Source organism: Oryza brachyantha, chromosome 12 (genome assembly GCF_000231095.2).
Source record: "Oryza brachyantha chromosome 12, ObraRS2, whole genome shotgun sequence".
In the NCBI taxonomy this organism is placed as follows: Eukaryota; Viridiplantae; Streptophyta; class Magnoliopsida; order Poales; family Poaceae; genus Oryza; species Oryza brachyantha.
The window spans coordinates 15485877-15553720 of NC_023174.2; the positions used below are offsets into that span (position 1 = coordinate 15485877).

General features: G+C 42.9%; 13 protein-coding genes across 14 annotated transcripts in view; 7 read left to right on the top strand and 6 right to left on the bottom strand.

Annotated features, from left to right (window-relative positions):
- LOC102710173 (probable ubiquitin-like-specific protease 2B) overlaps positions 1-5114 on the top strand; it is a 6423-nt gene extending 1309 nt beyond the window's left edge. Inside the window, exons 3-14 of the mRNA XM_015842874.2 lie at position 1; positions 120-322; positions 1121-1163; positions 1616-1704; positions 1786-1815; positions 1900-1995; positions 2271-2373; positions 2772-2854; positions 2983-3105; positions 3520-3628; positions 3848-3955; positions 4062-5114. The exon at position 1 is cut by the window's left edge and continues 88 nt beyond it. Coding sequence (XP_015698360.2) covers position 1; positions 120-322; positions 1121-1163; positions 1616-1704; positions 1786-1815; positions 1900-1995; positions 2271-2373; positions 2772-2854; positions 2983-3105; positions 3520-3628; positions 3848-3955; positions 4062-4640 — 1567 coding nt within the window. The 3' untranslated portion in view covers positions 4641-5114. The remainder of the gene's footprint in view (positions 2-119; positions 323-1120; positions 1164-1615; positions 1705-1785; positions 1816-1899; positions 1996-2270; positions 2374-2771; positions 2855-2982; positions 3106-3519; positions 3629-3847; positions 3956-4061) is intronic.
- Positions 5115-9243: 4129 nt separating this feature from the next.
- Positions 9244-12689, top strand: LOC102718131 (homocysteine S-methyltransferase 3). The gene is made up of 7 exons (XM_006664114.3): positions 9244-9656; positions 10781-10837; positions 10921-11120; positions 11196-11325; positions 11429-11632; positions 11801-11872; positions 12113-12689. Exons 1-7 carry the CDS (start codon positions 9453-9455, stop codon positions 12278-12280), a joined length of 1035 nt encoding a protein of 344 aa, XP_006664177.1. The 5' UTR covers positions 9244-9452; the 3' UTR covers positions 12281-12689.
- A 1595-nt stretch (positions 12690-14284) lies between these two features.
- On the top strand, positions 14285-19547 carry LOC102718413 (eukaryotic translation initiation factor 2 subunit gamma). The gene is made up of 9 exons (XM_006664115.3): positions 14285-14553; positions 15271-15384; positions 15876-15937; positions 16626-16738; positions 17474-17576; positions 17959-18186; positions 18262-18480; positions 18576-18836; positions 18910-19547. The coding sequence occupies exons 2-9, from the start codon at positions 15279-15281 to the stop codon at positions 19210-19212; spliced, it is 1395 nt and encodes a 464-aa protein (XP_006664178.1). The 5' UTR covers positions 14285-14553; positions 15271-15278; the 3' UTR covers positions 19213-19547.
- A 4081-nt stretch (positions 19548-23628) lies between these two features.
- LOC102710751 (putative F-box protein At5g55150) lies at positions 23629-25801 on the top strand. The gene is made up of 3 exons (XM_040529886.1): positions 23629-23808; positions 23938-24927; positions 25790-25801. Exons 1-3 carry the CDS (start codon positions 23629-23631, stop codon positions 25799-25801), a joined length of 1182 nt encoding a protein of 393 aa, XP_040385820.1.
- Positions 25802-28237: 2436 nt separating this feature from the next.
- LOC102718698 (L-type lectin-domain containing receptor kinase IX.1-like) lies at positions 28238-30538 on the top strand. Its single transcript, XM_006664116.2, has 2 exons — positions 28238-29661; positions 29772-30538. Exons 1-2 carry the CDS (start codon positions 28283-28285, stop codon positions 30499-30501), a joined length of 2109 nt encoding a protein of 702 aa, XP_006664179.1. The 5' UTR covers positions 28238-28282; the 3' UTR covers positions 30502-30538.
- Positions 30539-32557: 2019 nt separating this feature from the next.
- Positions 32558-34832, top strand: LOC102711035 (L-type lectin-domain containing receptor kinase IX.1-like). The gene is made up of 2 exons (XM_040529340.1): positions 32558-34011; positions 34099-34832. The coding sequence occupies exons 1-2, from the start codon at positions 32564-32566 to the stop codon at positions 34802-34804; spliced, it is 2154 nt and encodes a 717-aa protein (XP_040385274.1). The 5' UTR covers positions 32558-32563; the 3' UTR covers positions 34805-34832.
- A 3-nt stretch (positions 34833-34835) lies between these two features.
- On the bottom strand, positions 34836-39793 carry LOC102718974 (thiosulfate/3-mercaptopyruvate sulfurtransferase 2-like). 2 transcript variants are annotated; one of them, XM_040529341.1, is made up of 12 exons: positions 39514-39793; positions 39213-39425; positions 38636-38695; positions 38369-38431; positions 37401-37525; positions 37050-37212; positions 36831-36890; positions 36668-36726; positions 36028-36109; positions 35771-35834; positions 35289-35356; positions 34836-35205 (listed from the first exon to the last, which is right to left on the bottom strand). In XM_040529341.1, exons 1-12 carry the CDS (start codon positions 39670-39672, stop codon positions 35107-35109), a joined length of 1215 nt encoding a protein of 404 aa, XP_040385275.1. In that variant the 5' UTR covers positions 39673-39793; the 3' UTR covers positions 34836-35106. The 2 variants fall into 2 exon arrangements, with proteins under 2 accessions (XP_040385275.1, XP_006664180.2); XM_006664117.3 differs by having other exon boundaries at positions 39568-39792.
- A 1992-nt stretch (positions 39794-41785) lies between these two features.
- Positions 41786-45429, bottom strand: LOC102711313 (L-type lectin-domain containing receptor kinase IX.1-like). The gene is made up of 2 exons (XM_040529887.1): positions 44601-45429; positions 41786-43053 (listed from the first exon to the last, which is right to left on the bottom strand). Exons 1-2 carry the CDS (start codon positions 45427-45429, stop codon positions 41786-41788), a joined length of 2097 nt encoding a protein of 698 aa, XP_040385821.1.
- Positions 45430-47995: 2566 nt separating this feature from the next.
- On the bottom strand, positions 47996-50137 carry LOC121056069 (L-type lectin-domain containing receptor kinase IX.1-like). Its single transcript, XM_040529888.1, has one exon. It carries the CDS (start codon positions 50135-50137, stop codon positions 47996-47998), a length of 2142 nt encoding a protein of 713 aa, XP_040385822.1.
- Positions 50138-50940: 803 nt separating this feature from the next.
- LOC102711585 (C-factor) lies at positions 50941-52995 on the bottom strand. The gene is made up of 6 exons (XM_006664667.2): positions 52826-52995; positions 52407-52559; positions 52066-52159; positions 51848-51930; positions 51600-51753; positions 50941-51509 (listed from the first exon to the last, which is right to left on the bottom strand). The coding sequence occupies exons 1-6, from the start codon at positions 52922-52924 to the stop codon at positions 51277-51279; spliced, it is 816 nt and encodes a 271-aa protein (XP_006664730.1). The 5' UTR covers positions 52925-52995; the 3' UTR covers positions 50941-51276.
- Positions 52996-54764: 1769 nt separating this feature from the next.
- Positions 54765-56724, bottom strand: LOC121056004 (serine, glycine, tyrosine and glutamine-rich protein-like). Its single transcript, XM_040529635.1, has 3 exons — positions 55800-56724; positions 54955-54993; positions 54765-54855 (listed from the first exon to the last, which is right to left on the bottom strand). The coding sequence occupies exon 1, from the start codon at positions 56579-56581 to the stop codon at positions 56036-56038; it is 546 nt and encodes a 181-aa protein (XP_040385569.1). The 5' UTR covers positions 56582-56724; the 3' UTR covers positions 54765-54855; positions 54955-54993; positions 55800-56035.
- Positions 56725-59791: 3067 nt separating this feature from the next.
- On the top strand, positions 59792-66616 carry LOC102711855 (WD repeat-containing protein 75). Its single transcript, XM_006664668.3, has 16 exons — positions 59792-59993; positions 60079-60270; positions 60393-60563; positions 60767-61163; positions 61252-61370; positions 62420-62497; positions 63097-63237; positions 63374-63418; positions 63562-63728; positions 63805-63883; positions 63957-64039; positions 64180-64309; positions 64394-64526; positions 65029-65177; positions 65423-65618; positions 65926-66616. Exons 1-16 carry the CDS (start codon positions 59874-59876, stop codon positions 66126-66128), a joined length of 2403 nt encoding a protein of 800 aa, XP_006664731.1. The 5' UTR covers positions 59792-59873; the 3' UTR covers positions 66129-66616.
- A 555-nt stretch (positions 66617-67171) lies between these two features.
- Positions 67172-67844, bottom strand: part of LOC102712135 (F-box/LRR-repeat protein At3g48880-like) — a 1210-nt gene continuing 537 nt past the window's right edge. Inside the window, exon 1 of the mRNA XM_006664669.3 lies at positions 67172-67844. This exon is cut by the window's right edge and continues 537 nt beyond it. Within this exon, the coding sequence (XP_006664732.2) occupies positions 67509-67844 (336 nt within the window). The 3' untranslated portion in view covers positions 67172-67508.

Here is a 67844-nt window from a genome sequence, read left to right on the forward strand (position 1 = left end):
GGTATACAGTAACGTGGTAGCATCATTTTGTTTTTTTTTCTTGTCTTTTTTGTGGGGGTAGGGGAGCACAGTTCTACAGATATGCCTTGGTAATCAGGATGAGATATTTTCCAATGCAGCTAGGTATTGAAACACGCAGAAGTTTAAGACAAATTGGACAGCGCAAACCCATTTCAGTGGATAAGATGTACTCGACCAAACCGTGTCCATCAACTTTATCTGGGCATAAACTGAGAGTCCATGCCATTGATCCAGATGAGAAAGCTGATAATGAAAAACCCCAACCAAGTAAAATGTACAATTTCAGAGATTCTACTAAGAGGTATGCATCAATCTCTGCTAAGCTGTTTAGATTCCTTGTTCAACCTGAGCTGCATGTTGTCAATAATTTTACCCTAAAATTACATGTAAGTAACCAAACTAATAAGTATGCTTGCTTTAATTTCTCCTCATGTTACATGATGAAAATGCACAGATATTAGAGAAATTCCTAGTCGCTTCTGTTCAATCATAGATGACAGTGATTTTTTTTTGACGTCTTTTTTGGAAACCCCCTATTAGTAAGGAAATATTTTTGAAACATTATGTATTTGCTATGATGGGTTCATTCTGTTTTGTAGCATTGCTATACATGTTATTGTTATAGAGTTTTGAAGACAGAGATCTCAAGAACCTTTATTCCTTTCAATGAGATCTGTAACAGTCATATATCTTTGATCGATGTAGAGTTCATACATGTACTATTCTGTGTTCAGCAACATTATTATGTTTAGTAGCATTGCTATGCATGATTCTATTTAGAGAAAAAGAAAAACAATGCCATCTCTTATGCTTCTCTAGTCCAGTATATGGAAATTATTAACTTTTTGGTCTTACATAATGATAAAAGTATTTTAGAACCACTAGTAACTTTGTTACTCCCATTTGATATTGATTGATTGATATACACCATTGAATTGATATATTGGAATCTAATTTCTGGTGGAATCTTCTCTAGTGTGAGAAAATATTGCTGGTATCTCATATCGCTTTTTCATATATCAGCATGATGCATTGTCATGTTAATTATGTGCTAGATTGTTCGCTCAAGGCAAAAGTCCTCTTCAATTCTTCTGTGCAGGAGGAAAGAAAAACATCAGGCGTGTCTTCCTGATCTTAAAAAGGTGGGTATGCTGATAAGTGATAAAGCATCTATAGAACTATGATCCTATTTTTTCTGAAGGTTTTTGGTCCATACAAACTACTATATTTCCCTACTGATCCATTGAATGCTTGAACACTGTATATTCATTTTGTATCAATAGCTAAAAGTTCAAATCAAACAACAAATATTTATTTCTTTTCCATGGTGTGCATAACTGACCACATTATGTTTGCCAGACTTCACCAACTGTATGATAACTGAGTGGTTGGTGATGTCTGTTGTTGCAATATACATTCATTTAATATTTAATAGTTTTTCCATTCTAATAAATTCTTTGCTCAGGGATTAAGTCACTGTACGAGTGAAAACCATATACTTACTATTATTATGTACTAGTAGCTCAGTAGTAGTTTTATCTTAATACCACATTCAAGTTTAAATTTTCATAAATTAAATTATTTGACCTATCAGGTTCAGGACGTGGTTCTCTTGGATGATGAAGATGTGCAGCCTGAGGGACAAGTGGAAGGACAAGTAGACTGTGTGATGCATGACAGATGGTATGTGTCTCTATGAAATGGTGTTGTTGTGTACTTTCAAGCTAAGATTTCGATTTGTGTAACTCAAGAACCATGTTTCAGGAACGAGGCCAAAATTTACTACCCATCAAGGTGAACGTCTTGCATTCTTTTTGAAAGTTTTGATTTCATAGTATTGTTGTTTTTCTTATGTTGTTAATGTTATTATGTGAACAGAGATGATCCAGAAGCTGTAGAGCTCAGCAGCTCAGATATTAAATGTCTTGATCCTGGGGTATATTTGTCATCGCCAGTGATAAACTTCTACATTCAGTAAGAATATACCTTGCTATCTTTTAAGTTGGAGCTTTGTACCATTCTAATATCTTAATTCCGCATGATTTGTCTTGATGCTCAAAGTCTTGTTGCCATTTGACATTTAAATATACAAAACAAAGTCAAGATATTTAAAATGATATGCATCCTTAATCATTCTAGCTGCACAAAAAATATGAGTGCTGCATACAATTAGGACTCCTGAATTCGGATTTTATTGCACTCTATATAAATATGGTTAGTTTACTGTTTTCAACATAATGCTCTGACAGGTACATCAAGAGGACCAAACTGTGTAATGATGATTGCAGAGGCAAATTCTACATATTTAACACATATTTCTATAGCAAGCTTGAAGAAGCTTTGTTGGGGAAGGTACTATTGTGTCTCATTAACTCTATGTTTTCTTCCGAATGTGTTTCTTATGATGCAAAAAAGGAAGGATAATTGAAGTGTGGTTGCCATGAGTGTTTCTTTTGTATTAGTTTGGAGTATAAACCTTCATCTCTTCCTCCTCATCAGAAGCAGTATGAAGAATACCACTTCTGTAATTTAGTTGCGCCAACATTGTAGTACCACTTCTGTATTGTAGTTGCGCCAACATATTAGTACCCAGATTCTATCTCAGTTTTTTCTTTGCCTTCTCATATATGTACTGTTATATGCCTTCTGTGATTCGTTATCTCATTTTGCTTCTCAGTGTTGTATTATCTTCACATGATAATGTCGCACTGAAATATTATATATGTGTTTCAATTGGTTGTTGGTTCTAGGGCAAGTTTGTGAAATTGAGAAGATGGTGGAAAGGTGCCAATATATATCACACATCATATATCATCTTGCCAATCCATGGAACGTAAGTTGCTGCTCATACGGATAAACCCCAGCATTATATGTTACCACTAGAATGCCTTTAATGCCACACTTTATGTAGTTATTAACAGTAATGCTTAAATTTATGATGAATTGCTTGCATTTAATCAGGGCACATTGGAGCTTGATAATCATCTGCATTCCTTCCAAAGCAAGTAATTCAGGGCCGATCATACTTCATCTGGACTCCCTACAGCTGCATTCAAGTGCTAAGATCTTTGACACAGTTGGGAGGTGTGTGACTGATCTCACTACTGACAACTGATCATTTATTTTTCTTCAATGCGAGTGTCAAAAATTCTGCTTTTATGCTACCCCTATTTTGTGGATAACTTATCTTAGAGCAAGTTCAATAGTATAGTCAACTACTAGTCCAATTTATCTATAGCCAATCTAATAGCCAATGCATATAATAGTTAGCTACAAAACATCAATACATGGTCCCGCATGTCATATACACATTTAGTCTTGGAACCCGTGTAGCTGGCTACAAATTAGTAGCCCACTCCTCTTCTCTCTCCCCTCTTATATCTTTAAAATATGCTTATAGCTGGCTTATAGCCTGCTATTGTACCTGCTCTTATACTAAGTTCTAGCTCAAGTGACCTCCTTTCATAATTCTGATGTTGTCAACTCTACATGTTATAGATACCTTAAAGAAGAATGGTGCCATCTAGGGAAAAATCCTCCTGGCATTTCAATTTCAGAGACAATATGGGAGGATCTCCCAAGTCATATACAGAAGGAGAAAGTTCAGGTGAGCCCTTGTTAGACATGTGATGTACAAATAGTATTAATCAATTAACACCCTAATAGAAGGTTACGGTACAGTTCTGTTGTGCTTGTCAGGCTGCTTGCAAGTTGAACTTTTGTGTCGAATAGTTGTTCAGATTACAGTTATGTTGCAAGCCTGCATCAAACACTTGGATATTTTTGCACTTAATTTCAACTTTTACAGAATCTTTACTCCTGCCAGGTTCCACAGCAGAGGAACGAGTATGACTGTGGTATCTTCATGCTTTATTATATTGAACGATTTATAAGAGAGGCACCAGAAAGATTCACAAGAGATAATCTTGGCATGGTTAGTGGCTGCATCACTTTTCTGTACTTGTTCCTTGTAGCACTTCATATGTTTAGATTTCAGTTGTTTTTAAAATTTTAACACCGAGGTTGTAATTGTTATACAGTTTAGTCGTAGTTGGTTCGAGCCTGAAGATGCTTCTGAGCTAAGACAGAGAATACGAGAACTACTGCTTGAAGAACTTGAAAGTGCCAGGCTGGATGATGCTTTGTCAGAGGCAGGGGCATCTGACCGATCCGATAACGAAGAAGAAGAAGATGCCATAAGGGGTGGAGAATCAGAAGCAGCAGCATCTCCTGATAGTTCAGAAATGATAGTAGAGGGTGGAGACACAATCATAAGTAACGAATACATCAAGGAGGCTGCAGCATCAGGAGAAGCAACTTCTAGCATCTGCAGAAGTGCTGAGAAGCTCACAGGCTGTGTTCTTTCAGAAGAAGCTACATTGTCAGATAGCGTGAAGGATGATGAAGAAGATACCACAAAAGCAGATCCTGTTAGCTCACAAAATGAAGACGACATTATATTTTTATCCACTGGCACATGGAAAACCAATGAAGAGAACACGCATAAACAGCAAGAGCCAGAGATATGTTTCGACAGCTCCGACAGTGAGATGGACGATGTGAAGATCATAGAAGCTCCAAGCCAAAGAACTAACAAGCAAAAGTGTTGCATCTTTTGACACAAAGGTCTCATGCGGTCATACCTCAACATCTGTTTCATTTCCAGGATGATGGAGAAACATGACAGATGCTTACCTCATGAAAGAATCTTGAGGTTCAAGTGGGTGACAAGATGATTTCAGCCAGGTGCCTGATCCAACATCTCAACTGGATGACAGTAGGTGAATCAAAGTAGAACGGGTAGAGGTGGTAATCTCCCTCTTATCTCCCTACTCTTGCTCTTGTCTAGTATGGCACTAGTAACTTTTTGGCAGCATAGGCCATGGGCGTAGGCATGGGTAGTGTACAGTGTATAGACCAAAGCGTATAGCTCAGAATGCAAAGTTCTATATGGACGCAAGCTGCTCATACGTTCCTTTACGAGATAAGCTATTCAAATACAAATACTTGCAGCATGTTTTCTGAGGCGGCGTGATGTATATATCTTATTTTTCTTTGATAAAACTATATATTCTTGTGCCCATGAATTTACTCCCCGCTTGCCTTGCATTTTCTTACATGCATACATTAGATGAATCAGATCAGTGCTAGTAGTCTTTCTTTAAGTGCAGCAGCAAAATATAAGCAGCTATCCTGCCCCAGTGTTGGTGCATGTCAACTGGAGCAGAATGGATATGCAGCCATGAGCCGACATCACAACTGTAATTTTCACATGGTGGGGGTTGAAAAAAAACAAATGGTGGGTAAAAGTAGCAGAGATATCGGGGACTAATGATTCAAACAATTTAGAGAAATGTGGCACAAAATGTCGCATACAGAAGCAAAATGTCACCAATCAGAATCGTAGACCCATCTGTAAACTTCCACATCTGTAAACTTCCACATGTGCTACCTAAACATTTTCTATATCGAATAACCTATACTTGTTAACCTTTTATATTAAAAACCTCAAAATCAACTTCATATTTATTGTTGATAATTTAAATTTTGCTTATTAGTAAACATATAAGTGAAAAGATAGGGATAAAAGATTCTATGTATTTTCTTTGCCGGCCCCAAAATAAGTCTATTTTCTAGTTTAAATTTGAAATAAAAAATATAATTATTTTAAGATGGATAAAGTATAAAGTTTCTGCTCGAAACGAAGTTGGATCCACATTAGAAACGACATATGCGCACATTAGAGACAGAAATATGCGTGTGGGGCTTATTAGCCAGAATTGACATATTGAAAAAGCCAAAGGATGGTGGCCTATTTTTCAAAGTCTATCATCTTCACCTTTTTATTTATGTTTATGTTTATAAGCTAAAATTTAAAATTTTAACCTTCAACGTGAAAGTTGATCTTGGGTTTCTCATTGAATTTTATTTTTCAGCACTGCCTTTTAGATTGCTAAAAGTGTATATAAAAGTTTTATTTGGAAATTATTTTCTGTTTACAAATATACAGTTTGGCATAAAAAAAACAATCGCCCCCTATAAAGAAAGTTAAATATAACTTTACAAACTTTGGACACAAGTGGCCATGCATATTATTAATTCTTTTATTACAAGATAACATATTGAAATACTTTCAGTATGTTTAAAATTCCGAAGGCAATATGATATATACAGCATATTCTTTTTCTTTGATATGACCATATCCCTTCTCCATAAGTACTTACAAATCTTATTCCTTCTCCAAAAATGCTGGCGAATTTGTTCCCCTTTTGTTTATCACGTTGATTCCTTTTTTTATTCAGGGTTATTAATCAGATCATTGTTTGGACAGACGTCTGTCCAAACTCTAATTTGTAGCCAGGGACATGGCTTTTTTACCGTCCTTTAAAAGTATCTTAGGTATCAAGAATTTAGTATAAATTTTTGGTACCCTCAAGATACAGCACTTTTTAGGTACAAATTTTAGTAAAATGTGTGGTATTTTAAGATACTTTTTCAATAATAGTAAAAGAGCTCCAGGGAGTATCATTAACCGTACTTAATTTGGTTCATCTTTGGATGGATTCTTGCAGCTAAACTGAACCTTTTCTTAAACACCATTGCATGCCCATCAAGATTGGGTCGCCAAAGCAGCTGCCAGTGGACGATCATGCATGCGACGATCATCTAAAAGATTAAGCTGGCGATAAGAACAATCCATCAATTCGGATGTTGCATATATTATTGTTGAGAAACGGCAGATATGATGCTGAAGATAATGTAGTTTTAGACCGAGCTAGGAAACGCATTTAGGCTTCATCACTTTGTGCTAAAGCAACCAAAGTTAAGCTGGCTATACGCTTTTGCTTGCTAATGCACAGGGGATTGGTTTAACAAAGACTTAGCCTCTCACTTTTAACAAATCAATCATACTCTTAATCACCCCTGCTGCTGGAATGCAGGAGCAGACGACGTTTCTGCCTTCCTGAAGCAACCAGCCAAAGTGATGCAATCACAGGTGTTATGGTGATTGCTGCTGTTTTCTCATCATGCACGTCTCTCCTCCTTTCTTTCTGGAAATTACATGTAGTCACAGGAAAAATGCCCTACTCTGTCAACAACTAATGACCTTCTTCTTCTTCTTCTTCTTCTTCTTCTTCTTCTTCTTCTTCTTCTTCTTCTTCTTCTTCTTCTTCTTCTTCTTCTTCTTCTTCACTCTCAAACTCACCTTAAGCATGTCAATCTGTATGCTGCTATCTTCGTCCTAAAATATTGTTGAGATGCAAAACCAAATTCTCTTATACTCCCTCCATCCCCAATTCTCGGTATAAGTGCATTTCTAACACTGCAGACATAAAATAGGTATAAAAATAATTTAAATATTCATCATTAAATAAGAAAATAATATAAAGTGAGAGATAGATGAGAGTAAAATAGATAGAGATTTAAATAGGTGATTGATGGTTCAACTAGTACTCTACAAATACACTCTTTAGGTACAAATTTAAATTCTAAAATGTATTTATTATAGAACGAAAATAACATTTTAGGACAAAGACAACTTAAGATAACATGCAATGGTTAAGTAGGAAGGTGACCTAACCTGATCATCCACCGCTGCCGTAAATGGCACATAACGTGTGACACTACATCTCTCAATCATATCAAATCAAGTAAGGACTAGTTAAATTCCTATGAAAAAAAATCTCAATCAATTCCATGCAGTACCAATTTGAAACTCCTTCCTAACAAGTACTAGTAGTACTCCTTAATACTTGTACTTTGCCAAAAATTCGGCAACTTTTTGGAAAGAGGTATTCTGTTCTGAAGCAAGCCTTCCAAAACACTACGGTGATTTGTTTACTTTGATCTTAATTAATTTAGAATCAAACCAACATACCCCTGATTGCTTTGATCTTAATTACTTCAACGTGCGCATCATTTTCGGTGCTTCCTCCAAGCTACTTGCACTTTTGCAGAATGCTAGCAGCTTCTGAACTTGTTCAAGAATCAGAAACATGGCCAGGTACGATGAACCTGTCATGCTGTCACTTTTCTTGCTCTGTCATGTGTGTTCTTCATCAAGGACGCATGAATTTCATATAAAACAACTTGACTTTATTTTTTTTTGTAAAAAATAGCAACCCATCCTTTAAATAGGGCTTTATTGCTCCTGTTATTGTCAAAAGATATCAATTTTTTTTTGTTTTTTTGCCGAAGAAAAGCGAATTGTAGTGCAGTGACACAGTGACATAGATATGCATGACCACCGTGACAAATTGATCAATAGTATGCAAGTTTTCAATGTCAGTAAACTTCATCGAAAATCTTTTATATGGTTTTATATGCCAGTGAATATTTAGGTATGTAAGAAAAAAACTGTTTTTTAGAAACATGGCAAGAACATGACTGTAGGATAATAAACTTGCCTACATCACCTCAATGGAAATGACAGATACAGGCTGGAGAAACTCCAAAAGTGTGGTAGTTGGCAGCCACAAAGAACCCATCCAAACCTAGTATGATGATAAGCAGCTTTCAGTGCCACACATGGAGGGCTCTAGTTCAATCCTCGCAATTTGTAATTCTATAATTTCTTTCACCGGTTACCAACCCATCTTGTGTAATGACTAAGCTCACATCAAACAGAATTTATTCTTACAGAAATTTGAAATCAGACGTCGTCAACCTAATATACAAAATGAAATAGGTTTGATGAATTTCAAACCTATGGTAAATCTATATGCACAAGTACTCTTAGCTAAGTCGAAATTCGTATATAGCCAAAATTTACTGCCCGTTTCTTTTCCATAGAACTTAGTCTCTCTTTTCTTTGAAAACTATAGACGTCGTTCAATATAAGCACAAAATTTTCACATAAATATAGAATACCACTCCCTCTATAGCAAGAAATGTAACAATACTTAAATCTTATTTCAAAATACAACAACTTCTTTGTCAACTTTGTTGTCTCAACCAACTGCAACCATCTCTCGTAGAATTTCTCCATATACCTTTCGGTATGAACCAATTATAACTATCCTCGTTTGACTTTATCTTATTGTAAAACCCGTAAAACACTTAGAATATCAATTAATTAGATATGCATATGTAATTTAAAATAAAATAGAACAAAGAGATAATACACACATTAATACATCATTACGGCAAGATGATCAGATAGGGGGATAGGCATAAACCCTCCCTCCCTCTGGTCGTGTCAGCAGCCGAACCCAACAACAGCAGCACAAAAAAAAGGCGCCCTTTTTCCTCCTCTCTCCTCTCTCCCGGCTGCCGTCGTCGTCGTCTTCCTCCAATCCAATCCAACCCCTTCGCCGCCGCTCTCTCCTCCTATAAATCCACCCCACTGTCTCGCGCAAACCCAAATCCGAGCTCGCGGAAGACCTGCTACTTCTTCACGAGCGTAGGCGGCAGCGGAGCAGGGGGGCGAGATGGTGGGGAAGAGCGCCGGCGGGGTGGCGGAGCAGGAGGGAGGGGCGACGGCGGCGGCGTTGCGGCGGTGGGTGGAGGCCGGCGGCGGGAGGCTGGTGATGGACGGCGGGCTGGCGACGGAGCTGGAGGCCAACGGCGCCGACCTCAACGACCCGCTCTGGAGCGCCAAGTGCCTCCTCTCCTCCCCGCACCTCGTCCGCAAGGTGACTCTCCACGCCTCGCAATCTGGCCGCGATCTCCTCTGTTTCCTGCTACGTTTGCTATGATTTCTTTCTGCTTGCCACTTTGTCTCCTCCTCGCTGAGGAATTTGTGGAGCTCGAGCATTAAAACAGCGGCGATGTGTTCATCTTGATTCTTGATACGAGCGTGGTTACCGAGGAAAGAAAAAAAAAGAGAACTTTTTCTTTTTTAAGAATCGGAAACAACCAACCAACTCGATTGAACCATTTTCAGGACTCAGGACTATGAAATCGATAGGTCACTAGTTTACTACTAGGAAAAATAGTTTTTTTTCTTGACCCTGAAGTATTGGAACTGGTAGGAAATATCTTGTTTACTAGTAAAAAGAATATTTGAAATGTCCCCACGTCTGCAATAGAATAAGGTAGTGCTACATCATGGACAGGGAAATATCAAACAAGGATTCCTTCACCACTTCTTTTACACTAAAATTCTTTACCATTTCTTTTAATAAACTAGTAAAAATCAGTAATTTGCTGTGCTTCTACTTCTGTGGACTGTCTGATTTTGTGAGTTCAAGGAGGTTTTGAAGGATTGACTTGAAATACAAGTCAAGCATGCTGGCTAGGTGCTTGAGCTGTCTTTCTCTGAAGTGTTTAGTGCTGTAGAATAAAGTGAAGGCCAAGCTGCTGAATAAAATGCCCACAACATTTGTTGATGGAGTATATGCCAGTTGGTGAACTTATTCTGGCATTTTCGGATAGAATTGGGTTCTTTTTCGGAAGTATATTATTGAAGTCTTTACTTGTTGCCATGGCCTGAGCTCAGATCTGGGGCTTGGCCTTGCTGGTCCAAGTTTTATGATGGGCCATGTTTTCTGGCCCTACTTTGTCTGCTTTATGTCCTTTCAGATGATAATTGTGGATTGGCATGTCAAAGTCACTTGATGCTGTTATGTGAAATAATGTGAGGACATTTTTCTCAGTTTCTGGTCTAAGGAGCTGCTAACACTCCATTTTTTCCCCTTCCATAGATACCCTGATAATGTAGTGTAATATTTTTTTATTTTACCAATTATTTCGCATGCAAATAGCTGTTTACAGATTATGACACCATACTATTCTCCTTATGTCTGTGATGTAACAGGTCCATTTAGACTACCTAGAAGCAGGTGCAAATATCATAATCACAGCATCCTACCAGGTCCATTATATACTTCCACACATTTTCCAGTCTCTATAGTATTCTTCGATGAACAGTTCTAATGTTAATATTTGACATTGCAGGCTACAATTCAAGGCTTCGAGTCCAAGGGATTCTCAAAAGAACAAAGTGAAGACTTACTCTCAAAGAGTGTTGAGATTGCATGTGAAGCGCGTGAGATGTTTCTGAAGGAGCATTCAGATCGTCCCATGCAACATCCTATCCTGGTTGCCGCTTCCATAGGAAGTTATGGGGCCTATCTTGCTGATGGCTCTGAATACAGGTACTTAACTACTTAACGGATCAAATAGTTTCCTGTATTGCTTCTGTCTAATCACTGTTTCTCTGGTGTTACTAGTGGGGATTATGGTGAAGCTGGCACACTAGAATTTCTGAAAGATTTTCATAGGCGAAGGCTTGAGGTTCTCGCAGAAGCAGGTCCTGATTTGATCGCTTTTGAAACAATCCCCAACAAATTGGAAGCTCAGGTATGTTATTCATTACTACTTACATCAGGTACTATCTTTTACCTCACATTCAGCAATGTGTTCTTACAAAATAATATCTATTGGTTCGCTTGCTGGTCTTTAGGCTTATGTTGAGCTTCTCGAGGAATGTAACATTAGTATCCCTTCATGGTTCTCGTTTAATTCAAAAGACGGAGTTCACATTGTAAGTGGAGACTCGTTAATTGAGTGTGCTACTATTGCTAATGGGTGTTCAAAGGTTGGTGCAGTTGGAATAAATTGCACACCTCCAAGATTTATCCATGGCCTGATACTCTCCATTCGAAAGGTATGTACTTAAGTTCCTTTTAGTTACTGAAATGTGTTTAAGCTCAGTATCCTATGTCCTGGTGAAAGAATGATGTTAACTGCTTGTTTGTCCTCGCACAAATTATATAAACTATGCTGATTGAGCAAACTGCATATCTCTTCACTTGACTAGTTTGCATTATGACAGGTCACAGATAAGCCAATCCTGATATACCCCAATAGCGGAGAAAGATATGATGCTGAGAAAAAGGAGTGGGTGGTAAGTTCATCTCAGATTTGATAGAAACATTCTTCTGAACATCAAATACATTGTGCTTTCTGAATATCTGTGTTCTGAAGTGCAAGAAAAACCATGCCACTACTCGAAGACATGGAAAATAAAGACCTCTTTTTTGTTAACATAAAAGCTGATCTATAAAATGCCCACCTAATATAATCTTTAACAGTATACTTGAGGTTGCTCTAGAACTCTAAACATATGCTACATTTTGCTGTGCAGGAATCAACTGGTGTGTCGGATGGTGATTTTGTTTCTTATGTAAACGAATGGTGCAAAGATGGGGCTGTCCTTATTGGGGGCTGCTGCAGGACAACCCCAAACACCATCAGGGCCATAAGTAGATCTCTTAACCAACGCCACTCTGTGCCGCGTCCACCTGTGGCATAAGGCCTGTACCCTCCTCCAGATGTGCTGGTATCTGATGAAATATATGATAGAAGTTCTTACTAGCAGCATTGTGTTCTCTGCTGCAAATGAGATGGCTCTGCACTTACGCTTGCGAATAACTGCTTCGTTGGAGTTTCTTAAGTTGTTCTTTCTTGAGGTAGAATCTCTCAGGAAGGATTAGCAAGCATCAGCAGTGATAGTGAGCTGTTGTACTAAGTAAGTATAAGATAAGAAGTGAGTGAGAACAATCTGCGGCAAAGTTGATGAAGCTTTGTAAGCCATCAAGAGTTGTGGAGACTTGACCCCGTTGTAAGAGCCTATGTTGTGTACTACTATACTATTACTACCCTGTGAACTATGTTCTGTTATACTATAAAGTTTTGTCTGATTGTGGAGAGTTTGATGCTGTTGCATCATGTGGAATTTGCCTTATCAGCGGATTGTGGGCTGATCTTATCATCGTCGCGTAAAACGAGACGAGTTATTAGTATATGCTAATTTAGTTGGATTTATTTGACTTTAAAAAATATCTTTACGCACACAAAATTACTCGTGCCGTCCGAAAGAAGACAATGGCATAACATCTGCACACAAACTAAATATTTTTGCAGCCGAGCGAAAATTGTTTATTCATGACCCCTGCTCACCTCCCATGGAAAAAGGCTGAAAACCCAAATTTTAGCTTTGACTTTTCCATTCCATTCCTCACAACTGTGTTCACAGATTTTCTCATTGAATGTTCACCATATAACCAATGCTAGAAGATAAAAGGAATAATAAACTAGATTATGAATAGGGGCGAATATTATTCACATCCAAAATTGTTTCTCAATTTCCTGTATTTGTGTTCATCTCTTAGGGCCATCCGTCACTAATGGCGTACCCTAGCTTGGATGGTCATGTGCATCTTGCCAATTACATACAACGAAAAAGCCACGAAGATAACATCTTGAAAGCCGTACAATGCCGTCGTACGTATAGCGGCGCTGATACAAATATTACTTTGTGCTATATGACATTAGCTTTCTCCCCATCTGTACATACTCTTCTCTCTTCTATAACTTCTACAACTCCGATTGGGGTGTTACCGTAGGCACTAAAAAGACCGTGGTGAGATACTAGGATTTACCCTCCAATCTTAGGGCATGCCTATTTTATTGCTCAAATAAACCTTATTATCTATTGCAAAGCTAAAATTTAGTATTGTCACAAGGTCAAGATGTATAGATCATGTTTATTTTGATTCTTACTATTTTTTCGGCATACCTCTGTAACCAGAACATTCTATGGGCGTGATGCCAAATAACATATTTATAAACAAAAAATAAATTTATGAACAAAATTTTTATATATATAATTTTAGTGATTTAAAAGTCAAGATATGAAAATAAACTTTGATGAAAAAAAATCCTAAAATTAAATCTACATTTAAAGTTGAGTTTTTTTTAAAAAAATTTGGCTTATAAGCATAGGTAGGAATGAAAAGAGGGTGTGATTCAAAATAAAACTCTTACTGATTTATCCACACCTTCTTCCTCTCCTCCCAAAATATGAACATTGGTAGGTTATTTAACGTGGATTAAGTTTAAGAAGAAAAAACTATGATACCCTCTTAATAAATAATGAATGATAAGGGTGAGAGAATAGCTGGGTGTAAAATGAAAGTAATTTTAAAAATAAAAAGTGATTGATACGACAATATTACTATAAACTACAAATACTTATATTCTGTTACAAGATTCAAACATCATATACTTACATTTTAAAACGGAGAAAATACCTCATATCTCTATTCATTCATGATTTAATACATTAATCTTTTTTTCTCCACCTTAATCCCTACTGATCAAGCTATAAATGTTTAAATTAGTAGAATACTTTAGGACAACGTCCGTTTATAAATTGAGTGTATCCATTGGATGAAGATCCAGCGATCCAAATCCACCTTCCCCGTTCATATAAATAATCCAAACCCTACCCGTCGCCCAATCCCACTCCGCCGCCCTACCACTCGACCCGTCGCCGTCTTCTCCTCCCCTCCTCGATCCGCCGCCGCCGCCGCCGCCTACCGCCGCCTCTCCCTCTCTCCGATCCGCAGCCGCCTCTCCGAGCAGGACCCGAACCTGCCACAGCCTCGAATCCTCCTCCCCCTCCCCGAGCCGGGCCCGGACCCGGAGCTGCCACCGCCTGGTGTCCCATTCCCCGTCCTCGATCCGCCGCTGCCTCCCCGAGTTCTTCGTCCACCGCCGGTCAACCCGAGTGCATCTTCGACGGTGGGCTCATTCATTCTCGTCTTACCCCTCCACCATTTTTGTTGTCTCATCGTATGTCACCCAATTTTGTTGCCACATATGTATGCGGGACTGATTGATTCGTTGTACGGAAATTAAGCTGCTGCAGTAGTAGCCAAATTCATCATTAGTCCATTTGAATGTTAACCTGCAGAATTCTACTAGTTGAAGTTTTGAGCAGAAATCACCATGTAAACCTCTGAAACAAGTAGACGTGGAGTTGTTCTTGCACTTGAAGGTATAGAAGTAGCATGTCTAACGTATGGATATCCTTCCTGATGAAGACGCAAGTAGCACTGGAGATATCACATGCTTACCGGGCTCAGTTCTTCTTCTATTTATTGTTTCTGTTTAGTACTCCCATCCAGCTTCTATGGGCAAGGTTTTCCTGGCTTTTGAAAGAAAAAAACTAGGTTCTTTAGCCTCTGTACAAGCATATTGCTTAATACTCCCTCCAGTCTTTAATATTTGTTGTTAGGACAAACAATTTTAGGCAATAGAGAGTTCATTTGATTGCCCAAAACATCATGTATTAGTGACTGGAGGTAGTAGTAATGGTTATGTGCTGTTAAAAGTAATTCAAATCCAATGTATAGTTAACTATACATGGCTGGAGATAGTGTGTTTTCAGTTTACCTGCAATTGGTATTTAGACAGTGAACAAGACAGTAGGTGACCTTGCTTTTTATCATTTTGCAGTTTCAGACATGTCTCGCCGAGGACTTATGGAGCAGGACTTAAGCAAGCTTGATGTGACAAAGCTCCACCCGTTATCGCCTGAAGTTATCTCACGCCAGGCGACAATCAATATAGGTATTGATGCAATGCTTTTAACAATGCTTTACTGTTCTATGGTGCATTATACTGAGCTTGTCTCTGATTTTTTCTGTGTGTTTTCTTGTGTACAAAGTAAATATCATGATTCTGAAAGAAAGCTTAGGTTTTTCTTCTTTAGCATTTAGCTGGTTATAGTTTGCTCATTAGATGTTGGAACTGTTTCCTTTGTCTGGATGTGCCTGTCTAAGGCCACTAGAATTGTACTGAAGCCTCACTTAATAATACATTGGCACTCTGTTGCTATTTGTACTTGTTGACTTGTTAGGTAAGATTCATTCTTTGGCCAGATTGTGCACGGTGGCATCAAGTATTCTGGGTTTTTTCTTTTTTAAAAAATGACAATGCTATTTATAGCTAATGGAGACGCATGTCTCTGGTTTTATGTTGACTTGGGACATCACAATGTGATCTGATTTGTGAACCTCCTGCATTGGCATGATGTTCTTTTTCATTGTGTAACATCTCAGGCACCATAGGGCATGTGGCTCATGGAAAATCCACTGTTGTGAAAGCTATATCTGGAGTTCAGGTATAGTTCATATATTTCATTATTACACTTCTTTCCAATTTATTGAATCTGAACTCTGTGTATAGTTGACAATTATATCTCACATTTGTTAGTAACTTGTGAGTTTTTCTTATCCTTCTGCCACACGATGCTTCAATGTACCTTTTTGTACATACTTGAGTAAAATGCAGTGAACTTTAAAATGTATGCTGAAAATACACTGTAGAGCATAGATTTCAGAAGAGTTGTATCTAGGAATTCATATAATAATAGCTAAATACCTATGCTTTGCTATGGAAAAATATGAATTATACGCATGCTAGTATTGTTTGAAACAAATTTATTGAGGTTTTTAGAACAATTCATCCATGTAGATGTCTTTGCATAACAAACTTGTAATTGATGATGAAATAAGATAAATCATAATATGTAGGACTATTTTGCAATATGAAAGTACATCAAGGAGTAGTTGGTAAAAAAATAGAGTTGGTGGGGTGGAAAATTCACTACCACCATCATTGCCTTCTTTTAATAGAGTATAGATAACGGCATGGGGAAGAATATTGCTGGCACGTACAGTTGTAGTTCGTGCTAGGGCTAGACTGGTTCCAAATGATGGTTCTTGCACTCGTCAATCTTTTTTATTATATATGTCCGTCATATGTAATTTGTTTATTTATTTTAATTCTGATGTCCTTGTGATTTGTAGACAGTTCGCTTCAAGAATGAGCTGGAGCGTAACATTACTATAAAGCTTGGTTATGCTAATGCAAAAATCTACAAATGTGAAGACGAGAAATGCCCACGACCAATGTGCTACAAGTATGCAAATAAACCATTAAATGACACAGTAATTCCAATGCAATGAACTTCCATTTGTATTGCCATGTTAAAAACACTTCTCTATATACAATTTGTTTTCCAGTTAATATTTGGTAATACCTCCATTTCATATTATAAGTTACCTTGGATTTGTCCTAAGTCAAATCTCTTTAGCTTTGACCAAGTTTATAGAAAAATATAGCAATATTTCTAACACAAAATAAGTATACTACTCCACCATTTCAAAATATAGGGCATATTTTGCTTTGTTAGGACAAGGGTTTCATCAAAGATTACTTTATTAGGATATAACTTTTATCACAATTGATATTATCAGATCCGTATTCGGAAGTACTTATGATTATACTTTTGTCACACAAGTGATATATTAATAAAATAATCTTTGTCCTAACGAATCAAAATACACCCTATATTTTGAAATGGAGGGAGTATAAAAATATATTCAATGGTGGATTTAATTAAACTAATATGGTGTTTTGGGTATTAGTACATTTTTCTATAAACTTTGTCAAACTTGAAGATGTTTGACTTATGATAAACCAAAAGTGAAACATAGGGAGCAGAAGATATGATTAAAATCTCAAATGATTGATTCTCTAGAAAAATAATTTATAATTATCTTCCATTGATCTACATAGGATATCTGCTTTGATGCCAAGCTCTTATGCATGTGTGCTCTACACTGTTTGTTGACTTTATTCCTATTATACAAAGGGCTTATGGAAGCGGAAAAGAAGATAGCCCTCACTGTGATGTGCCTGGGTTTGAAAACACTAGGATGAAGCTACTGAGACATGTTTCTTTTGTTGATTGCCCGGTATGATGAAACCTCTTACTCATTGTTGCGGATGAATGATCTTTTCTACTCCCTAGACATGTAACGCACCTCTGATCATCTGCTGTCTACCTGAATGCTTAATGATTTTGCTTTATGTAATTCATGGCTTTGCACTAGTCTGTATGTTCAGTTTAAAACATTTTTGTTCCTTCAATTATAATTGTGTGGTTGCACTTGCATCAGTTTTTATATTCAAATATTTTTCCACTAGAATACATGAGTGAATGATAAGATGAAAAAAAAATAATAAAGTGATGCCATCTCAACCTATTTTATGGGCAATTGCATACTGGTTTTATTTTTTGAAGTCAATAATGAGAATATTACATATGCATTAACAATACCTATTTCCTCTTAACAGGGGCATGACATTCTTATGGCTACAATGCTTAATGGAGCTGCTATCATGGATGGAGCACTGCTTTTGATAGCTGCCAATGAAAGCTGCCCACAACCCCAGACATCTGAGCATCTTGCTGCTGTTGAAATCATGCGTCTCCAACATATCATCATTCTTCAGAACAAGATTGATCTTATCCAGGAAAGTGCAGCAATGAATCAGCATGAAGCGATCCAGAAATTCATTCAGGTCCTGTTCACTATTATCTTGTTGATGGGTACATCCGTCTGTCTTTTTGTTTACCGGTGATTTTTTTCTCTGCAGGGTACCATAGCTGAAGGTGCTCCGGTGGTGCCAATATCTGCTCAGCTTAAGTATAACATTGATGTGATATGTGAATACATTGTGAAGAAGATCCCCATTCCTGAAAGGAACTTTACTTCCCCTCCAAACATGATTGTTATTCGCTCCTTTGATGTCAACAAGCCTGGTTCTGAGGTTGATGAAATTAGGGGTGGTGTAGCTGGTGGCAGCATCCTCAGGGTATGCATTCCCTCATGCTAACATATAATTAGATTTTTGATCACTAGTATTTTCTTTGGGTTAGGTATGAATTGAATGGTAATGCTTCTTTACAGGGGGTTTTGAGGGTGAACCAGAATATTGAAGTTCGCCCTGGCATTGTAATGAAGGATGAAAGCGGCAACATTAAATGTACCCCGATCTATTCAAGGATTGTTTCGCTCTATGCTGAGCAGAATGAACTCCAATTTGCTGTGCCTGGAGGTCTTATTGGTGTGGGAACAACAATGGATCCAACTTTGACACGTGCTGATAGACTGGTCGGTCAGGTTCTCGGTGAAGTTGGGTCACTTCCTGATGTCTATGTGGAGCTTGAGGTTTGCCAACTCTTTGTTTCTTTAGGACTTAAGTGAGACTGAAACAATACTTACATTTGGACCTTCCATGCAGATCAACTTCTTCCTTCTTCGGAGGCTGTTGGGTGTGAGGACAAAAGGTACTGAGAAGGCTGGCAAGGTTTCCAAGCTCACCAAGGGTGAAATCCTGATGCTTAACATCGGATCTATGTCGACTGGCGCCCGTGTGGTTGCTGTCAAGAACGATCTTGCCAAGCTCCAGCTGACTGCCCCAGTCTGCACAAGCAAGGGTGAGAAGGTTGCCCTCAGCCGTCGTGTCGAGAAGCATTGGCGCCTCATCGGATGGGGCCAGATTCAGGCTGGAACAACGCTCGAAGTTCCACCATGTCCGCTCTGAAAGTGCAGCGTTTCTTTTGGCAGAAATCTGCAGTTTTGAGAGGCAAAGAGAGAATGTGGAAGGGCAGAGAGCTCCTGGGCACTATTTTTGTGAGGTGGAGGAGAAAACATAAAAGAGTTTGGAAGCCATGTGTCATTGCGTGCTGTCGAATTAAGCTACGCTACTGAAGTTTGCTTACACTGAATCCTGGGAAAATCTTTCTTCTTTCCATGTTATTGTGAATGTGAAGTAGGCCAGAAACCTAACCTTTTGATCTTTACCCGTCTCGTGAATGAGCGATGTATTGCTCTGAGCATGTGACCTCTTGGTTGGTTGGGCATTCGTGTTACTGTTTACACTTTACTACGCAAGGAATTTTGCTTACAAACAGGACCAACAAGCTAACTCGACTTAACGCAAGTTATCAAAGTATAAACCAGAGTTGGATGAAAGCAGATTAAAGAATTCGGATGAATGGAACTTATAGTAGCAGTCCCAGTAAACAGGGACAATTGTGAGATAAAATCAGTGTTTGTCGACCGAAGTAGCAAAAGAGTAGATTACAATCAAAGATCATAGCTAATTGCTTCCTTTATTTAGTTGTTATAACTAACTTGACGGTACGTAGTAGCCAAGGCTAGGAACAATCCAAGTTGGTAATGGCCATGGCTTCGTTGGGCACACCGGCGAGAAGCTGCCGTCGGCGACACTATGCACGCCGATGTCCCTGGGCGCCTCCGGGTAGAGCAGCGCGTAATCCTCTTCGTTATCTGTGTAATAAACATGGTTGGGAAGTACGCCGGCGCCGGCGGGCAGCCAGAAGGGCTGGTTGCACCCGATGAATAGAGCGTGGCTGTCACCGCCGTCGCCCAGCGTCGCCGTCTCCTCCAGCCTCTGCGCCGCGAGGTCGACGCCGAACAGCTTGATCCAGGTCATCGTGCCGTCGTGGGCTGGCTGCCGCGCCCGCGCGCACAGGCACTAGATTCCTCCACACCTGCAGCCACCCGCCGCAGTCGCCTGTGGCGCGGACAAGGTACTTGGTCTCGGTGCCGGTGATGCCATATATCTGGTTGGCCAGAACGACCGTCCGGCGCACGGCGGCGGGCCGTCGGCCGGAGAAGTCGTAGGCGTGGATGCCGGCTTGGTGCGTCAGAGCGTAGAACAGAACATGCCGTCGCCGTCGTTGTAGACGACGTCGGTGTAGAAGTCCGAGTCGGGCAGGCGGACCCAGGCCCAGCGCTCGTCGACGCCCACCCGCCCGAACGAGAGCTGATGCCGCGGCGTGTGGAGCAGAACGAAGACGCAGTTGCCGCCGTCCGCTGCGCCTCACGTAGTCGTAGTCGGCGCTCTGGCAGCGCCTCACGTGCTCGATGGTGTCCACCGACGGTTGCGAGTCGATCTGCTGGCCGGTGACGGGGTTGACGAGGCGCAGCTCGGCGTCGGATCCAGCCGTGGGAGCTGCCCAGCCAGGACCTGTTGCGGATCGGGGGCTTAACCGGCAGGGCGGCGCGGGGCCGGTCGCCTTCGCCCTCTCCCGAGACATCACATTGGTGTACACCAGGCACGGCGACGGCGGGCGGGCGGGCGGACAGGAGAGGGTGGCGGTCGCGGACGGACGCGGCGGCGGCGGCCAGGAGCTGCAGACGGCGCTGCAGCGGATGAGGTCGGCGGGATCGCGGAAGGTGTGGAAGACGGTGCGAGGAGGTCGAAGAGCATGTCCGACCAGATCGCCGGCGACGTGGCAATCGGCTGGTCCATCATGGAAACCTCGTCGGGTCGGTCGCTCTTGATTAGATTACGTCCGTATATGCGTGCAGTTCGGCTGGTCATGCATTAGATTCCGACTCGTTCAATATCTGTCTATGAAATATCGAACGAACAAAGTAATTTAGTCGGGCTTTTTTATCAACGATCCTTTAAAAGTATAGTATGTCAAAGTACTAAGAATTTTAATATAATATTTTAGATTTTTTTTATGATCTTTAAAAAATATATCAAGTACTACTATTTTTTAATAAGAAATATGATATCCTAAGTTACGTTGTACATTGAAATACCAAAAAATTGAGCTATTTTATTATACTTAAAAATTATTACTTTAATATTCGAGGTACAATAAGTTTTACACTAAACAGTGTGTCTTGAGATATTTTTTAACAACAGTAAAAAAACTCAATTCAGTTTGGAAACATCACGTGATCTGAACTTAGCGAAGAAACTAAGTTTCGATTAGGTGGGACATAATATATTGATTTGCCCCTCCCTGTTACTAGTTACCGTGCATCCTCAGCTAATAAAGATTGAAAAATTAAAACCCATAAAGAGTCATAAGGTTATAAGTATCTTTTTTTATATTTGGACTTCTCACTCATCAAGTGAGTTAATTACATGTAGTTTAATCCTCGTCTTGTAGCACATATGTGTACATATTTTGTTCGATGTAGTACAAGGGCAATATTATCATTGTTTAGAAAGTACCTTCAAATATCAAACTAAACCTATTTTAAAATACTAAATTGTTCGACTAAGAATCAAATAAACAAATCATTGACATTAATTTACCACTACACACAGAGCACGAGTACAAATATGTAATTTAGGATATAATTTAGTCCATCAAGATCAACAACTAGTTCAACACATCAATAATCAAGAAAAAAAAATACTATGCTAATAGCTTGAGATTCGGTTAAAATCCTTGCGAGCAAGAATCACCAAAATCACGTCATAGGTAAACAACTAAGACTATGAAGTTTAACAATAACTTTAACCTAACACATATAAATGAAGAATGATCGGTTGATCAATTGATCGAGCTTCAGTTGAAATCCTCGTAAAGCAAGAATCACCAAAGTCTTCGAATTATTACCTCATTTCACCCATTAGTTGAGCTCCAAAACAAGATAAACATCGAACAAACCAAAGAATCAAAGTGAGGAAAATGAAAATCCTAACGCAAATACAACACACAAATTATATCGTACATGTCATCGTATGCCTTAACTTACTACGTGTGCACAATACGGTCGTGTGTCCCTTTCTCTCCTTCGCTATAGAAGGAACAGCCACACTTGCCACAAATGAATTTGTTCTTAGCATGATATGACTTGTTGTGGCTAGCAAGATTTGTCTTGAATATTTCTTTAGTTGCATCCTTGTAATTCGACTTAAAGCATTCCCAACACAAAATTGTGTCATCGTTATTAACTCTCATTTAGGCCAGAAGATAAGCTTCATGCTCCTCATCCGACATGTTGCTAATTCTAATTCTATTTCAAAATGCAACAACAAACATAAACAATGATAAGTGAGTTGTGGTGTATGCATGGCTTCCTCATATATATAGCGAAACAAAAATATGTAACTCATCTATTATACATGAAAGAGTGATTGGTTTAGTCATGCATAATTCCTTTCAATTGCATACACGGGGATGCATGAATGCATGTATTGTGAAACCGCTTTTACTCTCTCTCTCTCTATTAGTGTATCTTACTATCTATGAAATGCAAAAGGTACTTAGGATAATATGAAGTTCATGTAGGCTTGGCAAACTTGAATATCACATCCTGCTCATGTCAATTGCGCGCATTATTTGAGAAACAGAGCAAACTGATAGATGATGCTCAACAGAAAGTGAAAGTGATTAAATAATCAATCACAATAGAAATATATTAGCATTTCTTTTATACAGAGGATGTGATTTAGAACTCCCTAGAATTGATTATTAGATTATTTTTCCATTGGTGCACAAGCATTAATATTAGCTTTTCATTTTTAGTGAAATCTCCATTAAATAGACAATTTGTAGTTCTTTGTTAGTCTAGCCATGATGGACATTGGTATCGACACTGGCCGCACGGTTCAAATAAATGGATAAATCCAATATGGTGTTGTTAAGAATAGTCCCAATGTTTCCGGATGAACAATGACATGCTTACAATCAAATGAGATTATCCAAAAGGATAATCAAATGAGATTATTCCCAATTTCAGATATGAAAGGCATACATGATTTCATTTAATTATCCCAACATCCTAACTCAAAGTCCACAAATACTAGTTTCCCACACCATACGCAAATCTCAGACAAGATAAAAGAGCATTTTTTTTCTATTCTTAATGAGGTGCCATGAGCTACCGCTGTTTTCTGGGTAAAATTTAGTACCTCTTAATATCTTAAATAATAGGAGTTATCAAATTCAATTTTCCGAAGAGAACGATGGTACCTCGTAGGCTAGTAGTATATCCTCAGAGAGAGAGGAAAAACGCTTAAGACAAAAACACTGCATGCGGGAGCACAAGTCCGGTTCGTATGGCACAATCGTACAGTCAGTTACCGAGTCGGAATGATGAGTTGATGACTCATATATGCATGAGCTAATTACCGGCCAAGATCAGGTTCATGTCGTGTCCAATCTCGCGCGAGCTGAGTGTCATGTCGCCGGCGATCTGGTCGGACATGCTCTTCGACCTCCTCGCCACCGTCTTCCACACCTTCAACGACCCAGCTGACATCGTCCGCTGCGGCGCCGTCTGCCGCTCCTGGCGCGCCGCCGCCGCGTCCGTCGGCGAGCGACACCCGCTGTTCTCGCGCCGCCCTCCGCCGCCGTGCCTAGTCTAAGCGGCTGCGGCCTCAGGCGGTGGCGATGACGACGACGACGACCGCGCCGTCGCCACCATTTTCGACCTCGCCGGCGGCAGCACGCACGAGGTTTCCCTGCATGCTGAGCCCCCCATCCGCAAGAGGCTGTGGCTGGGAAGCTCCCACGGCTGGATCATCACGGCCGACGCCGACTCCGCCGAGGTGCGCCTCGTCAACCCCGTCACCGGCCAGCAGATCGACTCGCTCCCGCCGGTGGACACCATCGAGCACGTGAGGCGCTGCCAGAGCGCCGACTACGACTACGAGATCGTCCAGTACAATTGGACCATGGCGCAGCGCCACGACAATCCACCCACCGAGGCGAAGGCCGGTGAGCTCGCCGGGTACCTCCACCATCGCGCGTTCCTGTCGTCCGACCCGTCATCGGACGCCGCCGCCGGCTGCTGCACCGTCGTTCTGCTCCACCGGCCCAGGTACGAGCTCTCCTTCGCGCGGCTGGGCATCGACGAGCGCTGGGCCTGGGTCCGGCTGCCGGACTCAGACTTCTACACCGACGTCTTCTACAACGACGGCGACGGCATGTTCTACGCACTCACGCACCAAGCCGGCATCCACGCCTACGACTTCTCCGGCGGGCCCTCCGCCGTGCGCCGGACGATCGTTCTGGCCAACCAGATATACGGCATCATCCACACCGAGACCAAATACCTCGTCCGCGCCCCCGGCGGCGGCGGCGGGTGGCTGCAGGTGTGGAAGATGATGGAGCCCGTGCGCGGGGCGGACGGCGCCATGACGCACATGTTCGAGACGGTGTGGATCAAACTGTACCGGGTCGACCTCGCGGCGCAGCGGCTGGAGGAGACGGCGACGCTCGGCGACGGCGGCCACGCGCTGTTCATCGGGTGCAACCAGCCCTTCTGGGTGCCGGCCGCCGGCGACGGCGTGCTGCCCAACCGTATCTACTACACAGATAACGGAGAGGACTACGCGCTGCTCCACCCGGAGGGTCCCCGGGACATTGGCGTGTACAGCGTCGCCGACGGCAGCTTCTCGCCGCTGTGCCCAGCACAGCCATGGCTAACTTGCCCATTGCCGACTTGGATTGTTCCAAGCTTTGGCTACTACCGCCAAGTTAGTAACGTAGGGGACGAAGGGAAACAGTTTTTAGCATACGAATAGTTATTAAAAAATATGAAAAAAATTGACAAGACATATTAACATGAGTTATATCACTCCATAAATATGCAAGTTTAAATCTAATTTCTACAAGTTATAGAAAAAATAAACAAATAAAACTAAGACAAACTATACGCATATTTATAATTGTTTTTGTTATTTTTGCTACAACTTGTAGAAGATGAATTTAAAGCTTGCATGTTGGTGGAGTGATATAACTCATATTAAACTATCTTATTAAATTTTTTCATATTTTTTAATGAAAAAAATATATAAATAAGTGACACACGCTTCGTTAACATATATAAATAAGTGACACACGCTTCTATAAATTACAAATAAATTTGGTTTGATGTTACAATTTCATCCATCCATATTAGAAAAAGCTACTATTAGCCAACATGTCAGATGAGCAACACGAGTTAATATCTCGCCGGCTCGATGAAGACCAACGACAAGACTTTGTGCTGTGAATGCTTTTAAGTCAAATAATAAGGATTCGACTAAAGCAAGGCACAAGAAAAATCTTATCAAACACTACAAGTCGAAACATTATACGAATAAATTTACATGTGACAATGTGACAAGTGTGGTTGTTACTTCTATAGCGAGGAAGAGGAGTGCACGCATGATCGCATCGTTCACAACTAGCTAGTTATAGGGTGTTTTATGATATTTAAAATCCATTTATTACATTTGCACGTTTAGTTCTAACATCGTCTGTTCGCATGTTTATAGAACGTATTTTAAAGTGGTGTAATGAGATATATATAATAGATATACATCTTGTGAACAATTTTACAAATCATTTTATCAGATGAAGAAATGATCAAAATAGAAGTTATAGATCTTGACGAGTTATACAACTTTGTTATTGATGACTTTTTCAGATGAAATCATTTAGTATTTGAAAATATTGTTTGAAGTTGTCACAATTTGAAATTTATATTCAAAGTGTTCAAACAAAGTCATATAGAAAAATGACCAATACAAAAGTTATAGATCTTGATAAGTTATACAACTTTATTTTTGACAACTTTTTCATTTGAAAATATTTATTACCTGAAAAATTATTTGAATTTTTTTATTTTAAAATTCAAATTTTATATAGTTCAATCAAACTCGGATGAAGAAATGAATAGATCTCAACGAGTTCTACAACTTTGTTTTTGAAAACTTTTTTATATAAGTTCATTTAATATCATATAATTTAATTTGAAGTTCTTACATTTTTAAATTATTTTTTTAATAAATATTTTCGCATGCGGTCCACCTAAGGAGCCGTATGTAAAAAACAATTTTTGCATGCGGCTCCTTTAAGTGGACCGGATGTAATTTTTTTCCTCTTCATCACATCAAATTTTTTGTCTTCTCCTCTGCTCTGTCTGATATCTTATCCTATTTTTTTCTTTCTCTTCCTCTCTTTTTCTCTCCTCGATCTGCGCCCAGCCGAGGCGGATACGGCGGGAGCGGGTGGCACGGCCGAGGAGCCAAAATTTTACACTAAAATTTTTAGTACCTCACCATACTTGTATTTATGTGGATGAATGTGAACACATTTTAGGTGACTGAATTTCAGTCGCTTTTCTTGTCTCTTGAATAATAATCTAATGGTTCTAATTACCTCCTGCGAGTACTAAGGAGTACTTGAGTAAACAGAGTCACTTTCTTTCCTTCATAGAAAGTTGACCAATAAATTAATCTGACCTAGACATGAAAATATATTTACAGCGACAGTGAATATAAAGTGATAAGAGCATGAGCATGCACATCATTCCGATTACTTTTGGCATGATCCGAAGTCATTTCTGTGTCTTCTTAAAGACAATTATCTTTATGCGGAGGCATAAGTGCATTATGCTTTTGTTTATTGATGATTTTAAACTTTTCTGGTGAACTGGACACTGCATGCGAACTACTCACTGCAGGTATATAATAATATGTTCATCACTCTAAGGTTAGTCACGTATTAGTCTCACCATCTCTTTCACCCTTCGTCATATGTGAAGTACTAAGTTCCACTGATGTTACTCTGGTTTGAAGATTACAGTAATTAGATGAATTTGCATACCCCTCAAGTCAAAAGAAATGTTTTTTATTATCCCTCAGGTACTCTTGTTTTAAATATTTACTAGATATTTCTGGTTGATTGGACAAGCATAGACCTCGTCCAAGTGTACACTGGACTTGACCATCAGATTTATCTCTGGATAGGTTCGGAGCTACTCCTGTTTGTCGGGGTCAGCTTTAACCCGACGAATTTTTTAAAAGTCCTCTATTAAACCATTATTTCCATTATGGTTTATCTATGTTATCTAAAGGAACTAACACCCACGATACAAAGAGTTTTTTTTTATCCATAAAGATGTACCAAGAGGTAACACAATTTACATAGAAAACAGTTGTACCTTTTAGTACCTCCTTAAAAATGATGAAATTGCTCCAGAACAAAAGACAGATAAACGAAATACAATCAATCTAACGGTATCTGAACATTAAAAGAAGATGTGGGTTTTGTCTTCCAGCATGTTGAGCTATGTGATGCCAAATCAGAGAGGCCATGTTCAGTCCTTGTCAGACTGCATATGATCAGCTCAGTCATGACGTAGCAGAAACCTTTGTCACAAAATTTCACACAAATTGCAGGGTAATTATACCTAAGAAAATCAGAGTTGACATATTATACCACACAGAGCTTCTAGACTGAGAAACCTTCATCTGGAGTGGTTTTTTCACTAACAGTTTATACTTCTTCAGAAGTTCTTAATACATCCATGCAAACCTCTGAAATGAGCTCTTTATTCTCTTATTATGTTTTATTTAAAGCTAAATCATGCATGCTTTTGTCGAACAAGAACAGAGCAAGTTTCAATCAGGACCAAAAAAAAGTGGTGTGTCAAAAAAATCTTGTAGTGACTGAAACTTGATTGAAACTTGCTCTGTCCTCCTCTGGATGGCATGGAATGCCTGGTTTTATGAATAATTACAAATTTGGCGTTCATAAAAATAATGGAAATTTGGTTTCATTGGATTCATAGCTAGTGATGGAGCATTGGAAGCAGACAAGGATGGCAAGGTACATCATCTAGATGACTTTTGATTTGGTCACTAACATGACCTAATTGAACATGATAGTTTTCTAAATAAATTTTACTTGCAAGTCCAACTAGATAGCCTTAATTGTCATCCAGTACTATGAATCTTAACTTTGTTTAATCAAATTTATCACTTGAAAGCTTGTGCCTAATACCTTCATTATCTAGCAATCAACTTTAGCATCTTCATAGTCCTAGCAACGGCTTCACCGGCCATGGCTTCTCGCTATCTCGTCGTGGTCGTCGTCGCCGCCGTCTTCGTCTCGCTCTGCGACGCAGCAGTCGGTCAGGACAAGAAGGTTGTGCTTCCGTTCGCGCCGTCCTGCTCGACCACCAGCAACTACACCGGCGACAGCCAGTACAAGAAGAACCTTGACCAGCTCTTCTCCACCCTCACCGGCGGCGCCATCGCCGGCGGCTGGTTCAACACCACCTCGGTCGGGAACGGCGCCGACCAGGTGTTCGGCCTCCTCATGTGCTACGCCGACCGCAACGCGACGCAGTGCCAGGAATGCCTCGCCGGAGCGGCCGCCGGGATCTTGCAGAAGTGCCCCGGAAGCCGGTGGGCGAACGCCAACTGCGACGCCTGCCTCCTCCGCTACTCCGACGCGTCCTTCTTCTCCGCCGCCGACGTCACCTACGGCGCCGACGTGAACATATCCTTCTACGTGTTCACCTCCCGCTACGTCGAGAACATGGCCAGCATGGACGGCACGCGGCGGGCGCTGACGAGCAAGCTCGCGGAGAGGGCCGGCGACACCAAGCTCCGGCTGCACAACGACAGCGTGCCGTACGTCGACTCGTGTCTCGGCACGTCGCGGCTGTACGGGATGGCGCAGTGCACGAGGGACCTGGCGGCGAGCGAGTGCCGGAGGTGCCTGTCTGCGTACGTCGGCGAACTCACCGGCATCTTCCCCAACAACAGCGGCGGCGCCATTAAGGGGTACAGCTGCTACCTCAGGTACCAGCTTTGGCCGATCGACATCACACTGCCGCCGCCATCACCACTGCCTCCGTCTTCTCCGGCTCCGGCACCGCCTTCACCTCCTCCTCCTCCTCCTCCCACGGTGTCGACAGTACTCGTGGCCGGACTGACCGTCGGCGCCGTCTCGCTGCTGGCGGTTCTTGGTTTCTCAGCATGCCTCCTCTTGCGCCGGCGGCGGAAGCTCGCCGGCCGGACGAGGGAGAAGGAGATGGACGAAGGTGACTACTTCGACGATGTCGCGGACGACTTCGAGAACGGGACCGGACCAAAGCGGTTTCGCTACCGCGAGCTCGCCATCGCCACGGACAACTTCTCCGACGAGCACAAGCTCGGGGAAGGCGGGTTCGGGTCAGTGTACAGAGGATTCCTCAAGGAGATGAACCAACACGTCGCCATTAAACGGGTCTCCAAGAGGTCGAAGCAGGGGAGGAAGGAGTACGCGTCGGAGGTGCGGATCATCAGCCGGCTCCGCCACCGGAACCTAGTGCAGCTCATCGGCTGGTGCCACGGCGGCGGCGAGCTGCTCCTCGTCTACGAGCTCATGCCCAACGCCAGCCTCGACACCCACCTCTACAACACCAAGGCCGACGTGCTCCCATGGCCGCTCAGGTACGTACAAGCAGGCATCTCTCACCAGCACTCTCCAAGAAGCTTCGAGCTCTAGCTAGCCGGCCAGCCATGGCGGCGTTTGACGGCGAGTGCGTTCCACTGATCCGCAGGCACGAGGTCGTGCTCGGGATCGGGTCGGCGCTGCTGTACCTGCACGAGGAGTGGGAGCAGTGCGTGGTGCACCGCGACATCAAGCCCAGCAACATCATGCTCGACGCCGCCTTCAACGCCAAGCTCGGCGACTTCGGCCTCGCGAGGCTCGTCGACCACGGCCGGGGCTCCCACACCACGGTGCTCGCCGGCACGATGGGGTACATGGACCCGGAGTGCATGGTCACCGGCAGGGCCAACGCCGAGTCCGACGTGTACAGCTTCGGCGTCGTCCTCCTCGAGATCGCCTGCGGCCGGCCGCCAATCATCGCGCAGCACCACCAGCCGTCCGAGGTAGACGACGACAGGATCCACATTGCTCACTGGGTCTGGGGCTTGTACGGCAAGGGGGCGCTTCTCGACGGCGCCGACCAGCGGCTCACCGGCGAGCTCGACGCCACGGAGATGGAGCGCGTCATGGTGGTGGGGCTCTGGTGCGCGCACCCTGACCGGAGCCTGCGGCCGACGATCAGACAGGCCGTCGGCGTGCTGAGGGGTGAGGCGCCGCCGCCGAGCCTCCCGGCGAGGATGCCGGTGGCGACGTTCCTGCCGCCGGCTGATGCTTTCAACTATACGTCATCTTATGACGTGTCAGGGAACAGCAGCAGCAGCTCGGGCACTAGTACTACTCGGTCGTCTCCGTCGACGCCGTCGTCCATGGCGACCGAGACATCTTCCTTGCTGAAATGACATCTGAGCGATGATGCTTTTCGTTCTATCAGATTAAGGCTATGTTTAGTTAGCCAAAAATTTTGGGTTTGGTTGTCACGTCGGATATACTGACACACATTTGAAGTATCAAACATAGTTTAATAACAAAACAATTATAAATTCTGTTAGAAATATCCGGGACAAACTTATTAAGCCTAATTAATCTATCATTAGCAAATGTCTACCATAGCATCATATTATTAAGTTATGATGTAATTAGGCTTAAAAGATTCGTCTCGCAATTTACACGTAATCTATGTAATTGATTTTTTTGCCTATATTTTATACTACATGCACGTATCTAAACATTCGATGTGACAACATAATTTTTTTATCCAGGAACTTAAACATGGCCTAACTGCGTAAATGGATTAGTAATTGCATGTTGGTTTGTAGTGCTGAACACGTTTTATTTTGACACTTTGTGTTCAACACGTGTGGGGAACGTTGAAATTAAGAGTTTGGTTAACGATTGCCTCTGCTGGTAGAATCATACTACAAATATTATCATTGGTAAAAAAATCTCAATCAATAAGTTAAAAAGCTCTACTATCGAAATTAAAAAAAAACTCTAATACCAGCAGTTGATATAGATGGCTAGATAGGCCATCTGACCCGGCCCAGCCTAGCCACTATCGGGCCTATGCCGAAATCCATCAAGCCGGCACAGCACGACCTACGCGTTGGGCTGAGCCTAGCCCACCCATGGGATGCACCAACGAGCCAGGCATGACCCAATAAAACTTAGGTCATGTCAAACCGACCCGAAGGCAAGATGGTCCATCGTGTTTTTTCACTAAATAAGTCTAATTTTCATCACTCATATTTTTAGGTCATGTCTTATATGGCTAAAATAATTCTATGTTCCTCTCTTTTTCTGTCTTATATGTAGAATAAGTCTATTGTACATATCTCTCCCTTTGGCTACGACTTATATGGCTAAATTAAATCTATTTTTAGTCCTTAACTATTTTTCTTCACTGCTCATTGAAACAGGCCATGCTGGGCCAAGGCATCAGCCTAGGCATATGCTGTCAGGTCAGGCCGGCACGGGCTTAACACCAATCGTGTCGTGCCGTGTAGGCCAAATGGTAGATCATTATATAGAGAAAATAGACAATCTAAATTAGTTTCAATGATTTTATCATGTCCCGAAGATACTAAAAGTTTCGATGATTCCATTAAGGCTCGAAAGATGCAGTACTGATATTAATCTGTTTATCCCTCAAGGGGAACAAAAAGGAAATAGTTTCTTAGCTCGATCAACTGGAATCATTCTTAACACAAGTCAAATTTCCCAAAGGTATCCTTTCTAAAATCATTACCAAATCTTTTACAAGTATGACCACCTGATTTATTACTCGACAGGAACATTGGAACAAAAAATTCAACAACAATCAACTTACTCTGTCCATCAGAATCTAATCTTACATTGAAATAGGATTGGCGTTTCTATCTCCCAGCATACTATTTCTGTGATACCAAACTGACAGGCCATGTTCAGCTCACAGCCTTTCACACAACGATATGAATAATAAAAAAAATTGTCGTTTCGAAAAAAACAATATTCTATTGCCAGTAGTTCATATAATAGTATAAATAGATCTATATACATTGGATTAAAAAAAATAAACAGCACAGATTATTTCTACTACAGAGAGCACTGTAAAACATCTATTTGAATTTATAGTGATGCATTGGTTTGCAAGACAAAAATAGGCAGGGCAAGTTTGGACACTCTAGTAGGATCTAATTAAAAATGAGAGTTTCTCAGCAATTCTACCAGCAAGTCTCCAACAAGATAGACTTAACTGCCATCCAGCTTTCTGAAACCTTTTTTATTTTACATAAGAAACATATGCTTACTCTGAATTATCAAAGAGCCTCCCCTATTAGATATTGGATACTCCTATGTGTCGGAAGTGATCACTTAGAGCCTCAGATGTCTCCATCACTTTATTAACTTGTGATCAAAGAATTTAAATTTAAGTGTATTGCATGTGCACTCACTGATATAATCAGTGAAGTATTTCAACAAAAAATGAATTCAAATTCAACACTACTTCATCAGCTAGCAAAGAAGATCAGCAACTTTCATAGGACAGTAGCAATGGCGATGTACGCCGGAAGTGACTATATCGTCGTCATCGTCGCCGTCGTCGGCTCGCTGTGCGCGGCGGCGGCGGCCGGCCAGGGCGACAAGGTGGTGGTGGTGCTTCCGGTTGCGAAGGCCTGCTCGACCACCGGCAACTACACCGGCGACAGCCAGTACAAGAAGAACCTCGGGCAGCTCCTCTCCACGCTCTCCACCGCCGCCGCCACCGGCGGCTGGTTCAACGCCACCTCGGTCGGGGACGGCGCCGACCAGGTGTTCGGCCTCCTCATGTGCTACGCCGACCACAACGCGGCGCAGTGCGAGGAGTGCCTCGCCGGAGCGCCCGCCGGGATCACGCAGGCGTGCCCGGGGAGCCGGACGGTGCGCGCCAACTACGACGCCTGTCTCCTCCGCTACTCCAACGAGACCTTCTCCGAGCTCACCTATGGCGCCGACGCCCGGGTCGCCCTGTACGAGCCCGCCGCCACCTACGTCGAGAACATGACCACCATGGACTCCGCGCGGTGGCAGCTGATGTGGAAGCTCGCCTGGAGGGCCGGCGACACCGCGCTGCGGCTGAGCAGCGGCAGCCGGGAGTACGCCGACCGGCGGCTCGGCTCGTCGGCGATATACGGGCTGGCTCAGTGCACGAGGGACCTGGCGGCGAGCGAGTGCAGCACCTGCCTCAGCCGCTTCGTCGCCAAGCTCACCCGGATCTTCCCCAACAACAGCGGCGGCGCCATTAAGGGGCCCAGCTGCTACGTCAGGTACAACCTCTGGCCGTTCGACATCACGATGCCGCCGCCACCGCTGCCGTCTCCGGCGCCGCCTGCTCCTCCTCCCGCTGTGTCGACAGGGCTCGTCGCCGGCCTGTCCGTCGGCGCCGTCTCGTTCTTGGTGGTCCTCGGTTTCTCAGTCCGCCTCCTCTTGCGCCGGCGCCGGAAGCTCGCCGGCTGGATGAGTGAGGAGCACGAGATGGACATGGACGAGGGAGACTTCTTCGACGAGGAGGCGGCGGCCATGGAAGACGACTTCGAGAAGGGGACCGGACCGAAGCGATTCCGCTTCGGCGAGCTCGCCATCGCCACGGACAACTTCTCCGACGAGCACAAGCTCGGGGAAGGCGGGTTCGGGTCGGTGTACAGAGGATTCCTCGAGGAGATGAACCAACACGTCGCCATTAAACGGGTCTCCAAGAGGTCGAAGCAGGGGAGGAAGGAGTACGCGTCGGAGGTGCGGATCATCAGCCGGCTCCGCCACCGCAACCTGGTGCAGCTCATCGGCTGGTGCCACGGCGGCGGCGAGCTGCTCCTCGTCTACGAGCTCATGCCCAACGCCAGCCTCGACCGGCATCTCTACAACGCCAACGGCGACGTGCTCTCATGGCCACTCAGGTACAAGCTTGCTAGCTACCATCGCTCCCTGAAAGCTTCGAGTTTTAGCCATGGCGCGTGACGGACAAATACTCCATTAATTTGTAGGCACGAGATCGTGCTTGGGACCTGCTCGGCGCTGCTGTACCTGCACGAGGAGTGGGAGCAGTGCGTGGTGCACCGCGACGTCAAGCCCAGCAACATCATGCTCGACGCCGCCTTCCACGCCAAGCTCGGCGACTTCGGCCTCGCGAGGCTCGTCGACCACGGCCGGGGCTCCCACACCACGGTGCTCGCCGGCACGATGGGGTACATGGACCCGGAGTGCATGGTCACCGGCGGCGCCAGCGCCGAGTCCGACGTCTACAGCCTCGGCGTCGTCCTCCTCGAGATCGCCTGCGGCCGGCGGCCGGTGGTGGCGCCGCCGCCGCCGGACGGGGGGGACGACGACGGCGTGGTCGTCCACATTGCCCAGTGGGTCTGGGGCCTGTACGGCGAGGGGAGGGTCCTCGACGCCGCCGACCGGCGGCTCGGCGGCGAGTTCGACGGCGGAGAGATGGAGCGCGTCATGGTGGTGGGGCTCTGGTGCGCGCACCCCGACCGGAGCCTGCGGCCGGCGATCAGGCAGGCCGCCGGCGTGCTGAGGGGCGAGGCGCCGCCGCCGAGCCTCCCGGCGAGGATGCCGGTGGCGACGTTCCTGCCGCCGGGCGATGATTCCGGCTACAATACGTCCTCGGTTGTGACGGGTAGCAGCGGCAGCACAGGCACAACTCTGTCGTCCAGAATGGCCGACACACCTTCCTCGCTGATATGACACTTTGTATCAGATTAACTGCAGAAATGGATTTATATCGATAAATTTCAGTGGAGAATTATGCTACGTTTTTTTTTACTGCAGTCGGCTGTTCATTTTTGACTGGTGATGAACATGAGTTACAGAACACCACAACACAACGGCATAAAGAGACACTTTCAGCATATTGTTCTCATTTATTAATGTCCCACCATATAAAAGGGACTTCAGAAAGGTAGATTAACAGCTCATAATAATTCACATGTATAGCTGACCTCTTCAATTTCCTTCGCTTTCTTCCTTCCATAGAAGACTAGCTGGTACTAAGCAGCAGTGGCAACTGGAGTGTCAGGATGGGCTCCCCATTCAGTCCATGATGCATCATATACAGGAACATCGGTTTTGCCGAGGCGGTGGAGGCCCTAAGAAGAAAGCTTAGGTTATGCGACGTGCTGTAACAATTGAAAAAGGAATCGTGCGAGCTCTATGTTCCATGTAGTCTTACCAGAGCTAATATACACGCTGTCACACCAGTACCGCATGAGGTCACGAGGGGTTGATCAAGTGATATACCTGCTTGAAAATCACAATAGAGTAGTGATTAATTACCAAGAATGCCATAGTTGTTACCATAATCTTTATATTTCATACTTACTACCACAGATATATATAAAATACCAACGAGAAAAGATGTTCGTAACAAGCACTACCAAAAGCCATATCTTGTCATTACAATCATATAAGCAAGGTGGTTATCACTGGCATTAGTTAATTACTGAACTCAACCATCAATTTGTACAAAAATATAAATAAGAGGTCACATTGACGTTTGAAAAGACCCAGAAGGCTAGAACATTAGGTTTGTTGTTAAAATATAGGCATGCTTTCAGAACGGGGAGTAGGATTGAAACCAAGATATTTGCAACATGGCTAAACAGGGCATTGTCAGCAGACAGAAGGAACTTTTATGTGGATAAAAAATATTACCTTCTTGTTCAAACCGTTTACGGAGCTCTTCTGGAGGTAGCAGCTTTTGTGAACTGTCAAGCAACTGCAGAAAAACAACTAAGACTCGGCAAAAATACTTGGAATGGATCAAGATTAAAAACAGAAAGTACTATGAAAAATTAATTAATACCATCAAATGCAACCATAGACAATCAAAGAATAACAGGGTAAAATTAATTGTAAAATTTCTGTTCAAAAGAGGAGTACAAGCTGCTTGTGTAATTGCATATCTCAACCTGAGGGAAAGGAACACATTTGCTCCCAGGCACATGTCCACTTCTTATTCCTTTGCGTGGCTCTGGAACTGCACCATCAAATCTGAAGAGAAACTTCATGTTAGTATTAAAGACCAATGACTGACATCACACAAGATATAGTTCAATGAAGTGTTCGCATTTTTATGACGTAATGTAGCAGAACTACTGCAATTATTGAAATGGAAAAGGAAAAGGAGTTCAAAAGATGAAATTCAATAACAGTAAATGCCTACTAGGTTGGTGACAAGGTAATCATGATTGAACTAGAAAAACAAAATAAAAGGGCAAAAACTAAACAGCACAATTGTTGGCAAAGAAACTTATTGACAGATGCTAGTGATACTATGGACATTATCCAAATCGATGTACCTACTAGGCCTAGGGAAGAACATGGTCTGGCCACAAGGTTTGCTGTCATGTAGAATTTAGTTCATTACTTTGAACAATGAATGGTTCCTGGATTTTTTTTTTCTTTTGTCTCCAAACTAGCAAATTGGGACTGCCAATTTTAAAATACACCATAACCCAATAGAGCCGCAAGCATAAAGGTAATGGCTTCATATACACCATAATGTATGGTATATGATCTGTCTTTCCAGAATTACAATAGTAGATATACCTAGGCTTTCCTCGAGCGTCTATAAGCTGATGTGTCTTGGCATCAATGTTCTCTTTAACCTGACAAAAAAATCATGTATTAGTTGTATCAAACATGAAGAATGCATTCCATAAACGGTGAAGAAAATGTATGGGCCAGACTTTCAGGCCTGAGCACCTCTTACCTGATCAAGATTCCAAATAAGATGAGGTTGCAACTTTGCTCCGAATGTGGAGGGACCAACCTACAAGATAAATAAACTTGTGAATAACTTACGGTCAAGTTAAGCACCCTTTCCAGTAGCTACTAGCATGAGTACCACACAACTCAGAGGTTGACAAATACATACAGGAGTAAGGTTCAAATGCTAGAACAAACAAAAAGGAGGTTTAATGCCACTTACCAACTGCCCCTGATAAACTTTCTCAATTGCTTCACGAGCAGCACTGGCTTTTAATATGGCATCACTAGAGGCACTTGATTCAACATCATACCCAGAAGCACGCCATTGGGGCAAACCACCATCCAACACCCAAACTTTATCATGTCCAAAAACACGAAACATCCTGATATCAAGGAAGCAGGCATCACATAGGAAATTTAATTCAATTATCAAAAGTAACAACAAAGGAACATATTTCAAACACTAGTAAGGAGGGCTTATGATCATTTAATAAGTGAAAAAATTGTCTGATTTTTCTGTCTGGCTTATTCTCTTGATGTTTTCACTTAGTTTTGCAAAGAAGAAACTTACCACCAAACACGAGCAGCACTAAATAGTCCCTTTCCATCATAAACTACTATCCCATCTTTGTTGTAGATTCCAAGCGAAGATACAGCAGCAGAAAATGCCTTTTCAGAAGGCAGCATGTGCGGCAACTGAATCAAAGGAGAATACATTCAATGAAACATAAGCATGGAGAATAACATTTAATCAGCTCAACAACAACCAACATAAAGAAATCACATCCTGCAGTCATAAGAGCATAACGTTGAATCGTTAATCACCTTAACAAGAACAGAATATATCCACCTCAATTCAATAAAAGGCATCTCTAAGGAGGAAAAAAACATGTTAACTCCCCATGTTACTTTTTATGGACTATAAGTCTATACTAGACACAGGCAAGGATAAAGGCAAAGAACATTTAAGTGCCAGTGTACCACTGCACCAACTAGTACAATATGAAGTTTCATGTGCAACTGAAAAAATTCAAACTTGAGCAACTTAGTACTTCGTCCCACATAAAGACTTAAACTTTTGTACATGAATCTGGACATAATGTATGTCCAAATTCATGTATAAAAGTGAACTTTTTTGGGGATGGAGATAGTAACACTTTTTTACACCAATAAGGGGAATGCGACGGGGACCACTAGATCACGACACACGCAAAAGGAGCCTATCAGTCTGAAACTCTGAATTAACTGTGCTATGATCTGTTGGACTGTTTAACTGTGCCAGTTTCAACCTTTTACTTTCTGGTGCTGGCTAAAGCTATTGTTGTTGATCTGTATGAGTGGCCCTTAAGATGTCTGCCTCTATAAATGTTAGTTATCATTATGGATTGATGTTTGCTTCGCCTGCCTATTGCATAGCACAAACCAATATTATGGCCATTCACAATCTACTATCGAGAGAAAAGTAGGATATTGTGCCATACAAAGAACACATGATTAGCTAGTAGCAATTGAAAAAATAAGCTAGTGAGTTGAACTTACGCTGGATGTTCTGTCAGATATTCCATCAACATCAAAGAATAGAGCACCAGGAATATGAGCCACCTGGAAACAATATTGAAGCACATCTGAAGGCATCAGAACATCTGCTACTATAGTTTCAAACGAACTGATGTATACAGGAAAATTAAGGTGACAAGGAACCAGTAATTATTAGAGCACAAAAACAATAAGATACAACCAATGGCATCACAGCAGGTGGTAAGAATTCCCAAATTGCAAAACCTCAGCATGGTGCGTAATCACTACCTGGTACTCCTGAAGAGGATTCCGTTGTTCAGCAGGCATATACCAAGAGGCATCAAGTACCTTGACAAAAATAAGTGGATGGCTTGATGAGATATAGTATACTATAGGAAGAGAGTTTTTTTTTTTTTTAGTTTTTAACCCAGCCAAAAAAAAAGAGAGAGAGTTTTAACAAGAAAAAACCTATACAGTGAATACAGTTGTAGTATTACTATACTAGAGTCCTTTATCATACTAAAACTGTATCATAAGGCCAACGACAAAGAACATTAATGCAAATGCAGCATCTGTTGTAAAAGCCGAAGCAGTCAACGGAAAGCCAATGCCTTACCGAAAGTAATGTACTCTGCAGAATTAATCTACATAGCTAACATAACAAACTCATGCCTTTCCTCAACCATCAATCTAGGTAGCTAACATAAAAACTCATCAACCAGTCGCTGATTTACACAGCTATGAACACTAATCAAACTGCCTGCGCGGTAGAACGCCAGTAACTAGCAATTTTCTCTACAGTTTATGCAGCAATTCACACAGGTGAAGTGAAGATCGCCACAGTCCCATCACCGAGCAACGCTACCTTCACATCTGGGTCCCTGAGGTTGGCGTGCAGCCACTCGGCCGACACCACGGGCTCCGTCCTCGGCAGCGCGCTGGCGGCCTCCGACACGGCCGACGACGAGGTCGCGTTGCAGCGCGCCGCGATCCCGAACGACCCGACTCCCCCCAGCGCCGCCGGAACCGACGCCCCGCACCCGAACTCGGCGGCGCGCGCCCATCCGACCCTCCCACCCTGCACACGCACACAGAAAAATCACAAACCACCGTCAGGCCGGAGAGATCGAGGCGAGCAGCGGGAGCGGCGGCGCCGGAAGTACGACCGCGAGGAGGGAGGCGGTGGTGGAGATGATGATGAGTAGAGGAAGGAGGGTTTCCTTGAGGAGGAGGGAGCAGGAGGAGGAGGACGGCGACAGTATGTGGCGCGAGCCGGCGCCGCGGAGGCAGGCGGCGGCGGCCCGGGAGAGGAGGGAGGACGCCATGGGATGGGGGTAGGACAGGGTAGGGTTCTGGGGCGGGTTCTAGAAGGTTCTAGAAGGGGTTGGTGGCGGAAGCGAGGGAAGGGGAAGAGGTAGATGGGTTGGTGTTGGCGTTTTGGGTGCTCGCGGAGTGGATTTGATGCTGACGTGGCGGGTGCGAATTAATCCGGAGGGAAAGGAAACCAACCGGTTTCGCTGGAATCCGCGGCGCCTACAGGAAGAGAGGGTTGGTCCAGGAGACCGGGAGATGGATTGGATGCATACGATGCAGCCTTTTTTATTAAAAAAAAACGCAGAAACTTACAATATTATCCTAAAAAATCAGTAAGATTTCTGTTAAATTTCTCTGAAAATTACAAAGTTTGTCTGATGTTTAGGCAAGTAGGATGAGTTACAGTCTTATAGAACCCTTATTAAGATCGAGCTGAGCGGTGTATTTTTAAGTTGCGATAACACGTGGTGTTATAAGTTTTGCCGAATAAATTGTTGCTTTTTTCACATTGATTTATTAAGCTTAAAACATGTTTTATTAAAATATAGTAGGGAATTAACAGCACGTAATATGAGATGCGGTAGTAACGATCAAAGCAATTTGTAGGAGTGCAAACTCGGCGGAGCGTGTTGTGCACGTTGGCTTATGAGTTTTGTAATTTTTAAGAGCAAAATTTAATCAGTAGCAGGTTCATGCTCAACGAGCAAAATTTACTTGGTTTCGAATAAAAAACGGTTTGGTAGCTACTTAAAATATCAAAACTTTAACCAGAACCAGCAATTAAAAATTTATTCCACGAGGTTAAACAATAAGCATGGCATCCGTGATGGACTAAGGGATAATAATAGGACAATCAAGATGCTGTCTTAGCCTGTTGGAATCACCTGCAGTCAATTCCTACTTTGAGACCCCTAAACTGAAAACGGATGTAGATTCATACGAAGAACTATAAATATATTCTACCTCCGTCCCATAATGACCTTATTTTTCGTTTTTCCGTTATAAAGGTTGTTTATTCGTTTTATTTGAAAAATTTATACAAAACTTAAAAAAATTAGTCACGCATAAAGTATTATTCATGTTTTATCATCTAGTAATAATAAAAATATTAATAAAAAAATTTTAAATAAGACGAATGGTCAAATGTTGGACACGAAAAAACGAAAAATAAGATTATTATGGGACGGAGACAGTATACATCAACACAGATGGTTGTACTTAAGTAGCCATCAATCATCATGCCTGACGTCTGATTTTCTGAATGACAAGAATGCTGAACAATTGTTTGGTCAGTGGGGAACTTCAGGATCGACTGGAGGTAACAAATTTGCAATGTGTTTCCTGCAGCTGAAAGCTCATAGGGCTATGTGACTGACTGTCACTGATGAGTCCTTGGGCCGGCACCAATGGAATCAGCCTGAAAACAGAACAGTTAACAGTCATCACAGTTATTGTCTTTTCTTTCCTCTGTAAAAATCTGAACTTTTTTCACAGACTTCTTGCTCGCTTTAATGGAAAATCAAAAAGTAGCTAACCTCTGATGTTTCTAAGGGAAAAACGATCGAATTTTGGCATCGAACAACATACCGACTCTGTATCTCTGATATATCAAGGATCAAGCAGAACTAGCTAGCTAGATCGACAGCTGATTACTTAATCAAGCAGGCCTAAGCACGGTTTATTGACCCTTCCAGGGGGACATAAGTCAACGCTTCCGTTGCTCCCTGTACGCAGATGTTCAGCTCTATTTTTTTCGTTTTGGATTATGCTTATAACTAAAAAATTAAAATTTGAAACTTAATTTTAGAGTAGATTTTAGATTTTTTTATCATAGTTTATTTTTTATATTGATTTTTTTCTCTACACAATCACCCCGATGAGATTTACTTCAATCTGATGATGGTCGTTTATCTGACCTAAGCATGGTGTTTTTTTGTTTTTAGATGAAAGATTTTATTTTTATTTTTTAAATACATTATAACACACATAGAATCTTGTTTCAATCAATTAAAAATATTTCAATAAGACTTAATTTTGCTATTTTCAATAACAATAACACGTTGCAATGTACAATTATTTAGCAAGTTAAAATATAACGGATGGCGCCGATTTGATCTGTTTCCATCAACCTGAACAAGCTAAGCTGGACGTAGCTGACGCTGATCCGGCGGCCATGGAGACTGTAGCGCCTGCAGAGCCGTCGCTTCGCCCAACCGCCGGCACCGTGGCAACGGGCGGGCCGTAAGTCGCCACCGGCATCTTCGCCGGGAGGCTCGGCAGCGGCGCCTCGAACCGCAGCACGCCGACGGCCTGCCTGACGGACGGCCTCATGGCGCGTTCGGGGTGCGTGCACCAGAGCCCGACGACCAGCACGCGCTCCATCTCCGCGCCGTCGAACTTGCCGTTCAGCCGCGCGTCGGCGGCGTCGAGGATGCGCGCCGCCCTGCCGCCGTGCTTGTCCCAGACCCACTGCACGAGGTGGATCGCGTCGTCGCCACCGTCCGTGACCACCGCCGGACGCCGGCCGGAGGCGACCTCGAGGAGGACGACGCCAAAGCTGTACACGTCGGACTCGACGCTGGCCCTCCCGGCGAGGAAGCACTCCGCGTCGATGTACCCCATCGTGCCGGCGATGCCCGTGGTGTGCGAGCGCCGGCCCTCGTCGACGAGCCTGGCGAGGCCGAAGTCGCCGAGCCTGGCGTTGAACGACGCGTCCAGCATCACGTTGCTCGGCTTGATGTCGCGGTGGACGACGCGCTGCTCCGCCTCGTGGTGCAGGTACAGCAGCGCGGCGCCGACGCCGAGCACGACGTCGTACCTGGCCGGCCATGGCAGGACGTTCTCCGGATCACTGTAGATGTGGGCGTCGAGGCTACCGTTGGGCATCAGCTCGTACGCGAGGAGGAGCTCGCCGTCGCCGTCGTGGCACCAGCCGACGAGCGGCGCGAGGTTGCGGTGGCGGAGCCGGCTGATGATCCTCACCTCGGCGGCGAACTCCTTCCACCCCTGCCGGGACGTCTCGGACACCCTCTTCACGGCCACGTCGCGGTTCACGCCGCCGTCGCTCAGGATCCCGCGGTACACGGAGCCGAAGCCGCCGCTCCCAAGCCTCCTGTCGGCAGCGAAGTTCGCCGTGGCCGCGGGGAGCTCACTGTACTGGAACCGCCGGGGTCCGGCAGCCTCTAGCTCGAGCTCGTCTTCGACGCGTTTCCCGCGGAACAACCTTTCATCTTTGGGTAGTTGTTTCGCCGCCGGCTTGACACTCCGCCGCCTTTGCCTTTGCCGGCGGCGCGAGCGCCACCAAACCGAGAGAGCGAGGGAGAGCAAGAAAGCCACTGAACCGGCTGTGGCGACGGCTATCACCGTTACTTTCCGCTGCCGGCCTTCTGCAGCTGTAGAAGAAGAAACTGGAGTACATTTGGGAAATTTTTCCCATCGCTTGTTTAAATATCCAATCATTTTTCTATATAATCTACATGATTATAATTTTTTAAAAAAAATTGATGAGATGGATTAATATGTGATAGATATATTTCTATAAACAATTAAACATGCAAATTAAAATTCGACTTCTACATGTTTTCAGATTATATTTTATAGCTTATAAAGATGAATTTGAGCTTAAATATCTGTGAAGTCATATGTGTTATATAGTCAAAAGTGTCATTATTTATGGGAAGACATATATCATGTTTCACAAAACAGTTTCTTTTAATCCGACGTACTTTTTATACAACTCCCTTTAAGATCTATGATGCCACGATACTCAACATTATCTCTTCTCATCCATCGGAGATATCACCGTCACTGTCTACTTAACCACTCGTTTACTTTGCTCTCACCGTCATCATCGGCTCACCACCGACTCCTCGACCCCACAGCTTAAAGGTCGCCACGCCACGCGGCCGCTTGTTCCTTTGTACACCGCTAGACCTATGTTTCCCACAACCATCCCTATAAACCCTGGGACTCATTGTCCTTTCCCCTACACTGTTATCATCCCTTCCATGACCTGACCTAAAAACTTAAACTTTAACTTCACTATCATTCTTTACAATCATATGAAAATCATATGAAATGAAGAAGTAGTTGTCGGATCTAGAGTAGGAGGTGAAATCACCAACTCATGAAGCAAATCGTAAAGTTAGAATTCTTCAATAAACCCCCTCCCCAAATTCTGTCAAATTTTAAACCTTAAATTTGAAGTTTTTTCAATGAAGTTTATTTTCCAGTCTTAACTTTTAGATCAATAAAAATATACACATAAAAGTTTCATTTACAAATTATTTTCTGTTTCTGTCGTTTGGCTTTTTTTCAAAGAAAACCCAAAAATCACCGCCTTGTCACTTATAGCCAGATTTGTGTTCTTTTTTCCGGCGGTGTGTGTTGGATATCTCAACATTCCCCTAAATTTTAAATTTTTTTCCGGCCTTGTTTGGTTCTCAAAAAATTTACCTCAAAAATATCATATCGAATCTTTGGACACCTAAAAAGAGCCTTTAACATAGATGAAACGAAAAACTAATTGCACAGTTATGTGAGAAATCGTTAGACAAATCTTTTGAGCATAATTAGTCCATAGTTAGCCATAAGTGCTACAGTACCTACATGTGCTAATGACAAATTAATTAGGCTTAAAAGATTCGTCTCGCGGTTTCTAGGCCAGCTGTGAAATTCGTTTTTTCATTTGTATCTAAAAACACTTTCCAACGTCCGATCAAATGTCTAATTTGACATTCAAAAATTTTTATTTTTCCAACTAAACATCATTTTTTTTATCTAAACATCCCCTTATTCACGCAATGCAAGTTGGGCGACTGTGCGTCGCGGTGTGTCCGTGTGTGCAACTTGATGTCTCAATGTTGACCCTTTTTGTATTAAACAAATTCTTTTTTGCAGGAGATAATAAATTAAAGGAGTATTAATATTTGGGATTTACCAGGATAACACCCGTCGCCGGCCATCCCGTCTTTACACGAGCACCGGTGGGCCGAAGTTCCGCCTGGGGTCTGCACGTCGAAGCACGTCGCGTCCGCCGCGCACCGCCCGGCTTCGCCGACGCCGCCGCCATCGGTATGATTGCTGCAGCTCCCGGTGACCCACCACCCCATCTCCGCCGCCGCGAACTCCAGCGAGAACACCCCGTCCCGCGCCTCCGAGTACACCGACGTCAGCAGGTTGCCGCACCTGGCCTCCTCGGCCTTCTTCCACCTCACGAACAGGCCTTCCCCCCGCTGCGTCGCCGTCGGATCCGGCGAGAGCGACGCGATGCACGTCAGGGAGGAGGACGACGTGGTTCCATTGCCGCCGCCGCCGCCACAATTCGTCGTGCGGAGCATGGCCTCGACGGGGACGTCGCAGCTGGCGTTCGTGGCGCTCCGGCAGCCGCGGAGGAACAGGCCGGAGCGCGACGAGACGCCGTAGTTGGCGCCCGTGAGCCACCGCCTCGCGTCGGAGACGGTGCGCGCGCACGACGGCGGGAGGGAGACGGCAAAGGTGGAGGCGGTCGAGTTGAACGAGCCGTCGACGACGGTGTACGAGCCATTCGTCGTGTCGGCGTTGCTGCCGTGGAGGAGGAGCGCCGCCGTGGCGTTGCCGTCGACGTTGCTACAGGACAGGATGATGGGGCAGCTGCCGGAGAAGCCGAAAGGGTAAGGGACGACCAAGCCGCCGCCGCCGCACCGTCGGCTACACCCCACGACGGCGACGGCGGAGTCTTCATGGGCGAGAAGCGAGAAGAAGAGGAGGAGCAAGACGAGGCGCTGCATCTCTACTGTGTAGCTTTGACGCGAGCAGACTCACCGGTGCAAGTCACTCCATATATATATAAGTATTAGTCCCGTCCCAAAACTGAATTTAAACTATATTCTAAAATAATTGTCACGGTATAAAACTTATATAATTATCATTTATTTAATCTATTACTAAATTTATTTTTAACTATCAGCTACTTTTAAGTATTTGCACAAAATTTTTGAATAAAACAGGTGGTGAAATGGGTGTCAAAAGTAAGTTACGTAACCTATTAATATACGGAGGGGTATTATTTGTTTCATAAATAATTTATTATTCAAAATTTTCCCATTTATATCCTAACTATTCACTCACTCCTAACCAAATAATAGTTAATAAAGAGTATTATATTTATTCTTCTCAAAGTTTAATATATGCTAAATAACTTATAAAGAAGATTCGTACTTACTCCGTCCCTAAATATTTGACGCCGTTGACTTTTTAATGCACGTTTGACCATTTGTTTTATTAAAAAAATTACATAATTACTAATTATTTTTATATCATTTTATTTATTGTTAAGTATACTTTTATGCATATATCTAACTTTACATATTTTAAAAATTTTTGAATAAAACGAATGGTCAAACGTGTATAAAAAAATCAACGACGTTAGATATTTAGGGATGGAGGGAGTACTATGGGAAGAAGGGAGTATATAACATGCTTCACAACTGGCTTTGTGTTTGTTCTCGTCTCTGATTTTTCTCAATTCTCTCTGCATGGATGACGAAACCTAGCTATCCGGAAGCAATTTTTAGCACACAGGGTAATTACAACCGTTGTTTGTATGACATCTAAATAGTCATAAAAAATTATGAAAAAAATTAACAAGATAGTTTAATATGAGTTATACCACTCTACCAACATGCAAGTTTAAATTCAACTTCTACAAGTTGTAGCAAAAATAACAAAAACAATTATGAATATACGTATACTTAGTTTTAGTTTTGTTTGTTTTTTTTTGCTACAACTTGTTGAAGTTGAATTTAAACTTATATGTTTGTGGAGTGATATAAATCATATTAATCTATCTTGTCAAATTTTTTTCATATTTTTATGACTATTTAGATGGCATACAAGCACACGGGTGTACTACACCCGTGTGCTAAAAACTGTTTCTCCTAGCTATCCGTCCCGTTCATCAATCAGTCACCTGCTTCAACTGACATTGTTCTACATTGAGACACTTGAAATATGTTAACGACGGACGAGAATTTTTTACACGCCAGTACAATAGCATTCATTATATGTAGGGTTAATTTGATTCATGCCAGTGCAAATTCTTCGTATTAAAAAAATATCATTACTATTCACGATATCGATTATGTGCCACTGCAATTTTATAAAATTGAGGTCATGCCATCATCGTGACTTTTTCCGTCACGTTCTCCGTTCTCCGTTCTCCTTTCTTTTTCTTCTTCTCATCTAGTTCTTCCTCTCCGTCAGCGGGCGGCACAGTAAGGTGTGGGCGGCGTTGGCCATGGGGCAAGCAGGCGGCACCTCTCCACTGCCTGGTCGTCCTCTGTGCTCTGGTGAATGTGTTGTTGTTTGCCGTGCATCCCCTTCCTACTTGCTTCTTCTTGCTGCTTGCTGCTTGCTTCTTGCTGCTTGCTGCTGTTCCGCAAGTTTAGGATGCGGCAGCAGTGGGTGGACCGGGTGCCGACGAACAGACCAGCTCCCACGGCCCCTCAACGATGTGCGACATGCCCGCCGTGCGCAAGAACTCCATCACCCACACGTGCACGCGCTCGGCGATGGGATCTTCAACACCGCCGACGAGTCGTGGTCATTCTAGCAGCGGTAGACGCACGCGCTACTGTCAGACATGAAGTTCCGCACCGCTGTCATGGCGAGCACCACGCGGAAGCTCGGTAGCGCTTCTCGGCCTGCACCCTCTGGTGTTGTGCGACGCCCATCCATAGCTTCCGTGCCCACCTCAACGACGGCGACGACCGGAGAGAGAGTGAGGAGAGGAGAGGGGGAGGACGAAGGAAGAAGATGGAATTGACATGTGGGTCCCATGTATAGGGGTATTTTGGTCTATATGAAGATGAAAAATGTGATGGTAATGACATGGATCTAATTTTTTAAAATTATAGTGGTACCTAGCCGATATCGCGAATAGTAATGGTATTTTTCTAAAATCACAAATTTGCAGTGGCATGGATCAAATTAACCCTTATATGTATGCGACCTAAATAGTTATAAACATATTAAAAAGTTTCTAGCATTGATTAGGATGATTTAAATTATGTATATAGAAACATGAAAGCTAAAACTGCAGCCATTTTTTTTAATTTATTCAGATGTACTTTAATGTTCAATTAGCAAAGACTGCAGCCATTTTTTTAGAGATTTACTCCGGTCCAACAAAAAGTACCTCGAGGTACCAAATTATTTCTCACTATTGGATCTAGCCGAATAGGATGTGCGTTGTTAGATCCAACGATCAGAAACGATTCGGTACCGCGAGATACCGGCACCTCGAGATACTTTTTGTTGGAACTTAAAATTGTTTTTTTGGTATGAATCGTATCATCAAGTTTCGATCGAGATGGTGGAACACGTCCTGCTATAGTCGTCGCCGCCACCGCCGCCGCCGCCGCCGCTGCTGCCGTCTGCAGAATCAGCTGCCGCCCGTGGTGTCGTGTAGGTCGCGACGGGGATCCTCGCCGGCAGAGCCGGCACCGGCGCCTGGAACCGTAGGGCGCTGACGGCCTGCCTCATCGACGGCCGCAGCGCGCGGTCGGGGTGCGCGCACCAGAGCCCGACGCCCAGCACGCGCTCCATCTCCGCGCCGTCGAACTCGCCATCCAGCCGCGCGTCCGCTGCCTCGAGGATCGCGCCTCCGCCGTGCCTCTCCCAGACCCACTGGGCCAGGTGGACGACGCCGCCGCCGTCGCCGTTGGTGGGCACGGCTGGCCGCCTGCCGCACGCGACCTCGAGCAGCAGGACGCCGAAGCTGTACACGTCGGACTCGACGCTCGCCGTGAAGTTGGACACGCACCCTGGGTCCATGTAACCCAGCGTGCCGGCGGCGCCGGTGGTTCGCGACCGGCGGCCGTCGCCGACGAGCCTGGCGAGCCCGAAGTCGCCGAGCTTGGCCTCGAACGAGGCGTCCAGCATCACGTTGCTGGGCTTGATGTCGCGGTGGAGAACGCACTGCTCGGTCGTCTCCTCGTGCAGGTACAGCAGCGCCGCGGCGACGCCGAGCACGACCTCGTACCTGGCCGGCCATGGCATGACGTTCTCCACACTGTAGATGTGATCGTCCAGGCTGCCGTTGGGCATGAGCTCGTATGTGAGGAGGAGCTCGTCGCCGTGGTCGTGGCACCACCCGATGAGCTGCACGAGGTTGCGGTGGCGGAGCCGGCTGATGACGGTGACCTCGGAGACGAACTCTTTCCAGCCCTGACGAGAGCTCTTGGACACCTTCTTCACCGCGACGGGAAGGTCGCTCTCGCTCATGGTGGTCAAGACCCCCCGGTACACGGACCCGAAGGCTCCTTCTCCGAGCTTGTTGCCCTCGGCAAAGTCGTCCGTGGCGGCGGCGAGCTCGCCGTAGGAAAACCGTCGCGGCCCGGTGCCTTGCTCGAGCTCCTCCTCTAGATTTCTCCCGCGGAAGTGGGTCGCCTCATTCAGTGGCTGTTCTAGCTCGGATCTTTTCGCGGTCGCCGCCGTCCGCCGCCGGTACAGAAGGTACCAAGCTGAGAGACTCAGGCAGAGGAGGACGAACACGCCACCGGCAGACGCACCGATGACGGCAGCTACTAGCCGGCTCTGGCGCTTCCTTCTCCTGGACGAGAGAACCTGATCTTGTAGAGCTCGCTCTCGCTGAAAATCTCTCCTCGTCGTCTCCGATGGCAACTCCATCCACGGCACCTCGTAGCTGACGATGTCGTACTCGAGGATGCAGCTGTAGCCCTTAATGGCGCCGCGGCTGTTGTTGGGGAACAGCCGCGGCAGCCGTGCAGCGTAGCCGGAGAGGCAGCGCGTGCACTCGCTCGCCGGCAGGTCCCTCCTGCACTGCACGGCCCCGTACATACTTCGACCGTACATGGACGGAGAGCCACCGTACCGAGTATCGTTGCTCGCCAGCCGAAGCGGCGAGTTGGCGGCGGTGACGGACAACGACGCGATCAGCTCCGACCTCGTGCGGTTCATGGCGGCCGCGTCGACCACGTAGGGCGGATCGTACGGTGCAAACCCCTGGGTGGACGTGGACCTCCATCCTACGTCGTGGCGCACGTTGAACGACGCGGCGGTGAGGTCGCCGGCGACGGAGAAGAAGGAGACGTCCGAGTAGAGGACGACGCACTCGTCGAATACCGCGCGCGCCGTCCGGCTTCCCGGGCACAGCTGCATGATCCCCGCGGGAGCCCTGGCGAGGCACTTCCGGCACGGGCCGGCGTCCAGGGTGAGTTCACCGTAGCACATGACGAGGCCAAAGACCTCGTCGGGCGCGGCGCCGACCGTGCCGTTGTAGAAACCGTGGTTATGGGCGGCCGCCGTGGGTATGGCGGCGAGGAGCTCATCGAGATTCTTGTGGTACTGGCTGCCGGCGCTGTAGTTGCCGGCGCACGACATCTTCAACGGCCGCCCGTCGCCAACAACAGCTACAACCACGGTGGCGCAGAGCGAGACGACGACCGCGATGAGAACGAGAAACCGTGCAGCCATGGCCGGCCGGTAGGTACTGACTGACGCCATCCCCCCCCCCCCCCGCCAACCTCTCTCTCTCAATATATAAAACATTTTTTACTATTGATCAAACACTATAAATTTTTTTTTTCCTATCAAACACGTGCGCAATGCATGCAGGGTTGAGAGAGGGACGTTTATAAAATTTTTGACTTACATGCTTGCCTTCAAATTATCATCTACTATAAGTGACCGAATTTGATTGATGAAATTAAAAATTTTCAAACATTTAATCAATAGACGGAACTATAAATAAAAGATATTTTTTTATCTTTTATCCTTCCTAAACAAAATCTAGCACTCGCCGGGTCTCCAAATATGTCGTTACTATCAACGTATCGATAAAGGTGGTCATCTTTTGAGACTTCTAAAAGAAAAAGTCAAACAACATGATTACAAATGAAAAATAATTTACAACCAAAACTTTTATATATGTGTTTATAGTGATTTAAAAGCCATGGCTGTAAAATAAACTCCGATGAAAAAACTTTAAAATCAACTCCAAGTTTAAAGTTACAAATTTAAATTTTAGCTTATAAGCATAAGCAAAAGACAAAAAAGATGAGTGAGAAGCTTCCGTGCAGCTGCCATTAGTGGCTTTCTTTCCTGACGTATCCCAGCCGGCCATGGCCGTACTCAATCCGGCATCCTTGATAGAAGACCAAGAGTCTTCTGTGGTAGTGGTATATTCAGTGTTTCATGCTCTATAATTTCTATTGATTATTAGACGGAGGAGATTCAAAGTACTTACAAGTCAATGATCGTCGTAAGATATGATACGGATATAATGCAGTTGATAAATTGACCGCAAGTTTCAGCACATGCGTCCTCAGAAATCAGAAATACGTTGCATATAAGATAATTACACTCGTGTGATATCAGTGACAAAACAAAAATACATCGACCATTTGTTTGTATCTAAAAAGGAAGTTAAAAAAAGAAGAAAGATTTTGGGTTTTATCTGCATCTTTTCAGATCATCTTGAATCCTTAGCTTTGGACAGAATTCAAATCGAACGTCCACACAATCTATTTGGTGAAAACACAGTAAATGCGACAATATGGAGCACAAGATTTGGACACTGTTGCTCACTTGCTCTGATCAAGTGCTGATTGATATCACCATGGGATTTCTTGGCCATCCCAAGCAAAGAACTTGCCGTTGTCGCTCTTCTTAACATTGTCGATGATTGACAGTAGCTTCTGAACAGAGAACTCCCTTGTGAAGAGCTTGTCCTTGGGGACGTTCTTCTGAAAAGGACGCGAGAGGTCAGTGTCCACAGTTCCTGGATGCAGCAGGATGCAGGCAATGTTGTCCTTCTTGCCCAGCTCAACTGATACAGTCTTTGTTACTGCACAACATTACCAGAGCATTTTATATATGTAATGGAGACAAAGCATCCATAATGTTAAGATTAGTGTGCATCTTAGCATCTGCATACATTGATTTAGCGCTGTTTTAGAAGCTCTGTATGAATGCCAGCCTCCCAGACCATTGTCTCCAATTGAACCAACTCTGGCACTCATGTTTGCAACCAGTGAAAACCCTCTCCCTGTCTCAGAGCGACCACCGGCCTTCAGATATGGCCACATATGCTGACAGAACATATTGATTTAGAGTAAGCATGTCGACAGATCAATGGAATGATGACACAACAAACTGAAAGTTAAAGTGAACCAATGAGATTACCTTGATAACTAAAATAGGGCCGACAGCGTTCACTTCATATGCCAGTAGCAGGGATGATTTCTGAACTTTGCTCAATGTGGTCTCTGTAACATGACATGAATATAGCCTAATTTGAGTAAGCAAACAACCTATCAAAGGAAACCTAAAAAAAATAATTTTTTTGTCAAAAAAAAAGAGCATGACACCTAAAAAGCTGTGCTAAAATTTGAACAACAGACCTGGATGTATCACATTTGGAACTGAAAGTATTCCGGTTGCATTGATCAGCAGGTTCAGAGATCCATGAGTCTCTCCTATTGAGGTCGCAGCCGCCTGATCAAGACAAAAAAAAACGAACACAAGAACACTCACTCCATTCAGCCTGTCTTCACTGCCAACATGATGTAGTTCCTACCAATTAACGCAAATTCCAGACTAGAACAGCAAATGCTCATGCTCTTGCCATCCCTCTGAACATCAACAAACCCTCCGAATCTGAACATCTGATCACAGCATAGCAGCAATCTCTTCTATGCATAGTAGTAGTAGCACTAGCACTCCAGTATATATATATATGTACCTCAATGGAGCTCTCGTCAGTGACGTCCAGCGGCAGCACGGTGAGCCGCCGCGCGTGCTCCTGCCTCAGCCTCTGGAGCTCCACGGCTGAATCCGGCGCGCGGCACGTCGCGACGACCCGGCCCCCGTCGCTCCTCCCCAGCAGCTGCCTCACCTGCACCACCATGGGAGGCTCAGAGATCGCCGGGCAATGCGCATGGTTGATCAGCACGAACTCCGGGAGGAAGAAGAAGTGGAACTCCGGCGAGGGTGAGCCGTATGGGGGTGGCTGGCAGGTGGGCCCAGTCGGTCTCTCTCCGGTCACGAGGGGGCTAAGTGCGAAATGCCCGCGGATGGGTGTAAACAAGGAGAAGTCGAGGGGTTAATGTGCAAAAATGTAGAATGAGATTTTGGGGGAGAGGAATGGGATGGGATGCTCACGAACTCGAGCCCGATGCCGCGGGACGCGCCCTGCACCATGGACACGCCGGCGCAGGCGCCGGAGGCTGCCGCCGACGAGAACGCCCTCGCCGCCGCCATTGCTCCCGCTCTCGCTTCCCTTGCGCTTCTCCTTCACAGTGTTCGGTTGGGCCAGCAATGGCGGGTCGTTGGGGGAGGAAATTAGGGGCGATTTTGCATTTTGCGTGGCTAGACGAAGGGACACGTGTCCCGCGCGCTGGCCGGGAGCGCCTCTCTCTCTTGTTCCTGCAGTCCTACTTCCTACTCTTTTGTTTTTAAAAAAAAATAAAGAAAACTTCTTTTCAATTTTCCAATCTTATTTTTCTTCACGTGTAAACAGATTTGAAACAAACGTTCCTACGGTCCAACAAATTTTAATGATTTGGGTTGTAAGGCTTGGTTTCAAATGAATGTGATTGGATAGCAGATGAAGAAATTAAATAGGAAAAATATTGTGATTGGTTGAAACGAGAAGATAAATGAAAGATAAATTTAAATTCTAAAAGTGTAGCATTATAAGATGAAAGAAGTATTTTGGTCTATCTTTCCAGTAAATGAAACATTCAACAAAAAAGACAACACAGTCGTGGCCAAAACAAACGCTATGGTTTTCGTAAAAATCAACGGGGAATTGAATTTTGGTCTATCTTTATGCCATAGTCCCCAAGTTTGAAGATGTGTATAACGCAACTCCTACATGAATCACGATTCACAAGCAAGCATCGATACTTCCTACTCCATCCGTTTCATAATAAAAGATGTTTGACTTTTTTAGTTCATTTGTCTTATTTAAAAAATTATAGGAATATTATTTATTTTGCTTGTGACTTACTTTATTATCAAAAGAACTTTAAGCACGACTTGTTATTTTTTATATTTACACTAAATTTTTAAATAAGATGAATGATCAAACGTTAAAAGAAAGTAAATATCTTATATTACGAAACGAAGGTAGTACAAAAATTCAGCAAAATCATATTGTAAGGGGTAGGCCTTTAGGAGCAAAATTATGTGCCCCATTTCATGGGCCTATTTCTCACTCGGCCCAATACTTCACAGGCTGTCCTGTGCAAATTGGTACAGTGATTCCCAGGTGCCAAAATAATCTGGTTCACATGCAGTACAGCTTCAAAGCAACATTACAATTTACAAATCTCTCTATCTTTTTTTCCTCCTAAGAATACAAGAGATGAATGAAATAAATTTCAACTTCACAACTACTATCTCCATTACATATTAGAATTCTTTATGAGTTTGTCTAGAATCATCCATATATTAATGCATATGTTTTTATATACGTGTTTAGATTCATTTGCAAGATCAGAAAATCTTATGATATGGAATAGAATGAATACTAAATTTGAAAGAAAATGCATGCGCATGATATGTCTCCTATAAAATTCATGTATTTTGTACTTTTCTTCTAGACAAAAGGAAACATTCAGCTAATGGCACGGGGATTTGTTTGACATACTTAATTTATCTAAAATATAAATAATTCTATAGTTACATATGGTACTAAAAAGCAGGCAGCTTGGTTTGCGATGGAGGGGTATATAGTTTCACACACATATAAATATACATATACAAATCCAATCCGGAAAAATCGCAACATATCGATAAAACTGAGACGGGATGTTTGGTTTTTGATAGAGTAATTTTACGGTATTTGAGAGATACTACAATTTCATTGTAAAATTTTAGTACCTCTTGATACCTAGATGATATTAAAAGGTATCAAATTTTACATTAAAATTTTAGTACCTATCACTACTACTCAAGAATCGTAAAATTGCTTTTTTTTATATGTGTCGGTTTCAGGAGAGCATGAAATCCGACATAATCGAAAGCTATCTAGATTTGTGCATATATACACGATGGGGACAGTTGAGCTGAATTGGGTTGGAACTAACGTGTGTGCTGTATTTGGTGGCCTGTCGATCCTGTCATCTGCCGTTAATTATATCTTCTTGTTCAGTTCAGCTGTTCTGTGCCTTCATGCCTCTGCTGTTCTGTCTCATAGAAACAATATTAGCTGCTCTGCTACTAGCTGCTCTATTTTATTTATTTTGGGAACATCTTCATTTTTTTAATTTTAAAACTAAACTGACCCGAATTTATTTTCATATGTAGACCGCCCATTTTCAGACCTGAAAATAAATTTTAGTAAAGTTTAGTTTTAGAATTAAAAATCAGAAGGATCACAATTTTTTTTTAAAAAAAACTACTAATGCCAGCTAGCTCTGTTGGATTGCCTACGCTAACTACTTGATCAATTGAGCCTTTTTGTTCTTGCCTTTTCTCAATCTCAGATTAATGAAAGGTTTCTAAACCTTAGCATCGCCTCAACTTTTAGTTTCAGGTGTTATTGTAATTACCGTCTATTCTGATCTGCAGGCTCTCCAGGTCTCCTTTTATGGCATTAATTTTCTTTTTATTTAAAGTAAATGTTAGAAAATGTAATAAATGTATGTACTGATTATAAAGTATGATCCACAGAATATATACTACCAAATATAATTTCAGCGGTTGACAATTTTCTTATGTATAAATATATTATATATGTGAGCTGTATAGACACCAACTTGCAGCAAGCTTGCAAGCACTCATCAAATTGCTCAAATTGCATGCATCCTTAACTTTGGTTACAAGTCAACAACTTACACAGAGTGAAGGCAAGCAAATTAATTTATTGAGCCTGTACACAAGAATGCATCATTCATCGAATTAATGACCTACTAATGTACCTATACATTAACTCCAGCATCATCATGCCAGCAACCACCTTAATTAAGCTGCATGCATGCATGATCATCAAGAGCTTAATTAACCAGACCAAATTAATTAAAACCAAAATAAGCAATGCAACTCTTTCTATGAATTCATAAATTTATCTGTTCTTTTTTTTTTGAAGAACATCAGATACCATAAACTGTATATATAACATGTTTCATACATTTGCATGAACATCATATTGATCATCTTCTTCATCGCGCCGAAGAATCTCTTTTGGATCTCGCGCGACAACCAAAGAAGCATCAAAAGCTAAAATTAATCAAATCAATCAAAGCAGGTTAATTGATCGAAAGAACTAATTAACAACATGCAATTGCAAGCACGCATGTACCGAGTAATTAACTAAAGTTGATGGTGTTGATTAAGTTGATCTCCATGATCGATCAGCAGCAGCAGCTAGTAGGCGTAGAGCTGCGCGAGCTCCCTCATGGCGGCGTCGTCGTCGTCGCCGTCGCCGCCGGCGCGGAGGTCGACGGCGTTGTCCAGCATCCACAGCAGGTGGTCGAACAGCACGACCTCACAGTTGACGGCGATCGGCTTCGTCGTCGTCGTCGTCGTCGATGTCGCCGTCGCAGCCGCTGTCCTTCTCTCAACCCCACCGCCGCCGCCGCCGCCGCCTTCCCTTCCTTCTGCGACGGTGACGTTGCCGCCGCCGGCACCCGCGGCCGGGACCGCGTCGTCGATCAGCGCGGCGACCAGCGGGTGGCTGAGGTGCTTGCTGCTGATCACGTACCGCCGCCGCGAGCTGCCGACGAACACCACCGCGCGGTCGCCGCCGCCGCCGGCAGGCACCGCATGGTGACCTCCACCGTCGCCGCCGCCGCCGCCGCCGCCGAGCTCCCTGGTGGACATGGACCGGAGGTTCCTGTAGGAGCTCGACCTCGAGAGAGAACGTGACAGGCTCTTGCACTTTCGTAGCAGCACATTTCTGAACCTGTTCATGTACTCAAAAATCTAAATCTAAACCAAAACCCTCCAAACTAATCAAAATTCTCTCAATACCAATTTGACCCAATACACAAACACAGACAAAACTAGGATTCAATTAAGCTTAATCAAGCTAGCTTCAAACATATATAAGATCAGAAAGCTTAAGCATTTGCAAATATATATACAAACAAATGTGTGTATATATAAGTGGATGTGTGTTAGTGAGGAGGACAAGTGGGTGGCACGTCGTTGTAGGCAAGTGAGGACGCTAGCTAGCTTGGTAGTCATGACACTGATCTACCTGTCCATTGAATTTGCAAGCTAGCTAGCTTAAGTAGAGACACCAGGTTGGCCTATTTTGCTTAATTGGGTCCCAACCAGAGGCTTGCAAAAACATTTTTGTTTGCAATTGGGTCTATTTCATCTCATTGGTTATGCATGATCCACTTTTGGTTGGGTAGTAGTGCTCATGATTAGAGATTTTGGAATTTTTAAGATAATGGGAAGTGGTAGCTATATAAATCCAAACTCAATCGATCTGCATCAGCACCATATCGTGGTTTTTAGATGATACTATTAAAAATGATTATATTTTAGGACATAGGTCATAGAATACAGATATAAAATAAAATCGGTTTTTACAAATACGTATGTGTTGTCGTGTTGATCAACAAGTCTCTGGTTATAATTGAGCATTTGGCTAGCTGGCTCATGATGGTTGGTGGATTGAGGCCAAAGAATTTTCTTGAAAGAGTTGTTCCAACTAATTAATCTCCCTAATTCAACCATCAACAGATTTTCAAACTTAAGAAAACAACAGGGACAAGATTAGCAGGGAGAGCTTTCACGTTCTCACACCATAGCATCCAGACCTGCCTGCCTGCCAGTTAGTACAAGATAGTCTGGACTATTATGGACCATACATGACAAAACAACAAAGTTAACCAAAACAAAAAAATATAATCAAACTCTAATATATATATCTGAGAGGGCCCACTTGTCAGTGACACAAGTGGCGGCGGTTGACTGGTCGGAGTCAGCACCCCGGCAAGAGCACATGAGTCCATGACCTAGCTTTTATAAGACTACACTGTCTGAACAACCGTCCTCCAGTACTGCAGCCTGCACAGATCTCGATGTAATTGTCGTGCATTGTGAGCCGTTGATTCGTCCATGCATCCCCTCCATGCTCTGGACCATCTTCGAATTTGATTTGGCACCACACATTTTGATCCTGCTCACTGTTATATCACATAGTATTAGATTCATGACTGATGATGATCCACGTAGATCGTGACAGGAAAAAGACAGGTGGATTTTATAACAAGACGAACGGTCAAACGTGTATAAAAAAATTAACGGCGTCAAACATTTAGGGATGGGGGAGTAGTTTACGTTCTTTTTGGCATATTATTCTTCAGCTTTTGCGCAAGCTTCCTATCTACTAAATGTGATATTTTCTTAAAAAAATCTATATAGGAATCGATTATCTCGTATTTATATACTAGATTTTCAAAGGTAATTTCATTGTTTATGTCATAAAATAGCTATCGCAAATATCAAAAAATATTTCATCACCATCTAACAAAAAGAACGCAACCATAGCATACAAATTTAACATGAAAACTCGGCATTCTGTAGCTGGTGGATCAATCCATGACGAACACATCACACATGTGGTGTTCGGTAGAGGGTGGATAGCTAAAATTAGTTTAGGAGTATCATAGATGCTGCATTTTTGATATTTTCGTTTTTTTAAAACTTATTTACAAATAGATCTCTAAAAAACTTGTTGCTCAAATGGATCTTTTCAACCGCGTCAAAATTATTGGCACCGTCGTTGAATAAAACGGTACCAATAACATTGGCACCGAGAACCCATTTGTAAAAAAAATTGGAAAAAGGATTAATCCGTAAGAAAAACAAATCAGTCCTCCACGCCAATGACCTATTTGTAAATATTTTTTCTTATATATAGATCATTTTTTCAGATTTTTTTATAAATAGGCTCTCGGCGCCAATGTGTTATTGGCGCCGTCTTTCTCCATGTCAATGACTTAGTCATGTCGGGGGACAAGTTTGCCGACGCCATCATCTTTGGCGCCGAGACATTAGATCACAACGCCAATGACGATGGCGCCGAGCTAAAAAGGTTTATTTCTGTTGAAGTTTTTTAAGAGTCTATTTATAATTAAAGTTTTTTAAAAGGGCTACAAGTTAAAAGTTACAAATCATATATGAATGCAGAGATTTATCTGTGTAGTCCGTATTCTCTCGTTAAGTGGGCCTCAGTCATGGCCGTGAGCAAACACGTAAAATCCGAGAATTTGACCCAAAAGTTTAACCCAAATACATAATAAATGGACCTCAATTCGAAATAAATATAGATGGACTGGGAAAATTTTAACTGAAAATCTAGGCCTATTAAACGATCCCAAATTAACTGGGCCAGAGTGGGATTCCCACGAGTAACGTGCCGCCCATACTTATTGGGCCGGAACGGGATTTCCATTTTGTGCGGCCTGATAACGCGATTACGTGCGGCCCATAACGATTGGGCTGGAAAGGGATTAGGATTTACCTGGGCCTATATTAATGGGCCTTGTGGGACTTCGTGCGGCCTAAGACCGCGTTAGGCTGAATAAAGGTTAGTTATCCGGTGCGAAAGATATGGTAATAGATTAATACATAATTAATTTATTATTAATCATTATAAAATTATAAAATAGATTAATATGGGTTTTTTAAAACAATTTTCATATAGAAATTTTTTGTAAAAAATATATCGTTTAGCAGTTCGGAAAGTATATGTACATAAAATATTATATATAAACTTAATATATAGAAATATATATAATTTATAAATATAAAATTTATACACATCAAATAAAAAATAAACTTCATACACGTAAAGTTAAAAAATAACTGTGTTTTTGAAAATGTTCGTCTACGCGAAATAGTCTTTTCGAGCCCCAATGCCATTATTAGACTTAGGCCGCATTCATTTGCTCGTTTTCTTATCTTACATTCTCTCGTTTTTTATGCGCACACTTTTTAATCTCTTGGGGCTTACTTGCGGCCCATTGGTGGGCCTAAACAAATGCAGCCCATCAACCTGGCACATGGAGCCCATCGAGAGCCCAAAATGAGAAACGGGCCGCGACCCGTTAACCCGCTCGAAATCCGCCGCCTGCCATGGCCAAAACCCTACTCTGCGCTCTGCCGCCACCACCAACGCCTCCTCTCCCCCTCGCCTCCGCCGCAAAACCCTAGCGCCAAACCCCTCTCCTCCGCCACCGTCGCCATGTTCACCGGCGGCCAGAGCTACGTCTCCGCGCCGCCGGCCTTCTCCGCCGACGGGCGGCTCCTCCTCGTCTGCACGGGCCGCACCGTCTCCGTCTTCAGCGCCTCCACCTGCATGCTGGTACGCGCGCCACGCCTCGCCTCGCGCGCACCCGAGTTCATGGGATTGGTTGCGATTTTTTTTGACCGCGCCGGGTGTGTTGCAGGTGTCGGAGCTGGAGGGGCACGAGGGGGACGTCACGGCGGTGGTGCTGGCGCCGTCGCCGGCGGGGGCGGCGGCGGCCAAGCTCGCGAGATACTGCTGGACGGCGGGGCTTGATGGGGCGCTGATTTACTGGGACTTCGCGGCGGCGGAGCTGGTGCGGAAGGTCCAGGTCGGCCTCCCCGTGCACTCCATGGTGAGCCGCTTTGTGAATTTCAATCGCTTTGGTTATTAGCGTTCTGTGTCTGAGCGGCGTATGGAATTGAGATGAATTGGGCCAATGATACAAGTTCATTTTTCGATTCTGTTTGAGCGTAGGCCATTCCTAACATAACCAGAGGATCGAAAGGAGTTGACATTTACACACCGTTTGCATTCGTCTCGGTGGAGGACACAAGTAAGCCATCTAATGAGACGAAAGCATTGCGCGGGCAGTTGAAAATCGTTGACTTAACCAAAGGGCGTGAAGTGGGTAGTCTTCTGGCTGAGGTACAACTTTTACCTGACTCCGATCATTTGTGTATTATACTGTCCATCCTATGAATAGTAAGCATCCATCTGGAAATGTAGTTTGCTGGTAATCTTGTTATTGCAATTAGAAATAAAACAATAAAAATGTGCTGCAGACGTGCAGTTGTGGTAAAGCTTTTGAGTAAAACTTACATTTGCACTGGTTGCTTGAATTTAAACAGACTCGTAAACCAGAAAAGATTGTTGCAAGTAGCTCTGGTGAATTTTTGGGCATTCCAAATAAGACAAAGCTCCATGTATGGAGGATACCATTGAAAGATTTCAAGCCTGACAAAATAAGGAAGATAAAGCTTCACCACACAAAAAAATTGAATACGCTGGCCTTTCATCCAAGTGAGAGAATTGTGGCTGGTGGTGATGTAACTGGTAGAATATCGATCTGGAGAGGTTTTGGAAATGCAAAATTTTCTGGATCACACGGTGCAAGATCTAATGAAGATGAAGACAGGAATGATGTGAGGGGTAACAGTGATGCAGATTCTTGCACCACATGGCATTGGCATTCAGGCGGAGTGAAGTTTCTCAAATTTTCTACTGATGGGGCTTACTTGTTCTCAGGTTTTGTTTGCTAATTTGTGCTTATCACTTGATCCAGCTTTGATGGTTGGGTTTTGTATATTTCGATGACAAGTTCCCTACCTTATAGGTGGTATGGAGGGGGTTATTGTTGTATGGCAACTAGATACTGGAAAGAGAAGGTATAAACCACGTCTAGGGTCTCCTCTTTTGTCCTTTGTAGATTCTCCGGACTCTTCCATTGCCTGTGTAAGTATTCCCTTTTTTTACCTCTTGTGTTGCCCTTCATTGCATTTCCTGAAACCCTGATATATAATGCTTTTGAGAGTGAAGAGCACATCATTTTGTTGATTTATTGAGTTATTTGAATATGATGTTCCAGCTTACTATTCACTTCGGTCTCAAAAAATAAGTCATTTTGGACTTTCCAAATTCAACATTATACAACATTGACTGCCTAGTTCTTTAGCATAAATGTAAAAATGGTTTCATAAGTGTAATATTATGACAAACTTGGATATATTATTTTCATATACCCAAAACCTATATTTTTAAAGGTTAACTGCATTGGAACTACAGATATAAGCAAGGGCATCATAGAACTACAGATTTAGCACCACAATTATCAGAGAACTACAGATTTTGTGATAACTTAAATATTAAATATGTAGTTTTGTGATACAACACCTCAAATATGTAGTTTTTTGACTTTGGTCAAAGTATCTGTAGGCTTGTGAAATTTACTCTTTTTTAAATGATATTTATGGTCAAAGTTAACTTGGGTTGACTGCATGCATTCTACTTGTGTTTTGTGACTGGAGGGAGTATAATTATGTATGATCATACATGTCCACATTAGGTTCCATGATGTTATTAGATGGCATATTTGCAAACGAAAAATAATTTGTGGATCAAACTTTTATATACATATTCTTAGCGATCTAAAAGCCAAGGTTAGAAAATAAACTTCGGTGAAAAAAACCTCAAAAGCAAATCCAAATTTAATGTCAAAAATTCAAAATTTGGCCTATAAGCATAAGCGAAAAGATGGAGGGTGAATGAGAATACTAGAATTGTTCAGCACCTAAACTGTTTTGTGGTATATCAATAGATTGTATTTGCTTCCTATTTGGGCTGCACTGATGATGGGGATTCATAAAGTGAGGCAGGTCACATTTTTATGTGAGACCTTTTTTCTTTGCTCTTATGTGTTTCTAGCTACCATTTCTTTTGGTCTGTTTCTTTTCATTTGTTTGCAATTCATTTTTGAAGTAGAACTCATGCTCTTTGTATTTCAGGTGTCATGTATGAATAACCAAGTCCATCTTCTTAAAATGCCCAATATGGAGGTCATGAGATCTATTGCTGGAATTAAGGTTTGTAATAGCATCAATTTGTGTGTTAAGGGATCATTCATGCAAGTAAATCTATACTTCCTATATAATTCTTACCCACTACTTATAAAGCTCAACATGCACAAATACCATGTCATCACCCACTAGCAACCGTTATATTTAAAGCTCATGCAAGCATGCCACTAGCAACCATTATATTTAAAGCTCATGCAAGCATGCTACATAAGCTTAACATGCAAACATGGCATGTCATAACCCATTAGCAACTATTATATTTAAAGTTTATGTAATCATGCTACATTATATATAATTTATTAGATTCTAAAGATTAATATAAAACAATATTAAATCGTCATCCTCTTTACAATTTTCATAATAACTTTTCATAATACTTGAACGTATATTCATCCATTATTTCAACTTATTTAACATGTATTCATCCCTATATCCCGCATTAAGTATATTCATGTATTATTTCAACATATTTAACATGCGTTCATCCATATATCCTGCAGCAAAGCACGGGGTATCATCTAGTTACATTGATGATTTCTGGCGTTTCACTTTCTGCTGATTATATTATGTGCTTATGGATGTATTTGATTTGTTTATCTCTTCAGCTACCTATCTCTTCCCTGAGCTTGGATGGATGTTATCGAGGATTGTATGGATTTGATTACAGTAACAAACTTGTTGCTGTGCCAACAGAAGATTATTGCATACAGTTCTACGATTTGTTTGAGAACACCGAAGTTTCTGAGGTAAGGCAGTAAGCATATGGGAGCATTTCTTATATGTTAACCAGTCCTGTGGCTATCAGTATATTGAACCAGTACTAGTCTTACTGATCTGAATTTGCAAAAGAATATCCCATGCCAATATTTTTAATTTTTACAGGTTCAAGTTTGTGAGAGGAACTTTCAGCCTGTTGATGATATCACAGTGAGATACCATCTTCCTTCTGTTTGTATCCTAGATTTCTTTCGTTAGGTTCTTGTGGCTTAAAGTTTTTATTTGTTTTTTTCACATTTATTTTAGTATTCAGATTTTTGCTCTGATGAGATAACACACTTTCCTTTTCGCAGATGTATATTTCTTTAGTTTCACTGTCCATCGATGGTAATTTTATGTGCACCGTTGATGTCAAGCTTCCTGAAGAAGAATTAGGTGGACTTATTACACTGAAATTTTGGAACCAAGGGTCGCGTGCTGGAGAATATTTTTTGTCTACTGTCATTTATGAGCCACACAGGTTGGTACATGTTTGTTAGGTCGGTTGTAAATGTCTGCGTATCTTTTTTTACTATTATTTTCTTACTTTCATACAGTGATGCTGGAATATCTGCTATTGCTTTCCGCCCTGGCAAAAACATGGCTGTGAGCACTTCTTTAGGTGGCAACTTCAAGGTGAACATATCTATTGGTTACTGAGATGATGCTAAGTTTCTTTATTTCTTAATTTTTACTGTTCTATCTATAGGTTTGGGTTCAAAGTATGCTTTCACAACCAAGTGATGAAAAAGAACAATCTGGTTGGAGATGCCAATCAGTCGGCTCATACAGGTGTGTTGGCTTTGTTAATTTAATCTCCTTTCAAACAATACCTCAATATTGTTGTCATAAGCATATGTGTTGCTGCCATAATATCATTTATTAATTTATGGCAAATGTTGTAAGTAGTGACAGAAAATGAAAAATTGCAGGAATAAACCTATGACAGCAGCAACTTTCTCAAGCGATGGATCTGTTCTTGCGGTTGCAGCTGAGAGTGTTATCACATTGTGGGATCCTGATAATAACGCGCTTGTTGGTGTGATTGCAGAGGCACTATCGGTATTGTAGTATTCCTCAGGTTGTGATTTTACCGTTCTGTTCAGACTAGCAGCCTGATATGTGTAACCTCATTTCAATTTTCAGCCCATCACAAAACTTTCATTTGTTGGGACATCACAGTTTTTGATGTCTATATCTCAGAGCTCCAAACCACAGGTTGCTGTGTGGAATGTTCCAAATCTTTCCATGCAATGGTCTTACAGCCTCTTTGCTGAAGGTAATTTGGATATTTCAAAGTCTGATTAGCTTCTAGCACATGTTGTATTTGCTTTGTCATAATAGGTGACACAGTTGGGAGCTCTGATGCTTGGATAAGCATCAAGTTTCTAGTCGTGATAGCACATTCAGATGTATCTGATGACCTTATGACATAATTATTTCAGCTAGCACATCTAATCATGCATCTTCGTTATGATGGTTAAGATTAATCTGGCCAGCGTGAAGGGCTGCCTAATGATAGTTCTGATAATTCAATTTAAGTATGACAAAGATACGAATGCAGTCATCTAGATCCAGTTCTTGTATTTTCATCATATGGAATCAAGTAACAAACTATAGCTGATAGTCTAGTACAGGAGTAGAGCTTAGGTTTGTCCTATGTACGAACATTGCAAAATAATGTCAAGATGTTGGGTTTGTGAGGACAAGCTGCTGGTATCTCCTCGGATAAGTAAGCAAAGAACACATCTGTTCTAATATGTAATATGTACTTTCAACAGCTGCATGTTGTTCGTCAAGTGGAAGTGAGTTTGCAGTTCTTGGTCTTCTAAGTTGTCCTGATGGAGGAACACTGGCTGAGCAAGATGGAGTGATACTACTTTTCGATGCTGAAAATTTGAAGCCTGTATCTTCCTGGTCAGTAAAGAAGGTATGTTCAGCTGAGTTTTTGTATTCTGTGAACAGGCCTTAGATCACATCATACACGTTTTGGAACTAAAATTTTACTGATCCACGTATATGAATAGGTATTGCAGATTGTTAGTTTTTATTGCTTTGATTCTCATGTAAAACTTTTGTATTTTGTTTCTTTCCTACTGCTTGTGTTGATCTGTGTTGAATGGATCAGTGGCCCATTGATGTATTGCATTTATTAATTTCACTTTTCTTTTGTAGGCAAGGGGAGGCAGTGTTGCTTTTTTGAAGGGCGATTCCTCTTTGGATGCAAACACCAAAGACATGATAGATGGAGAGGCATCATTGCTGGTTTATATAAATGGTTCTCATGAATATGTTATATTTGATCCCCGAAGCAATGAGGAGTTGCACATTGGCAAGAGCGCACACAGAAATATTCAAACTGAGGAACTTGGTGAGATATGGTTTTGTTACATTTATTCTAATCATCTTTCCTATACATGTATTGGTGTTGCCCTGCTGTTCTCTACTGTCAATATTTGCTGGTGGCAAGATATACAGTATATGAACATGGTATCCCAACATTTTCTCATGTTAAATGTTATATGCTCCAGAAACCAATGTCTTGTTTAATGCTACACGTTCCATTAACTCTTTTTGCATATTTTTTCCTTGTGCATGGTAAACCCATATATTTGTTCCCTCTTATCTACTCTAAAACGTGCCGAAAAAGACTCTGAAGCTTGTTTTTGTTATTCCAGCACCAATTGGTTATGCTTCTATTTTTGGAGAACTTCCAAAACTGGAGTCAAAGAAAGATGTTCCAGAAATTCCATTTATCCCGTCAGAGAGACCTTGGGAGACTATATTCAATGGATCATCTCATGTTCTTCCACCTCTCACAAAATTATGTCCTGCTTTCTTGGCATCATTGCTTGAGAAGCGACCAGTTGCAAATGAGTGAGAACCGATAAGCACCCAAAGTTTCGTCCTGTCATACATGGTAACAAGGCCTGCACATGGAGAAATCCATTCTGACATGTGCTACCAGAAGCTCCTCTAATACTGCTTGAGCTGTTTGTGGTCATTATGATTTGTCAGCTCACAGGAGCGGTGGTGCACGAGGGTGAATTGGCGATAGCAACAGGTGGGTGACAAATGGACCCTACCTCTTTTTGTAGGTGATATCTAGTGATTGTCTATCTACAGATCCTACCAATTTTGTTTCCATAGATCAATCTGTACTCTGATAGCTAATGTAACTCTGATAGTTAATATGAGCTCTTTTGGTGAAAAATATGATGTGATGATATCCCATAACATGGTACTGGTTGCTACGCTACCAACAACGGAGTGTGTAAACTGAAAAGTCGATGTTTATTTCAGAGTTTCAGTAGTCTGTTACTTTCATGCATGAAAGGCATTTATTTCCCTTGTAGAACTCCATAACAACCAGGCAAGGCAAAGGTTATGGAGCTAATATCTGGTAAACTAGCTTTGGCAATTGCATTACATGCCCAAAAATTGCCAAATTAGTTTTCCAGGTTTCAGAAGTTGATGGCAGATGAGAGATGAGTACGAAACACGTGCTGTTGAACAGTGTCAGTCGGTATCGATAGCAATAGATTTTGACTCGAGCCAAATCTCCAAATATGAAATTAAAATGGCTTTTTCGGAACACATAAATTTTGTAAGATATTTAGGACTCCTTTGCGGGTGTATTCGGTATTTCCAAAAGAATTTTGCAGAAATTGAAATCTCGGTTACTTAGGGGTGAGTTAATTCTAAAGGATTCTTAGTATTAGGTGAGATCTCATGGAAAATTTTTTATTAGAGTTGCCATAACACTTCAATCATTTACTTTTTCTATTCCTATGATTTTTTAATCCTATGAATTAAATAAACCCTGAAATGCTGGATTGAAAAATAGAGAAAAGGAAAAGTACAAGATTTTGATTAGGCTACAGGAATTGTGAAACAAATGATAGTTTGAATACAGTACACGGTAGTAAAAACACATTAACCAGACATAGGCACGAAAGAGATTTTCCAACACGTAGCTCTTGCTGAATTTTCTCAAAATCTCTATAGGATTGTCAAATAAAATGATAGGATCCAATCATCTCTTTCCAATGCCTTTCAAGGATTTCTTTTCTATATGATTGAAATCCTCCTAATTTACATTCTTTAAATAAATCAAGGGATCTTAAAATTCCATTCAAAAAATCCTGTGAAATTTCAGGCGTAAACAGATTTTGATACCACAAATTAATAGTATGACATATACGCATGAATTTTACTGAAGCCGAATAGTTGGAATGGGGAAGCTGGCGACGCAGCAAGGTCACATGACATCCACGTAGGATGACGTGTCATCATCCTGGCCGTCCGCGTCACGCTGGTCAAACTTGTCGACCAATCTGGACCCTCCAACCTCGAACCGCGCGATCATGGCGGCCTCCCTCGCCACGTCCTCGTCTCCCTCGTCGAACCCCACGCAGAGCTTCGCGCTCAGCGCCTCCAGCTCCGGGCCGCCATGGATGACGGCGAGGAGCACCTGCTTCGGCAGGTAGCACCCGTCCAGGCAGAGATGCTTCAGCCGTGGCAGCGACGTCGCCATGGCCGCGGCGTCCTGTTCACGGATGGCGCCGGCCATCTTGAGGCCGGAGAAGCGAGGGCA

Coding starts and splice junctions, on each gene's coding strand:
- LOC102710751 (XM_040529886.1), top strand. CDS start 23,629: ATGTCGCCGGCGATCTGGTCGGACATGCTCTTCGACCTCCTCGCCACC. Junction 23,809..23,937: donor GCCCTCCGCCGCCGTGCCTA/GTCTAAGCGGCT, acceptor CCCATCCGCAAG/AGGCTGTGGCTGGGAAGCTC.
- LOC102718698 (XM_006664116.2), top strand. CDS start 28,283: ATGGCTTCTCGCTATCTCGTCGTGGTCGTCGTCGCCGCCGTCTTCGTC. Junction 29,662..29,771: donor GTGCTCCCATGGCCGCTCAG/GTACGTACAAGC, acceptor ACTGATCCGCAG/GCACGAGGTCGTGCTCGGGA.
- LOC102718974 (XM_040529341.1), bottom strand. CDS start 39,672: ATGGCGTCCTCCCTCCTCTCCCGGGCCGCCGCCGCCTGCCTCCGCGGC. Junction 37,526..38,368: donor TATCTGACAGAACATCCAGC/GTAAGTTCAACT, acceptor CCTTTGATTCAG/TTGCCGCACATGCTGCCTTC. Junction 35,357..35,770: donor TAAACGGTTTGAACAAGAAG/GTAATATTTTTT, acceptor ATTTTCAAGCAG/GTATATCACTTGATCAACCC.
- LOC121056004 (XM_040529635.1), bottom strand. CDS start 56,581: ATGAACAGGTTCAGAAATGTGCTGCTACGAAAGTGCAAGAGCCTGTCA.
- LOC102711855 (XM_006664668.3), top strand. CDS start 59,874: ATGTTCACCGGCGGCCAGAGCTACGTCTCCGCGCCGCCGGCCTTCTCC. Junction 63,884..63,956: donor CTTTAGGTGGCAACTTCAAG/GTGAACATATCT, acceptor TTCTATCTATAG/GTTTGGGTTCAAAGTATGCT. Junction 65,178..65,422: donor CTTCCTGGTCAGTAAAGAAG/GTATGTTCAGCT, acceptor TTTCTTTTGTAG/GCAAGGGGAGGCAGTGTTGC.
- LOC102718131 (XM_006664114.3), top strand. CDS start 9,453: ATGGTGGGGAAGAGCGCCGGCGGGGTGGCGGAGCAGGAGGGAGGGGCG. Junction 11,633..11,800: donor TGATACTCTCCATTCGAAAG/GTATGTACTTAA, acceptor GCATTATGACAG/GTCACAGATAAGCCAATCCT. Junction 11,873..12,112: donor CTGAGAAAAAGGAGTGGGTG/GTAAGTTCATCT, acceptor TTTGCTGTGCAG/GAATCAACTGGTGTGTCGGA.
- LOC102718413 (XM_006664115.3), top strand. CDS start 15,279: ATGTCTCGCCGAGGACTTATGGAGCAGGACTTAAGCAAGCTTGATGTG. Junction 15,385..15,875: donor CCAGGCGACAATCAATATAG/GTATTGATGCAA, acceptor GTAACATCTCAG/GCACCATAGGGCATGTGGCT. Junction 15,938..16,625: donor AAGCTATATCTGGAGTTCAG/GTATAGTTCATA, acceptor TGTGATTTGTAG/ACAGTTCGCTTCAAGAATGA.
- LOC102711585 (XM_006664667.2), bottom strand. CDS start 52,924: ATGGCGGCGGCGAGGGCGTTCTCGTCGGCGGCAGCCTCCGGCGCCTGC. Junction 52,560..52,825: donor GCGGCATCGGGCTCGAGTTC/GTGAGCATCCCA, acceptor ATGGTGGTGCAG/GTGAGGCAGCTGCTGGGGAG. Junction 51,510..51,599: donor TAAAACAGCGCTAAATCAAT/GTATGCAGATGC, acceptor AATGTTGTGCAG/TAACAAAGACTGTATCAGTT.
- LOC121056069 (XM_040529888.1), bottom strand. CDS start 50,137: ATGGCTGCACGGTTTCTCGTTCTCATCGCGGTCGTCGTCTCGCTCTGC.
- LOC102711035 (XM_040529340.1), top strand. CDS start 32,564: ATGAATTCAAATTCAACACTACTTCATCAGCTAGCAAAGAAGATCAGC. Junction 34,012..34,098: donor GTGCTCTCATGGCCACTCAG/GTACAAGCTTGC, acceptor ATTAATTTGTAG/GCACGAGATCGTGCTTGGGA.
- LOC102711313 (XM_040529887.1), bottom strand. CDS start 45,429: ATGCAGCGCCTCGTCTTGCTCCTCCTCTTCTTCTCGCTTCTCGCCCAT. Junction 43,054..44,600: donor CGGCGACGGGTGTTATCCTG/GTAAATCCCAAA, acceptor CTTCTTCTACAG/CTGCAGAAGGCCGGCAGCGG.